General features: G+C 38.7%; 1 protein-coding gene across 3 annotated transcripts; it reads right to left on the minus strand.

Annotated features, from left to right (window-relative positions):
• Nucleotides 1–1914: 1914 nt before the first annotated feature.
• On the minus strand, nucleotides 1915–42073 carry TMEM26 (transmembrane protein 26). 3 transcript variants are annotated; one of them, XM_014538739.1, is made up of 7 exons: nucleotides 41353–41393; nucleotides 38262–38354; nucleotides 24209–24287; nucleotides 19410–19523; nucleotides 17516–17736; nucleotides 9352–9428; nucleotides 1915–6364 (listed from the first exon to the last, which is right to left on the minus strand). In XM_014538739.1, exons 2-7 carry the CDS (start codon nucleotides 38264–38266, stop codon nucleotides 5940–5942), a joined length of 921 nt encoding a protein of 306 aa, XP_014394225.1. In that variant the 5' UTR covers nucleotides 38267–38354; nucleotides 41353–41393; the 3' UTR covers nucleotides 1915–5939. The 3 variants fall into 3 exon arrangements, with proteins under 3 accessions (XP_014394225.1, XP_005865185.1, XP_005865184.1); XM_005865123.2 differs by lacking the exons at nucleotides 38262–38354; nucleotides 41353–41393 and adding an exon at nucleotides 41919–42073; XM_005865122.2 differs by lacking the exon at nucleotides 38262–38354 and having other exon boundaries at nucleotides 41353–41942.
• Nucleotides 42074–54183: the final 12110 nt, after the last annotated feature.

Genomic DNA, 54183 nt, shown 5'->3' on the forward strand with positions numbered 1-54183 from the left:
GGGGGGCATGGCCTGAGGTCCCCCATCAAGCCCCGCCAGGCAGGGGACACGGCCTGAGGTCCCTGTCAAGCCCCGCCAGGTGGGGGGCACAGCCTGAGGTCCCTCGGCACGGCGCTGGGTGGGGGGCACGGCTTGAGGTCCCCTGTCAATGAGTTCCCTCACCCAGGTCAGGTGCCGTGCAGCCTCAGGTCCCTGCTGTTTGGTCATGATGTTACGGCATCCCAGCTAATTTGCATATTCCTCTATTATATAGACTAGAGGCCCATTGCAGGAAGAGATTTGTGCAATAGGCCTTTCCTTCCCCTGGCTGCCGGCACCGGTTTTCCTCCGGCACCCGGGACCCAGGCCTTCAGTCTTCGCTCTGCCGCTTCGCCCCTACATATGCAAATTAACTGCCATCTTTGTTGGGTTAATTTGCATACTCTCCTGATTGGCTGGTGAGCATAGCGGGGGATGGTCAATTTACATGTTTGTCTATTATTAGGTAAGATTAACTTTATTTCTGTGTATTTTTCAGTTCTAGTTCATTTTGTATGGGAATCTCTTCTTCAAATACATATTCTTTGTGATGTTTGTTTATATTGAGAAAAGCCATTGATTTTTTTCAGTATTTTAGATTACTTTTAACTTTTAATTCGTGCACCTTGAAAGGAACTATGGGTCTCAAGGCTGCGGTGGGCACAGGAGCAGGTCTTGGCCCATTCTCCATGCTCCCACCTGGCCCCTCCCACCGTGCCCCCCCCGACCCCCTATCTGCTGGCAGCCCCACTCCCGCCGCCGCTCCCATGCGCTGATAGCGCTGGCCCCGCTCGCACCTGCTGATAGCATGGAATGATTGGGGCCAATGCCAGCAGCTGGTGCGAGCAGCAGCTGCTGCCCTGATTGCCCCTCAGGTGCAGGAGAAGGTAGGGAAGCCCTCAAGGGCAATCAGGGCTGGCAGCCACCGCTCACACATGCTGACGGCACCGAGCGATCGGGGCCGACAATGGGCGCCAGCAGTGGGTTCAAGCAGGGTCGGCGCTGGCAGCAGGTGCGAGTGCTGGGCGGGACTATGGTGTGCCAGAGCAAAGAATTTTCAGTAACCACCAGAGGCTTGCATCGATGACAGCAACTGGCCTTGGTCTGGTGCCCCCTCTCACCTGCTCCACCATCCTGCCGTAGCCTATGCCCACCATGTTGCGTGCTCTGCTGCCTGCTGCCGACGCCCATCATGTTCCGGGCACGTCCCCTGGTGGTCAGCGCACATCATAGCGATTGGTTGTTCAGTTGTGCAGTTGTTCTACTGTTTGGTCTATTTGCATATTAGGGAGATATATATTATATATCCTTTGGTTTTTATGTGCTTTTTTTGGTTATTCAAGACTCAATCTTCAACAAAGAAATGATAAAATTGGCTCGTCTTTTCTAATTTCTGTACCTCTCATTTCTCTTGCATGAGTGCACCAAAAGGAAAAAAATAGTGATGTATTCATGATACCTTTGGCTATTCAGAAATTTTACAGCTTTACATAGGAAAAGCTGTCGTCTTTGCTTTCAGAGCTTCTGAGATTCACATCTTTCTCTGAGAGATATTTCCCATTCTGCAATGCTAAAGACACATTTCATGTTTTCTTCTAATATTTTATAGTTTTCAGTTTTACATTTAGATTCTTTAATCCATCTGGAATTTATTTCTATATATTGCGTGAGATAAAAATCTAACTTTATTTTTTCCAGATGGCTTGCAAAATTTCCCAACATCATTTATAAAATTGGTCAGTCTTTCCTCACTAGTTTGAAATGCCACTTTAGTCATACTCTAAATAGATCGTTGTGTTGTTTTTTTAAACCAGAGCTTACAATCTAAATGAAATGAATTACAGTGGAGAACAAAGACAAGTAATTCAAACAAAAAATGAACATTGAGATAAAGTTGTAAACAAACTATTTAATGTATATATAATAAAATACAAATGTCATTCATTGCAAAATAGTATAAATATGAGTAATTAAGAGAAAATATTCATATAAAATATTCAGAGGCTGAACATCCATAAGATATAAGGTTATAGCGGTTGATTATTGAAACATTGTTTAGAATAACTCCCATCATATGAAACGTTATTTGAAGCCTAGGAGCTTTAAACATCCTCCAGCTGCCTAGTTTAACCCCAAATCAGATGTTTCTGACAGTGGATCAGAATGTCCTTTAAGTAAAAAAGCCAAGTCTGAAATTAGAAAAAGTGTAACCATCTCCTCTTATAATTCAAGATTGTTTGGTTTTTCACTTACTTCTCTGAAGCTCTGTAATATTTCAGTATCTCATTTTCCTGGCAGTAGAGTGAACCTGGACAGAGACTTGGCCTCTTGCAATTGTTTCTTTTAACAAGAGAGTTGATTAAGAGTCATTGAGATGAAATGCCAAAGATAATAAAAGTCAGTGTTGAACTCTGAAACCTGCATGGAAATCCTAAAGCATGCACACCTACAACTCATGCCTTCCCATGGCTTTGAAAATTTGCTCTTAAGCTAATAATCAATATTATAATAGCAAATCCTGATTTTTCTTAGCCATGTCTTTCTGGTCTACAAATCCTGAGGTGTTGCTATGAACTGCAGCAAAGCCAATTGACACATTTGTTTAACAATCTCATTTTGGAAGATTAAAAAGAATGTTATTGGCAATGCAAGTTTTTATTTTCGTATGTTATCTGTATCAGCTTCAATAAAAATTAACAAAGTCATCAAAGACAAAAACAGATTACTCATCTTGCAATGCTAAGTCAGGTCCTCTGAGACCCAGCTAGGGAGGGGAAGCAACACCAACAAGGTGGTTGCGAGGTGAGTTTTTACACAGCATCCTTAAAACATGCACACTGTATTTTCTCACAAGTGAACTATGTTCTGAGGGAGAACATTTGATTGAGCTTTCATCAAGCAGTTAAAATACAACAACAATAACAAATAAATCACTTTCTTCAGTGGTTGGGGGATTGGCGTGTGTCTGTAGGGGGTGGTACGGAGGTATGGCCTGCATCACAGTATACAGATGATCTGAGGCACTTATTGCAAATTACAAGGAGACAAGTCTCAAAATGTCAACATATGGGATGTAACTGTTGTTCTAGACACTTCATAGTGAACAATTGGATGTTTTTAAACATTACCATGTTTGGCAATCTACAATAAAGAAGTACAGTAACAATAACTTTTTAATTTTTCATGAGGGGTCCTAGAGATAAAACCTGGACTTAAGTTTTATTTTTAAATAAGCTAAATGAAAAGAGATTTTCTTTCTGCAAAAAAAACACTAAATTCAAAAGGGTGGGAGTGCTGGCAGTTAGGTGAACAAAGGATGCCTTTGGCGGATTTTCCTGGAAAATGTTGCTGGGGCATGTTTCTGTTTTTTCACCATTGATTGCTGAGATGGTCCTGGGTGCTCTTTGCCTTCTTGGGACTCCAAATGAAGCTAGACTCTGGACTTTACATTTCCAGGCCTTCGGAGGAGTGCTAATTACAAAATACTTTACTAAAACGCTAGAAACTCATTCACAAAGCCAAGCCAAGTCTCAGATTTGAAAGCATTTAAAAATATCCTTGCAACAGCCCATATTACTTTATACTCATCTATTTTTAGAGCCCCAATGTTTGTTTTGCTGGAAGAAAAAATTAAAACATGTAAAGTATGCCATGAGCAAATCTGCAGTAATAAGTAGCACATACATGTTGTGGAGGAAAACATTCACTATGAAACAGTCAACATAAAAACAGATTCTGCGGAGGCGGTTTTATAAATAGCAGCTATTATTTTGCTTTCAATTGTGAAGCACTTTAAATAACAAGCCCTTAAAAGTTGTCAAGTTTCTTCCTTTAGATAGATATGATTTCCTGATCTTTCATAAAATTATTATGGAAAATTATAAATGGATCCCATTAGTTTCATGTGTAATTTTACAATCATATTGTTAAAATTAGAAACACATGGGAGAAAAGAAAGAAATAGAAACATGATATCAGGCACTGAAGAAGCCAATAATTGGAAATTATTCATTTCTCTATATAAAAAGAGAAAATGCCTATGGAACTTTTAATCAAATCTTTTGAACAGATGTCATGCCATAGAGATTTATAGATCAAATTGTCCCAATTAATTGTCATTAAGTCTCACCCAACTTAGGGACATACCCTGCCTTATCTTTAGCAGGGTCTCTTTGAGTTCCTGAGCATAGTAACAGGAGGAACTGTGCTTTGAACCCCAAAAGGACGGTTTGGCACTGTTTGCCTCATATAATTACTGTGATACAGCCAGGTAAATTTTCCCACTGTATCCTTAAAAGCAAAAATTGTTTTAAACGGGTTCTGAATCGCCTCCATCTGAAATGTATAGCAGTGTATAAAGGAAAAGTGTGACTATGACAATATTGGGGAAATGAACTCTTAACGCAGGGCAGAAAGGTGAATTTCCCGATTTCCACAATGCTGTGCCACATGTCTTCTGACCCCGTCACTAATCAAGGGCTGCTGGCAGTGTGTAGGGCTGATGTAAGCCCTGTCCCCAACATCTTCCCTGGGACCAAGGCCATCTCCAGCAGTGGCAGTTCAGACTGCTGGCAGGCACCAGAAACTAGGGTCACCCTTAAAGGGCCTGTAGCCCCGTTCCGCACTGCTGCAGTGCTTCCTCGCGTCAGCTCACATGATTGGACTTGTCTATACAGAAAACGGTGACGTGCAGTTAAGAAAATACTGACAAATGCCGCCAATCACGTTCCGAGTGGAAATTGTGACTTCGCGGCATTACCAGTATTTCCTGCCTCGCAACCAGTGGATCTGTAACTGAAATGGCTTGCTGTGAATTTTGCAGTGCCCCAGCCAGAAGCAATAAAATTTCTGTTAGAGCATATGCGCCATGACAGAATACCACATCAGCCCAGAAGAATGATTTTCCCGGGAAGGTCTGTGCAGAGAAGCTGGGCAGAGATTTTCACTGTTTCTAGCCCCCAGTGAGGTAATGTTAAAGGCACATTTTCCTTTATTTGTTCTGCATTCACTGAATGTAGTTTTTTCTCTTTTTTTTTTAATGTCAGAGGGACATTGCAGAAAAGATGAGATGAGACAGTCTGACAATGGAGCCAAAGTTGAAAGCTCCTCTGTTTTCAGGTAACAGCCCCGGATGGTTTGTCTGCACTCAATCTCTTGAGGGCATGTCGTAGTAACCCTGCCCATAGCTTGTCAGACAGTTCAAGACAAACAAATCACTTAGTTGTTGAACAACTATAACATCTGATACCATCACACAAATTGTAACAATAGCCACTAATCAAAGTTCTTTTCATTCAGTTTAAGAAAGAGAACTTCTCAGCTTTGGCTTGATTACCTAAAAGTAAAAGCCTTTCAAAGTGAAAGGCAACAAGCATTTATTTGAGATCAATAAAAAAAAGCTCCTCAGAATGCATTGATTCAGGCCGAAGCCCAAATCGTGCTCTGATTAGGAGACAATGGCAAAGGGTATTTATGAGAAAGGAAAAGGGAACAATTACATCAATAGAAGAGAGGCCTTTCTATTGGTGCAGATAACATAGTGCCGCTAATTCTAAAAATGTTTTTAATTTTTGGTCAGGTAGCCATCGGTCCGGTAGTCAAAATATCTACTCTCTTACTATCCTTGCAAACACTTCTTTGGGACACGTGGTTGCGTTAGGCTCGGTCCAGAGGCTGTTTTGCCCTGTGTTAACATCCCAAAGTGTGAGGCACGTGACCTGCAAGGCAGTTCCTCTGGCCTGGCAGCTCTTGCCCCATTTCAAAGTGGCTCTGCTTATATCATTTTGACGGGTTCAGGCCCCTTTTTGTTGTTCTTTTGAAAATTACTACATGTAAGATTTAGAAGAAGGGGGGGGGGGTTCTGTTCGTCAGAAGAACTGGGACGTCAAGTGTTTTAGTGGCATGCGGCTGCCCATAACTAACTACGGGGTTGGGGGAGAGTCCTCCGAGGCGCCTGGCGAGGCTCGCAAAGGCACAGCCGCGCCCTCCTTGGAGCCGCCCTCCCAGGCCCCAGGGGAGACCCCACTCTCCAGGGGCTCGGCTGGGCCGCCCCGCTCTCCCTTCAGGACCTCTGGCTGCCTTCGCAGAGAGGCACGAGCGCCCAGTGCCAGGACAACCAGGCGGTAGAGGTGTAACATCACCACGAGGAAATTCTTTACAGCAAAGAACACCAGCATCTGGTTGAAAACTTTGTAATAGGCCATCAGTACGAGACGCACGATGAGGAAGGGACCGTCTTGTATGAAGACGCTGATTCCAATGTTCCACAGATCGGCACTGTATTGGCAAAAGAACAGGCTGGGGAACCCCCTCGCCCTCAGAGACAAGGGGCACACGACATGCTGAACTGAAAACACAAGACACACCAATTAATGTATCTCTCTGAAACGCCAGAAAGTAAGACAAGAATGAAATGGGAACAAGTCTCCAACACTGGGTGCCCTCCTAGTTCATGACTGAGAGTGACTGGAGTTTCATTCAGTCGGAACAGGGGAAACATCCTTGGTCATTGTATATTCAACGATATGTTTTGTTGCCAATAAAACACACCAAAGAATGCCAGTCCTCTAGTTTTTGTGCATGTCAACAATTCAGATCACCTTCCAGTCCTCACACTGGGAAAAGCACAATTAACCAGGATAGAGAGACTCAAGAATAGAGGAAACCACCACGTTGGTCCCTGGGTCTGCAGTGGGGGAGGCCGCCCAGCGGGTGCCCTGGGCCTCGTTAGGGGGCCTGGCTGCCTCTCCTTGGCTTCCTCATTTTTCAGAGGAAACCACCACGTTGGTCCCTGGGTCTGAAGTGTGGGGAGGCCGCCCAGCGGGTGCCCTGGGCCTCGTCAGGGGGCCTGGCTGCCTCTCCTTGGCTTCCTCATTTTTTGGCAGGAAGATGCTGGGCAAGTTCATCTGCCTGAGTCTTATTTTCCTGCTTTGAAAAATGGGATAACAATGACATCTGTGAGGAGAAAGTCCCCATCTCACTGATTCTTGTTTGTTTCCATTAGAATAACACCCCTGGCTCCTTTCTCTTCTCTCACATTATCTTCTCCTTGGGATAATGAGTGACTTCCCTGACTGCCAAGTCTGGAGATGCAACAGAGTAAGCATGACCCAGAACCTTCGGCCTCTTCTCCTTGAGAGCTACCTATTTATGGGTTGACTTACTTAATCCTCTGTGTACATTGTGTTGTGAAAATTCAAGCACTTATATTCAAATTCAAACTTAACTCATGTTCAACATATTTTTCTAATGGTGGTGAAAAAAACTAAAAAATAGCCATTATTATTTTGTCTAATTCCTTATGGTTTTGTTTCACAGTTTACAAGAAAAACTGGATATAATTACTGATTTTCCAGTTGAATAAAATGAGGTCTAATCAACAAATGAACCTTTTTGTTTTAATTTCTAAAATGTGAATTTAATTTAGGGTCAAGGGCAGAATATAATCCTTTAATAATAACGAAGCCTTCCATTTGGAGCTTTCAAACAAAGAATGCCTGTCTGCTAAAGCCTGCAAATATTATGAAGCTGCTTTGATATGAACATAATGTTGTTCCCTGGAAAATACAATAGTAATTTAGTCAGAAGTAACATTTGGTCTTTGTTTTTCAAACAGCTGCATAACATTATCACCCTCTGAAACTTTACACAATTTCTTTCTTAAATAAAAATTTTTTTAGCAACGCTATAAACCACAAGATATGGGAGGGTGAGGACCAGCAGATTGAAAGACAATAAACAACATTAACAAAAGATCAATAATAGTCTTTCCAAAGAAGTGAGAGTCAGGAAAAGGCTCCCAGCGGACTTCTGAAGAGTATTATTGTTCCATATGTAGAGAGATGGTGCCTAATATTCTGTCCAAAGACACCAGCCGATCAATGGGTATAGGACACCTTGCAGGGCACATTATGACAAGACCTCTCTCTCTCTCTCTCTCTCTCTCTCTCTTTCTCTCTCTCTCTCTCTCTCTCTCCCCCCATCTCTCTCTCGTGTGTGTGTTGTGTGTGTGTGTGTGTGTGTGTTATTGGCATACGTTTGTTTGTTTGTAATTATTAACTGGTAATTAGGTTTTTGGTATTTCCAAAAAGCTACAGCCACTCTTTCCATCTATCCTAGTGACAATTTTGTTTCAGAAACGTAGATGCTAAGGTTTAAAATGACCCCTGAAATGTCTAGGCCTATCAAAGTGAGCCAAAAAAAGATGCAGAAAATTTTATTTTTTTATGTTTATTTTATTGAATTTATTGGTGTTACATCGGTTAATAAAAGTATATAGGTTTCAGGTGTACAATTCTTTAATATATCATCTGTATATGGTATTGTGTGTTCAACTCTACTTCCATCACTATTTATTCCCCCTTTACTTTCTTCTACCTCTCCCCACCCCCTTTTCCCTCTGATAATCACTATTTTCTGTGTCAGTGTATTCTTTTTTCTTTGCTCAGTTCCTTCATCTTCTCACCCATTCCCCCAATCCCTCCTCTCTGACAGTTGTCAGTCTAGTCTCTGTCTCTCTAAGTCTGCTTCTGTTGTGTTTGTTAGTTTATTTTGTTCATTAGATTCCACATATAAATGAAATCATATGGTACCTGTCTTTTCCCTGACTGGCTTATTTCACTTAGCACACTGCTCTGCATGTCCATCCATGCTGTCACAAAAGGTAAGATTTCCTTCTTTTTTATGGCTGAGTAGTATTCCATTGTGTAAATGTACCACAGGTTTTTTTTAATCTACTCATCTACTGATGGGCACTTGGGTACTTCCAAATCTTAACTATTGCAATATATTTGCCCTAATATTACTTATGATATGAGGGCATCAAGTAGGGTGCCATAAAAAATAAATCAGCAGCATTATTTACAATAGCCAAGATTTGGAAGCAGCCCAAGTATTCACCAGTAAACACATGGATAAAAAATCTGTGGTGCAGTTACACAATGGAATACTACTCTGCTGTCAAAAGGAAGAAAATTCTCAACCCTAGCTACTATGATTGTCATTTCCATTTCATGGATGAAAAACTGACACACAGATGTGTTAACTAAGTTACAGGAGGCTTACAAATGTTAAATGATGGGACCACTGTATGAAGTGAATGTAAAGCTATGCTCTCATCCTCTCAACTTTCTCAGACTCACCATGTATCAGAGTGAATCTGCAGATGGCTTTCCTAAGTTTTAATCTACTTTTCATCTAAACTGAACTGGAACTAACACTGAGATATCAAAAGATAAAAATGATAATTCTTTTAAATGCCTCCTTAGCTCTATTATAATTTATGATCAAGAGTTGTAATTTTCTGTTTCATTGAGAAAACATCAAGACACTTACCTGCCAGGTCAAGTGGAAACTGCAGCATGCTCCAGGTCCAAATACAAAGGATGCCATAGACTAGGCTAGGGTTATTCCTAGAATGCAGACAAATTTTAAATTAGCAATTAAAATTGATCACATGCAGAAAGGAGAACTCTTTTCTGTTTCTTCTCATATTTTAGTATACCCCAATAAGTCTTACTATATTTTGCTGATATAATAAATCCATGAAAAATCCATGCATAATTACAATGGAATAATGTAAAAGAAGGGGGAAAACACAGAGTCAGAGAGGTTGGCCTTGACCACCACATGTGCCAACATCTGTGTGAATCAAATGAAATCATAAGTTGCTTTACAGGAAGAATAAAGACTAGCATTTTAAGTGGAAATGCCTAAGGAGCACAGTCAATTACTTTTCCTTCTTTGCAATGTCAATGTCTATCTATAGTAGACTTTCAACAAGTACCTGCATTTTTAAATAATTTTGCTTATAGTGTCTGAACTATGTGCAAGCAGTTTTCTAAGTGTTTAATTCTATGATCACACTTAATCCTAATACCAACTCTACAAAGTACCTGCACTATTTTTCTTACTTGACCAGTGGGGAAACAGGCATACAGAGTTGAAGAAACTTGTTTGAAGTCATGTGATTAAAAGTGTTGGGTGCAGAAATCAAAACTAAATAGCTGATTTCAGCATCCACCCTTTTAACCATTATACTATACTATTTCCATGAAGGAAATGGAAGTTTTACTCCTGTTCTATTCTACAATGTTCAGAATATATCTGAAATATTATATGTTGTGCTTTGTTTTAGGAGAAACAATTAAAAACTTTTTGGTTCAAAGGAGAGAAACAGTATGGTAGATAACTCAGAGCCATGTTATATGTGGAGTAGTTCAAGAAACTGGAAACTAGAGAAGATTCCTTTAAAACTTTATTTCATACATTTAAAGGGCTATCATGTGGGAAAGAAATTAAACTTATTTCTTGTGACTTCAGGGAGCCAATTCAGGTTGAAGAGACTTCAGTTGCACCTATAAGAATCCAAATTTCATCACAATAGAGGAAAATTCTTTCTAATAATACTAACTTAAAATAGAATAACCTGCCCCTGGGGTAGTGTATGCTTTGTTAGCAAAAATTTCAAAGAAAGGCTGGACAAAACTTATTGAGAAATTTTTGGAAAGGATTTTATAATCGACATAAAATAAGTGGTCACTTTTGAAGTTTCTTCTAATCCAAAACTTCAATAATTCTACCGAAAACCCATGTACAATTTTTCTTTAAGGCAGCAGAAAGTGTTGGGAAAGCATAAGCTCGAGTACTAGGTTGCTCAAGTTCAAATACTCGCTCCACCCTCACCAGAGAGATCTGGGCCTCCAATCCCATACTGATCATTAACTAGCTACATGAATATGAAGAACTAACTTGACAACGATATGCTATAGTATACCCATCTTTGATATGAAGGTAACAATAATAGCTATTGTATTTTATATGATAATTTTATTAAGTATGTTGCTTAAATACATTAAACATATAAAGCTCTTAGAACAATACTCCATAAAGACTATGAAAGATCACTACAACTTAGTTACTGCCTTTATTTTCATTTGAGCTTGAGACTTTCTCAACTTCTCTTACCTGTCACTGTTCAGCTTAAAAAATGATGGAAATGCCCATCCAGCATGGCTTAGTGGTTGAGCATCGACCTATGAACCAGGAGGTCATGGTTCAATTCCCTGTCGGGGCACATGCTTGGGTTGTGAGCTCAATCCCCAGTGTGGGGCATGCAGGAGGCAGCCATTCAATGATTCTCTCTAATCATTGAGGCTTCTCTCTCTCTCTCTCCTTTCCTCTCAGAAATCAATAAAAATATTTTTAAAGTAAAATATATTTTTTAAAAATGATTTAAATGATAGTATCTACTTCATAGTGTTATTTATAAAGACTAAATAACTTATCACAACTAAAACCCTTAGAACAGTGCTTGGAACACAGCAAGTAATAAATAAATATTATCTAGTAGTCGTATTTTTATTATGAGAACATACTTCTTAAATTCTTTGTGTTTAATTTTATTATACAAAATAAGGATAAAAAATATACTAACCCTAGCCCTAAGTAACCCAAATTCTAATCCTAAAATAATGAATGCATGTTTTTTTGCATATGCAAGTTTTATTTGAGCACACACAAAATAAGGGAGAATGTGTGTGTTGAGAAACTTACTAGTAAAGTTATTAAAATAACTTTAAAATTGATGGCCAGATGATTTTTGAAGCAAACAAATTTGCATTATTAAATCAAATAGTAAAAGTTACTCAGAAAGGTTAAAGGTTAGAATATAAATAAATCACTGAATTTAAATGGCAAACACTCAAAAAATTGTACAGGAATTTTGGAGTGAATTTGTCCAACATTATCTGCATTATGTAACTGTCTCCTGCAATTGTCTTGCCCCATTTTCTCATGTATAATCTGTCTCCATAACTGTCAACTGAAAAGCATGTAAGCAGACAATGGACTCTATTCATAAAGAGACAAAGGCTCTGGAGTCGTATCATTGTAGATGTGAGCATCACTTCTATACTCGGAAAACTGGGTGGATAAAAGACTGGAATTTGGTGCATCAGTGCACCATATCTATTAAGTGATAAAAATAAAAATAAAAATACATTGTTAATTTGCTTAACTATTTCTTTTTGGAAGTGTAAATATTCCTGTAGATAAGAGACAATCAGTGAATAAAATTCATCTTGCTTTTACAAACAAACCTCTTTGAGAGGTGGAAGATAAAGGAGAGAGAGAAAAAAAAACAAGAAAATGAAATATTAATTTAGCCTGGAAGAAATGTTTCACCAGGCAAAAAGAGCCAAATAAAAGGAAAATAGTGTAAACGTAAGAAAACCCTCCTTTGTGTGGTCAGATACTCACAGTAAAATAACAGTAATGCTATCAGAACAAATTTGTTCTTTTTAACAAATGATCTGTGCTCGGAAAAGACTGAATAAACTGATCACCAAAGATGTGATGACCACTTAACTCTTCCTGGCAATGACATTGAAATTCAGACTTGTTACAGTGTTGGAGGGTGGCTGTAGCAGAATGAGAAAGTCAGCAAATCCTCTCCCCAACAAGCATACCTAATGCTGGACACATTGTTTTTAAAAAACAAAACAAAAACCACTTTACATCTCTGGAAGTCAACAAAAACAAATTATAAATTGAGTTACATTTATTCATGAAAATCTGGTAGAACTTTAGTTACGAGCAGTGGAGTCTGAGGCACTCTTGCCCATGGGATGTTCCCATATTCTTCCAGCTTGGCTATGTCAAAGACAATTGGACCCAACTGAGTTAATAAGGCAAGGAAGACTGTATTCAAGACTGTTGCAAAAGTGGAGAGAGACTGAATTCACCCCTACTGAAAAAAAAAAGGAAAGATGTTAAGCACTGGGTGAACTAGTGTAAAAGTCCTAAAGGACATTAGGGAGGGAAAAGCAGTGTAAGACCTGTACATTAAAAATGGCAAAGCACCCCTGGCTGATGTGGCTCAGAGATTAAGGTGTTGGCCTTCCCTGGCACCAAAGGTTCATGGGTGCCATTCCTGGTCAAGGGCATGTACCTGGGTTACGGGTTAATTCCTGGGTCTGATTGGGGTACATGCAGGAGGCAACCAATCAATGTGTCTCTCTCACATCAATCTCTCTCTTTCTCTCTTTCTCTCTCCCTCCTTTCCATTCTCTCTAAAAAAAAAAAAATCAATGGAAAAATAGCCTTGGGTGAGGGTTAACAAAAAATTTTACAGAGCGTTGTTGAGAAAAATTAAGGAGCATTTTAATAAAATATGAGATAGTTAATGTCTTCCATAGATTGGAAGACAATATTAAGATGTAATTTCTTCACAAATTGATGCTTAGATTTAATACAGTTCTTATCAAAACTCCCACATATTTTTTTGTAGAATTTGACAAAGTGATTATAAAAATTTATGGAAATAAAAAGAACCTAGAGTAGCCAAAACAATTTTTAAAAAGAACAATGTTAGAAGACTTACAGAATTCAGTTCCAAAACTTACTATAACACTCTAGTAATCACAATAATGGGGTACTGCCATAAAAATATACATATGGAGCAATAGAACCCAATAGAATGTCCATAAAAAAACCCAAACTCTTACATATGTGATCAGTTGACAAAGATGCCAGAGCAATTTAATAGGGAATGAATAGTCTATTCAACAAATGGTGTGAAGAGGATTGGTCCTAGCTGGGGGAAAAATAGTACTGGAACAATGCCCAAAACAAAACAAGACAAAAAGGAACTTAGAACCTTACATCATACTACCCCCCAAAAAATAAGTAAAAATATTACAGAGGAGAATATTTCTAACTTTAGGTGAGGAAAATATGTTTTAGATATGACACCCAAAGTATTATATAAAAGAAAAAAATAGATACATGGGACTATATCAAAACTTTTTAAAGTGTTCTTCAAATGACATCTATACTAATAAAAGGGTAATATGCTAATTAGACCAGACGTCTTCCGGACATCCTAACGGATGTCCTTCTGGACAAAGCCACGGTGGCAGGGGCCGAGGCAGAGGCAGTTAGGGGCGATCAGGCCAGCAGGGGAGAGCAGTTAGGGGCAATCAGGCAGGCAGGCAGGTAAGCGGTTAGTAGCCAGCGGTCCCAGATTTTGAGAGGGATGTCCAACTGCCAGTTTCGGACATCCCCCGAAGGATCCTGGATTGGAGAGGGTGCAGGCTGGGCTGAGGGACACCCCCACACACATGCATGAATTTCATGAACTGGGCTTCTAGTTAAATAATAAAAAACATTATGTATACTGGGAGAAAACATTTACATTTATACATATAATAAAGGATTTGTATCCAGAATATATAAAGAACTCATAACTCAATAATAATAAAAAATCAATCCAATGAAAAATGGGCAAAAATTTGAACAGACACTTTACAAAGGAAGATATATGAAAGTCTAATCAGTACATGGAAAAATGCTCAACAGTATTAGTCATTAGGAAAATATAAATTAAAACCACAATATGATCCTACTATGAACCCACTATAATGGTGATCATCAAAGACTGGAAAAAAAAAAGTGTTGTTGAGGATGTGGGGAAAAAAAAGAACACTCATTGTTGGTAGGAATATAAAAAGGTACAGCCATTTTGGAAAAGTTTTGAAGTTTCTTAAACGTTAATCATGTACAGTGGGGCCTTGACTTACGAGTGTCCCGACTAACGAGTTTTTCGAGATACAAGCCATCTCTCGGCCGATTTTTTGCTTTGAGTTGCAAGCTAAAATTCGGGTTACGATTCAGCTTCAGATACCCCACCGCTAGTTGGCGCAGCGAACGTCACAGTGATTTGACATACGAGTAATTTGAGTTACGAGCTCCATCACGGAATGAATTAAACTCGTAAGTCAAGGCCCCACTGTACTTATCATAAAACCCAGTCATTCTACTTCTAGTTATCTATTCAATAGAAATGAAAACAGATCCATCCAAAGGCTGCTGGTGAATGTTCATAGCAATATCATTATTAATAGCAAGAAAATAGCAATCATGTATATAAACTATGAAAAGGATATGTAAAATATGGTATATGCATGGGATACTATTCAGCAATTTAAAATTACTGATAGATGCAACAATGTTAATGAACCCCAAAGCATTATGCTATGAGAAAGCCAGTCACAAAAGACTGCGCATTTCATGATTCCATTTACATGAAGTTTACAAAAAAACAACAGAAAGCATATCAGTGGTTACCTAGGATTGCTAGTGGGAGTGAGAATTGACTGCAAAGAGCCATAAGGAATCTAGATTCTAGTGATGGTTATACAAATCTATACATTTAGTAAATATCATTGAACCATTGAATTATAGTAGTTGACTTTTATGCTATATAAAGTCAAGTAATTAAGAAAAATTTGCAGTATGTAAATTTATAAAAATAAGGCAGATTAACTTCATATGGGCATAATGAAGGAAATTGATTTAGGTTAAAAAATTGGATTTGAGTTTTTAGTCAGGATGTAGGAAAGAGGTAGATATTATTGGAATGTACACATCATTGCAGGCTTTTCCCTAATCAGTCCAAACTATGGAATAAAATAAAATAGAAAATAAAATATTGTACTAATATAGATAACACTAAGTAAATTATAATGAAGTAGCCTCCTTTGGTACTACATGTAAATATTCTTTCTGTGTATATTAAATTTATTCTTCGTGATTGTCTTTTTGAGACCACAGGGAAAAGCTATGCCATAATGGGAGGGATTTAAATCTCTCCTTTGAAGAAAGGGAGATTAGCAGTGTCAATTCTTGCAATATTGATGGGCCCTGAGGTGAAATCAGAATTTGGGAGGTGAGTTTTAGGAGAGAAAAAGCTCTAGGCTCTTTCTGGGCCTTGATTTTGGAATCTTTGAGTAGAGTGACGGAAACATGCAGGAATGGAGTAGAGACTACAGAAGGTCACGGACACAATGCAGTTATATTAAAAGTAAAGTTACTTCCATCTGAGACCATGAAACCTGAAAAGAAATTTAAAAACCAAAACCATGGCATAATTTATTTGATCCCATTTTCAGGACATGATACAAGCTTAAAATGAGGGGGAAAAAAGATTTATGAAACAGTCTGGTCAGAAGAAATTGCTGAATTGAAATTGCCTCAGTTGGGATAGAACTGTATGTCCTTTCGCTCATCACTTGCTCACCATTTGCTCCCCAGTCTCTGACCAATACATTGCCTGGCACATACTAGATAATCAGTCAACAGTGGGTAGAAAAATGAATGTATCATGACATTCGTATCCCTGCTGAATACCCCATTTCCTACCTAATATCCCTCCCACCCCCTTGATATTTAGCATTTATGTGTTTATTTCTATAGAGGTGTAGTTAATTATATTTTTATTCTCATGTTCCTGTCACTGTACCTGTAGTTATTTATTGTTTTTATGTACTTGGTGAGGATTTCTTTGTGTTTTTCTTGTAACTCCATTGTATTGTGTCCTAAAGTATCTGAAAATTAGTCATACGATGAAAATCACTGACCCAATGGAAGGTATTAAAGCTACGAAACTAAAATAAACATTTTGAGGATATTAGATCAACTTAGATTGGATTATTTTTAAAATTCTATGCCCACTTAATGAGGTATAAGAAAAATAAGTGTAAGTGAGGCAAGAAATGATCATGTAAAGGTAACCTGTGGTTATAAATATACTTTGCACTATAATTGGGGTATTATTTTACTCAGTTAGTGTATTTTGTTCAGCTTTATGTTTTGTTGTTTGAGAAACACAGTATACAGTAAACTGTAGCATTAAAAGCCAGCCTCATTGCAATTTATTTTTATAGCATAGTGCAAAGCAAACCAAGCTGAAAGTACATTCAGGCACTGAGATTTAAATCCCTTATGGTAAGAAAGTAGTTTCATAAACAGATGTGATCGTGGATTCTGAGTTTGTTTGCTTGTGGCAAAAATAAAGTACCAACTCAATAAGTTTTAATTTATAGGCATCTACTCCAGAATGCCTTGGGCACTTTGAACAAAACTGACTAAAAATAAAATTTAGTAAAATGAAACCTAATATTCCCCATTCTCCATTCACACCAGGGAATATAAATTTCCCAGCTGGATAGGGGAGAGGTTTTGCCAAGTCTCTTCTAGGTGCTTTCTTGGAATTATAGCTGTGCTATGCTCTAGAAGAGGATCTTACTACATTCCTGGACACTTGAAAGTGTGAAAGTGGAGCTAGTGATGGTCATCCATCTCCAGAAGATGTTTAGATAGCCATGGTCCTGCCTAACCTGTGGGCCTGCAGACATGCAGAGCTTTTCTGTCTCACTAGTAGAAAATACTATTTGTCCCTTTTCTTTGGCGGAAACCTCCTTTTTGTATTAAAGTCTATCTCTGTCTCTGTCTCTATCTCTATCGCTATCTCATCTCCACTGGGCTGGTACCCAATATGTATATGCACAGCATCAATTTCTATGATTCTACCATTTGGCATATAGTTTACTAAAAATCCTTATTCATGTAGAATAGAAATGATGGAACAAAGAGACAGTTGTGTGGGCTTTGACCTTGAAAAGAAGTTCTTTTCCTTGCAGGGCCTTTCACTGCTTACCTCACAGTATTTTCTGCCAAGGTCTCACTTGTGAATTCCAGTATGTCAGCAGCTGTCCCCACAAACAAAAGGAGAAGTTCAGAGAGTTGGTCCCGAGTGATTGTGCCTCCAATAGGTAGAAGCCATCTTCCAATGATTAGCATTAGCAGGAATGTCTGATGGAGTCCCAAAGTCCAGTCTTTCTCACATACTGTAGATAAATTATTTACAAACACTTTGGCCTGTTTAACAGAAATGCCATACAGACAAAAGGATTAAGAGTTGCCACCTCGAGAGAGATACTTTCTTCACCATGGCTTTCAATCAAGAATTAGCTTCTGTGGAAGGTTACTTTCCGAGGATGATTATTCACTTACTAAAGAAAGTAAAACTCCTTTAACTGAACACTCTGAAAAATTTTAAAAAGCTAATGTGGTCCTTGAAATGAGAAGCTTTATAACTAGAAGTAATTGAAACCTTACACTTGCTAGTGGGATTCTTTTGAATGATACTTAAAGGGCCAATTTTATGATGTTTTAAAGATCATTTTTTATTTTATTATTCTCTGTAACTAAGTATAACACATATCAAATTTTTAAAATTCCCATGTTAAAATTAAAAAATTCCCTATATTTTCCTTTCAGCAATTTTTAAGTCTGAATTTACAAATCTGGGAATATCTTAGCATGGTACAAATCTTCTCTCTTGTTTTTATTGTTTTAAAGCGCTATTATATCAAATGAGAAAATATATAATAATGTTTAATCATTACCTAAGTGTAAATAAAGTTTTTTTCTGAATATTTGATATGTTATTCAAAAGTTCAGAAGCTAACAATCACATTATAGTCTACCTTTATTCTCGGACTCTAAGAAAAATTTACATTCCATTTATGTATTCTGGATAATATTTCTTGCCCACTTCTTAAAAAGTTTTGAAAGTATATCATTGACCCTAAAAGTTATGATCTTTTAAAGACTACAAAGCGTAGGTCTCAAGTGGATTGGATAGTGATTCCAATGATTTATGCAGTATTTTAACTATGTTTGTGCAAATCTGTTTATCCCTTTAGATGACTTGCTGATGTCAAGTGCAAGGGTAGAGGGAAAATAAAAGACAAGTCAGAATGCTAACCTGATCAAAGCCATGCATGAAGATCAATAATCTTTCATTTGCACACTTCTTTATATTTCTTCTATGAGACTTCACATACATCTTATTTATTTCTTACAGGGAGCATACTAGCATGGAATATATTAATATTTTCAATTACCAGATAAAAAAACCCCTGAGATACAGAGACTTAAGTAGTTTGTTCAAAATGATATTGGTAAGTTGTGACTGGAGTTTAATTAGATCCCAAGGCTAGTTCTATTAAACCTCACAGAATCAATAGCCTATCTTATTGTTGAAATGTGGTTCAATGGTAGGGGCTTTGGCCTTGCTCTCTCCCATATATTATTTTCTAATAGGGCCATGGTTAGTTTTCAAAATATCAGGCATGTGAATAACAAAGAAGTGATTCAATTTTGGCTGGAAACCTTTCTTATTTTATTAATATGAACACCTAAAACAGTGTAGGGCAGATCCCAATCTTATATTATACATTAACAAATATATGTATCTCACTTTATACATATATTGTCTGACCTAAGAATTAAAGGTTTGTTAATACTGCAAGTTAAACATATCTATTGATATATATGTGTGTGTGTAAATATACATATATATATATGCCTATTATGCATGTTAACTATGTTTAATTAAACCAAAAATACAATTCTTTTGCAAATTCCTGAGTCAAACAAACAATGAGCAAATTTCCTTAGAACGAGCTGAAAGGTGTGGAGCACACTATCCTTGCCAGGTGAGAAGCTTTGCTGCATCCTTTAATATACTGCGGGGAAGCTCTTACCGTCTCAATGAGACTATCGCCTCCATGGGCTTGTTCACTTGTCATCAGAGTTTGATTGAAGTCTTCTTTGCTACTGGTATTCTGCGACATTCCTTCTGATTGGCTACCACAATACTAAGAATTTTGTAAAAAGGCAATATGTCAAAAACAAAACAAAACAAAAAACACCCACAATAAGTAAAATTGAAAATGGCTGCAATATATCTAAGGAATTCTGAGCAGATATGTGGAATTTAAACAGTATTCCCAAAACTCAGATTATATGCTTGAGTTAGAAAACCACTTTTTAATTGGTCAACTATATGTCTTATTCCACAAGTCTATGAGGATGTTGACTCTCTGAGTTCATTGTAGAGAACTGTAGAATTCATCGATTGATCAATGGGGTTCCATTTTGAACCCTGGAACAACTGTAAAATAAGCCAACAATCAATGGCAACATTAAAACATGCATGATCCTGGTCAAAGCATTCATTCTAAGAGTTTGTTTCTTGTCCCAAGAAGCCTCTTTACCTAAATACCATTTTGTTTAAGTAGATGATCCAATTATTTTTCCATCTTGCCTGTTAAGCACTGTAACAATTAAAAAAATTAACATTAGCCCACCAAAATATAGATTTAGTATCAGCTTAGAGGTCAATTTAAGTTTATAGAAATTTTGATAATAGACCTAAAATAGATTTCTTTTTCCTCCTTCTTTTTCTTTGATTTTGCATGTAAATTTCTGGAAGTGAGCTGTGCATGATTTTTATCCGGCCAGATGCTAGGAATCTGAGGTAGAGAAAGTAAGAGAGGAAAGAGGTGGCACTTAAAAAATGTAACTGTACCTATGATTATTTCACAAATGGGTAAAAAAATAATAATAATAAGGTTTAAGATTTCTTTAAACAGCTGCAGGGCTAACATACTTGTGAAACACACTTCACCACCACCACCACTCATCCATGATCACACATTTGGATTTTGAGAGAAACTATTTTTTTTAATATATTTTATTGATTTTTTACAGAGAGGAAGGAAGAGGGATAGAGAGTTAGAAACATAGATGAGAGAGAAACATCGATCAGCCGCCTCCTGCAAACCCACTACTAGGGATGTGCCCACAACCAAGGTACATGCCCTTGACCGGAATCGAACCTGGGACCCTTCAGTCCGCAGGTTGACGCTCTATCCACTGAGCCAAACTGGCTATGGCAAGAGAAACTATTTTTTAAATACTAAAGCTATAAGAAGTGTATTTTTCTTAATTATTTTGGATACTTCATCAATCATTCTCTTAAAAAGTAGAAAATAAAGTCTGTCAAGAGGCTATTTTTTTCCTACCCTCTATCAAAAGTACTAGTGTTATGGGTGAGATGACAAGAATAATTAAGAAAAATGGCCATGTGCCATATCTCTAAGAGTAAAATACAACTGTTTGCACACTTTTTTATATTGCGAAGGCTCTAAGAAAAGATAATAAAGATAAAAAATTAGATATTTGAACCAAGTAATAAATTCTAATTGCAGAGTAGTTTTGTGACTCTAGTTAAAAACCAAAAATTTGACCAAAAACCTTTGATTTTTTTTATATCTTTGTCACTAAAACTCCATAGACATCTTTTTATTTTAAAGAAGTTACCTGCACTGCAGTATAAGATAACTTAGTAGCAAACAGCTGTCATCCATATTTGATGTTATAACCAACCTGAGTCCCTCTCCACTCTCGTAATTCTACTTATAATACATTGATGAAACTTCCCTTTAAGTGGCAGCTGCATTAGGACTTGAAAGACCAACTGGTTTGACTCCTTAAACCTAACCTGACTTTATTGTTTTTATGGTAATACTAGTGTCCCAGTGCATGAAATTCATGCACATTAAAAGGGAATTAATTAGAAGAAATATTTTAATATTGCTATTTGCCCTTTCTCTATAATAGAAGTGTCAGAGATGAAAGAAAATTAGTAAAATGTATATGAAAATCTCCCTCCTGTCAGAGTCTGGGGCACACCAGAGTCAAGTCCCCGCTCACCCGCGCGCCTTGAAATCACGCGAGACCCAGACCCAGCCGGCCTCACCCCCATCAAGCCCCGCAGGGCCAGGGGCACAGCCTCAGGTCCCCTGTCAAGCCCCACCAGGCAGGGGGTTCAGCCTCAGGTCCACCATCAAGTCCCGCCAGTTGGGGGAGTTGCGGCCTCAGGTCCCCTGGCCCTGGCGCTGGGGTGGGGGGCGCAGCCTCAGGTCCCCTGGCCTGGCCTCAGGTCCCTCAGCCCCGACATGAGGGCGCGAGGGTGTGATGACCATTTGCATATTAGCTCTTTATTATATAGGATTGTTTACATCAGCACCATGTAGGTGAGTTCATGTAGGTGATCTGGGTGCCAACAAGCCACTTTTTTATGGTCTATGTCTTAAAAACTCTTATTAGCTTCAAAAATATTCCTTTGGGTCAAACCAAACTGACTCCGTCAAGACCAGCAAGTTTCCATTGCTTTAACTGTACCACTTCATAAGTAAACCTAAGAGGTAAGGCCATAATTGTTGTCATAACCATTTTGTTTCCATTCATGCAGACCTTGCCAGATTCAGAAATAAAAGTACATAATTGATCATTGAAGAGGAATGTCTGCCTGAAGTAGGTCAGAATGTTTTCCTAATGCCAAGTCATAGGTTAGAACATTTAGGATTCAAAGTAAATGGAAAAAGTGAAAGGAAATTAAATTACTCTTTCCCATCAAGAAGAATTTAGATGATTTTGATGGTAAGTCCTCTAAAACATGGAACACATAACTGAGAAAGGCAGTGTGGTTAACCAAGTCGGGGTCAAGCCATGGGTTCTAAGCCCCAGAAAGTTGTTGATTAGCTGTATGGCCTTGAGAAAAGTACTTAATCTTTTTGAGTCTTGGGGTCCTCTTCTATAAAACAGAAGTGTATATACCGTGCTGAACTCATGTAGTTGCTGGATTTATAAATGAGAAAACATGCCTCAAAATACTTTGACATAAACAGGAAAAGTGATTATTATTAAACCCAAAATTTCTTAAATGAATGGACAAAGAGAATTCCTTTATTCTGCCATTTCTTATCTCTTTAAATGCAATTCCAATACCTTTTTGTCTCTTTTTCTCTCACTTTTTTTTCTACCAGGTATTTCCATCTCTGCCCACCCTGCCCAATCTAGTCTTTGGGCATTCACTTTAATTCTTCATCTCAAAATAAGTCAATTGCATTACTACTAAAGGTCCAATTTCTTTTGTAGTATAAAAATGAGAGAAGTACTGCCTGTGGCTCAAAAAATCTTTTTTTATTAAAAAGAGAGCTTTTGGTTGCAGGCTATTTGTTGTAATGGGATTTGACCTGTATATCAATTAACTGTGCCATACACTTATATTATAAAAGCATTTGGGGAAATGAATTGTTATTGTGGATGATAGCCATGTCATAGAATTGGATATGAAGGGAAAAATTGATTCAAATCGCCAACTTATTTCCATACCCCTGAAAGTAGTAAGCAGTAAGAAAATTGAAACAGTCCCCTAACTCCCTATGGTACAGTTTTTTAAAGTCATGATAACTTGAACCAACCAATCTACAGTTACATAAATACTTTTTCTACAGGAATAGAAATATCCTATCACTTTAATGTTTTTTTAAGCAGGAGATTTAAGGCAGATCAATGTTTTCCTTAATGCCTGTATTATTGGTACATGCTTGTGGAATTTTTCAAAAACAGTCCACAGAGCTAACTTCCCCTCTGTGTGCCTAAAATTTGGAGTATTTTCTTTCTAGGTTCCAATATATTAAACATATATAGGAGGCTTAACTTTGCTATAAAATGATGAATGGCAACAAATAAATCTGCGGAGGGGCAAATTCTCACAGATCTTACCAAACATATTTTATTAGTGAAGGTAATAAGATAATATTATATCATAACTATAGTTTATCTGTAAATCATAGTCTTGTAACCGCAACCCTAAAGATGTGAAGTCCAGGCTGGTGTCTGATGGACGTTACTAACGACCTCCCTGGTGATGTACAGGCTCATTAATAATAAGAAATGGCTGAATCCAGCCTAGAACCTGCTGCGTAAGATTGCCCAAGTAAGAAGCAACTCACTTAAAGCTCAGAACCTCTGTCTGTAGATAGACTAGGGTCTCTGATTGAAAGCCATTGTTTATTTTCTAGGTCAATGTGGTTCTAATACATATAGTCCACATTTCCTCATGGTGGGTCTCATGAGTCCTCGTCTTTAATGTTATTTTGGGGCTCTAGAGCAGATTTCCTATTTCCTTAAAATAGCTCATGGGGCCCTCAAAAGTGAATCTCGTGTAATCTGTCTGTATTTAAGATAATCTCAAATAGACCCTCCAAATTTGATTGCATTGATATAACACGGTACAGATGATGGGGTTTGTTTTTGTTCTTGTGGTTCCTAAAAATGTCATTTTGTAGGATGCCAGATTATGGATCCCTGCACATTCTTAGCCCCATATAGGAGCTCATTGACCCTGCAAGGGTTAAAAACAAATTTTTACACCCTCATGTAAACTCTAGCATATTGGGAGAGGGGGTGTCTTAGGAACAAATCCTAATACAAATTGTTAATTAATTATATAATCTTAAATCTTGAGTGTACTATTTTTATTGGTTTTGACAGATCACGAATTTGCTTCCGTTTGTTGATGACCTCTTTTTATTCAGTTCTTAATAAATCCAGTTCCTTAGAAAAGTACATTTCTGACACAAATCAGATTAGAATATGAAAGTAGTTTATTGCTGAATGTTCCACTTTTCTATTTTCCAAAAGGATGTACCTGGTTCCCATGTTGTACTTCAAGAATCCACAGTGATGGGACGATGTTAATCAGATACACAAATATGGCTGGTGAAAACCTGTGAAAGAGGGGGGGAAGATAGTTCAGCTTTTACAAAACAAAGAGGAAAAAAAGGAAAGAAAGAAAATAAATGCACATACCCTGACCACAGTGAGTCAAATCTTTTCATCTCAAGTGTTTACTTCGATGGGAAGAAAAAAACACTATGTGATTTCTGCCATATGGATTATAGAAAAACAGAGTAACTGTAAAAGGCACTAGCAGCTGTCATTCTCACTGAATTTCTAATCCAATTAATAGACGTTAATTTTAATATGGTTTAATGAGGCACTGCCAATTAATTTCAGGCACAAAACGGGATATTTTTATTTAATATGTTTTACAAAAAGCAAATACAGCATGAGTAAATCTTCTTGGATTTTTCAGCATTGCAATTTCAGTAGCATTGACTACATTTTTTAACATTAACCTGGAATTCTGAGAGCTCAAATAATAACATTCGGTTAGAACACAAAAATCAGATGATAATGAATAGAAATGAGCAAAATCAACTGGCTTTATCTGTATCTGCTAAAAATAAAAATACACATGGCAACAGAGGAAGGGTTTTGTATCTTTTTTAAAGACTATTTATATTCATTACTAGTATTTTCTGGCTCAAAATTCAGAGGGCTACCCAAAGAGTAGGTTTTGAAGTTATACACAGGTTCAAATGCCAATTTTGACCTCTCAGTTTGCATCCTAATCCACAAAATGAGGACAGTCAGTGTATTAGTCAGCGTGGCCTGCATAACACAATACATAGGCTGGGTGACATGAACAACAGAAATTCACTTCCTCCCAGTTTTTCATATTTGAAATCCAAGATCAGGGTTCCAGTATGGTTGAGGTTTGGTGAGGGATCTCTTCCTAGTTTGTGGATAGCCACCAAATTGCATTTTATTTTAGATTGGACTCTTATAGACCATCTCAAAGTCAAAATTGTAAGTAAATGTAATTTTATTAAAATACTTGAAGTACACACATGTACTGGTTTTAAATGACCTGAAAAATAGAAATGTTAATTGCTCAACAAGTAGAATTATCTGAGATGTATTGCTACTAAAACTGTACTATTATAATCCAGGAGAGAAAAGTGAACAAATCTAAATGGAAAAGAACATTTAGAATGGACTTTTTAAAGGCTTTCAACCCTTTCACTAATATCTTTCAACTTATGGGGAGAGGAAGAGAGGAGGGATAAGAGAAAGAGAGCTCTTTAAAAATAGTCAATATTTAATATAGAAACTTTTCCACCTTTGATTTTTTCGCAAAATCCAATTTTGAAACAAAAGGTTATTGGTCACCTTATTAAAATCTGACTTGGGAGATGGCTGGGCTGCAGAGAGATATCAAAAGCCTCTATTTTGAACATGCTCTTAAAAAGGAAAGAAACAATTAATTTTGTGACCTTCCATATCAAAGGAAACATCAGGAGAGACTATTTCCTTTGTGAGATTGGGGCAGGAAATAAATTCTAGTCAGAGGACAGTTGCAATATGTAAATGTTTGTTTGGATACCTATAATGTTAGCTAGACTGCAATTTTGTTGACCCTCTTGAGACTGATTTTGGGATTAACTCCCTGACAATACTGTTACAATAATAATCTAGGGAAACCATAGATTGAAAATATAACAGCTCTTGAAAGAGGTTAAAAATAAAACAAACAATTACCTATAACATTTTCTTTTATTTTCATTCCCTTTTTAAATATTTTTCATTGATTTCAGAGAGGAAGGGAGAGGGAGAGAGAGATAGAAATATCAATGATGAGAGAGAATCATTGATCAGCTGCCTCCTACATGCCCTCTACTGGGGATTGAGTCAGTAACCCTAGCATGTGCCATTGACTGGAATCGAACCTGTGGCCCTTCAATGGAACCTGTGACCCTTCAGTTCACAGGCCAACTCTCTATCTGCTGAGCCAAACCAGCTAGGGCCCTATAACATTTCTATGTATAACATTTATTTCTAAAATTGTAAAAAGTACTATCCTGTTTCGACTTATTTCCTCTAACTTGGACTCTAGTTATGTTAAAAAACAAAACAAACAAAACCAAAAAAAAAAAAAACAACCCACAAAAGTCAAGATCCAAACTTTTCTGTGTTTCCTACTACAGAAAATCTAAATTCCATAATCTGATAGTCTAAGCTTCCATTATTTAGCTTTATCTCCACTTCCCCTTCCGCTTCCCTTACCACATCCTATCAAGCTGAGCTACTTGAAACCCACTGTGAGGATCCAACCTGCTATGTACAAACAAAGCAAAATGTTTTGGAAAGTTGCCCTCACTTCAGTCCCTCTTCATTAGACTTATTTGACATAAGTGAAAAGGGGGTAAAGAAGGAATCACCTTGAGGTCTCAAAAATTAATCATATTCAAATCATGAGTGTCAGAATCCATGGTCTTTCTCACCATATTTCCCACCCTCTTAACCCAATATGTAGTACCACGAACTGATCAATAGCAAATCAGAATCAGGAGTTTCCTTCTCTCCTTCCTCTCTGTCTAACTCCCAGTAGCAGGCTGTAGCAGTTATACAATTCAAATTCTTTAAAAAAAATATGGAGAAAATAAAAGTCTCTATTACCTAGAGAAGTATTAAAATACTAGTGGCCCAGTGCACAAAATTTGTGCATGGGGCGGGGGGTGGTCCCTTAGCCCGGCCTGCACCCTCTCCAATCTGGGACCCCTCCGGGGATGTCTGACTGCCTGTGGGATCGGTTCTAAACCGGCAGTTGGACATCCCTCTCGCAATCCGGGACCGCTGGCTCCTAACTGCTCTCCTGCATGCCTGCCTGATTGCCCCCAACTGCCCCCCTCCTGGCCTGGCTGCCCCACACAGCCTACTGTTTGGTCATTACTGTTACTGTGACAACATCCTGGACAATTTTCATATTCCTCTATTATTAGTATAGATTCATGAAGTTAGAAAAAATGCCAAGATGACATATAAGCAAGTGTGAGGAGGGCACTCAGAAGATATCATGAAAGTGTCTTTCCTTAACAGCATACCTTATTAATAACTAGAGGCCTGGTGCACGAAATTTGTGTACTGGGTGTGGGGGGTGGGTTCCCCTCAGCCCAGCCTGCACTCCAATCCGGTTTCCCTTGGGGAATGTCCAACTGCCAGTTACAATCCTGGACTGCTGGCTCCTAATCGCGCACCTGCCTGCCGGCCTGATCATCCCTCACTGCCTCTGGTGCTTTCCTGGCCCCTGATGTATTTGGAAAGAAAATAGCTCTGAGTTTGGAGAAATTAAATGAGAATCATGACTCTAATTCAACTGCCTCCTGTACTTCCAGCCAGATAACAGGAAAAACATACCGGGGCTAGTGCCTCCTATGGCTGAGCTCCGGAGTGAGGGCCTGCGGCCCAGCACTGGGCGGGTGATGGCGACTGGAGGCACCTTGGGTCCGTCTTGCTGTCAGCCCAGTGACCAGGGCCCTCTGCTCCCAGCCCCTCCTGAGCCCTGGTGTCTCCTAACGGGGTCCCGAGGCTGCGCCCCTGATCCTCCTGCCCTCTCCTCTCTGGGGACCGGGGTGCGGCGGCGTGGGGTGCAGGCATCCCATTTTCATTAAAATGTTTAACCTGTGCCAGCTCCACTGGTGTCCACAGGCGGCCCAGGGAAAGACAGTGATCCCGGAGGCACTTGCTGCCCCCACCAGAGCTCAGCCATGATGGTCTGGGGTGAGAGAGCCCCGCCAGGCATCGTAGCTGTGACTTGGACCCGCTTCCTTAACCAGGGACCTGGCGCTGGGTGGGCGGCAGCGGTGCTTCCTCCCCAGCCTGCGCTGGAGCGGGTGCCTGCAGTTTCAGAACGAAGCTCCGAGGGCCTTCCCAGGTGGCAGTGGCCCTGAGCCCGCTGGCTCTCCCTCGATCCCACCAAGGCTTGCTTCTCTCACTTGTTTCTCACACTTGCTTCTCACACTTGTTGAAAGACCTTCTCGGTCCACTTGCCATAGTAATCAGTTTGGGCTGAAAGGACTGGGGGACTTCAGCCACCCCCCACCCCACCCCACCCTTCCCGCGGGGCTGAAAGGACTGGGTGACTTCGGTGGGGCTGAGGGGACTGGGTGCTGCCATCTTTGTGACCATGTGACAGTCAATTTGCATATTCTGTCTTATTTTGACTATGAAGAATACATTTCAGCCATCTATGTTTCGTTTGACCATGGGTCCCCCTAAGAATAAAGTACTCTGTGCTCCTTCACTTGGTTAATCTACAAGAGAGGTTCTAAAATGGCTTTATAGCAAATGTCCCTCCAAATTATAATTTTCTGTTTTGGAATACTCTCCCTTTATGTCTCTACCCTTCAACATCATACCTGTATTTCAAGGGCATACCAGGAATTAATCTTAACTTGTATTTCTCCTGGGACCCAACACATTCTCACTGTTTTATAGTTATTTATATATGAGACTTAGATTTCCTAAATTCCTTAAAGGTGGATCCTGAATATTTTATCTTTATGTCCCTCCCCACTTCCCTTTCCTTCATCTTATCCTCTCCTCAGTGGTATCAGGTGCCTTACTAAGTCTTTAATTAATGCTTGTTAAACAAATGCTTATTTGCTTAAAAATTCATGAATTTACAAATAAGGAAGGACTGAACAAATGCAGTGAATGGAGGCTACTAGCATCTACCAGGACCTTTTATTCCCATTTCAGGAGGTCCAGTGCCAAGTGTGCTTCTTTCGTTGTGCCCCTTGAGGAATTGTCACAGTGCAGTAGAAACTTCACAAAATTAAGAGACCCAAATTTGAACCTTGCATCTTCCATTCATTTATCGTTGGAAAATCGCTAACTTCCCTGAGACTCAATACCCTTGTCTATAAATAGGGAAAATAATATCCACCCCATAGGGTAGTTGTAAGGATTAAATGAGACAGTATGACTTATGTGCCTGATATTGTATTGATACGGAGTTTTTGGACTGGATTGCACCGTGTTCCCCTGGGCAAGATGGTGTCCTGGGCTCTTATCCTGTGGAGGCGAAGAATGAAACTATGGACAAAAGGTGGTATAGCAAATGTGACATTTACTGAAGAACAAGTACAGACTCCCACGTGGGTAAGGGGAAAGAATCTCACAGCACAGACTCCCTTGTGGGGAGGGGAAAAGAGTCCCACTGAGTTCCCTTTTCCCGGTTTATAAAGGCTGCAGTTTTTGTGCCTCGATATCCCCTCTGATTGGCGATCACTCCCCTTTGATTTGGTCACTGTAGCAACTCCTGAGCTCAAAGGTCAAACCTCATATGGGACACATAAGGCCCTCCTTTATTTTGTAAATATAGGCCTTTTGCTACTCCCAGTTCCCTTATGGAAATATAACTGCTGCCTCTCCCAACTCCCTTGTCTTATGGAAATGTACCCTTTTGCAGCTCTGTAGCCCTGTGCTTTTTCCATGGACCCCCTTAATTTTAAAAATTCCCTAACCCTGCCCATTTCACCCCTAAAAATTCCTATTTCAGTATGCGCTCAACACACATGAGTTGCTGCCTTATACAGGCTCAGTTCTGCAAATACATGCCTGGCTGAAAGAGGACAGAGAGGATATCCATTTAGAAGTCTCTCTTAAAATAACATAACCAGTCCTATTTTTAAACTACGATTCTCAAAACTAAGCCTATTTAAGACTCCTTGAACTAAGGGAAGTTGTGCTGCGGCAGACAACATTATGCCTAACTTCACATTCACTGGACAGGTCGTGGTTTGCAAGGGCCATTTGCCCACCATGACCTATAAAATGCCACACCATCAGGGCTACGTACCTCTTGGGCGCTGTTGCTTACAATTCTTCCTCACCGTGCTACTCTAACAGTGTTTTTCTTTCAGTTCTGGATAAAAACTAAGTGCCTTCCTAACTCAGGCCATCACTTATAGATATTCCTCTCTCTTGAAATACTTCTCCTCCTCACCTTTCACCTGATTATTTCTTTCTCATAGTTCATGTCAGCTCTATGGGACTCTACAGAAAAAAATTTCCTCTCTGCTGCATCTAAATTAGATCTCCTTGTTATGCTTGTCCCGTCACACTCTTCACTTTTACCCCATATATTTTCAAAATTTATAATTATATATTCATGTGTGTGCGGGCGCATGGCCGTCTCCCAGCAATTCTAAGTAATACAAGAACTGCGTCTGTCTGCTGACCATCATATCCTCATCTCCTTCCACAGTGTGTGGCACGTGGTGGTGGGCTCCCCACAAATATGTAGTAACTGGATAAGGCCATGGCTGATTAAAGTTCCTATTTTCTTGCCTCTCTGTTGCTGGTTTGACTAGAAGCCTCCTCTTGAAATATCATCATAAATTGATTTTATCAGAAGTGTTACTGAAGGAAACTAATGATTCTGTTCTTGTGTGAATTTAATATTGTCCTGCTACTATGAAAAATTTCATATTTCAAAGTTACATTTTAGCCGTTACTTATTATATTGAAGGTTTGCCATATTGTTGATCGTGCACTGTCAGTGCAATTTATTTTTGGAACTAAAGAGAAATATGCATTCTAAAAATTAAAAACTAGGCCCAGCCCTGACGGGTTTGGCTCAGTGGATAGAGCGTCAGCCTGCAGACTGAAAGGTCCCAGGTTCGATACCGGTCAAGGGCATGTACCTTGGTTGCAGTCACATCCCCAGTAGGAGGTGTGCAGGAGGCAACTGATCGATGTTCTCTCTCATCGATGTTTCTAACTCTCTATCCCTCTTTCTTCCTCTCTGTAAAAAAATCAATAAAATATATTAAAAAAAACTAGGCCCAATCCTACCTTGTTCTGTGTAACTAATGAAACCAGATGCCCTTTCTCAGAATCATTTTACTCAGTCTTCATGTCTTAATGGCATCCGAAGTAAGTGCCAAGCATTTTGTATGAAGACTAATACCATAGGTGAATCTAACTAACTCAAAAATAACTTAAATTAGGTTTCTGGATACTGTTTTATGAAAATAAGACATACTATTCATACACTAACAAAAACTGATAAATGTATGAGTAAATGAATAAAACACATCCAAGTGGAAAATATTTACAGAATTGAGAATACTCTATTGCTAATAAGCTATCTTGCCCTTAGAAACTCAGATTTATTACAATACCAATTACCACTATCTTATCAGAATACAGGAGATACCCAACATTAATACTTTAATGCCCAATTACTTTGCCTTTGCTCAGACATTTTTTTCTCAATTAAAACCTTCCTAAATATATTTTTTTTTCTCTCCACAGACATTTTTGTTTGTTTGCTTGTTTCTTATTTCACAGCCCTTAGCCAGCATACCAATTCTCTCTAAAGTACCCAGCAGGAGCACCATCTTAAAGGATTTTTTCTCTATTTATTTATGGACCAATTTACTAATAAAATATATTTATAGGTCTTGCTACATGCTAGATACTGCTCTGAGCTCTTAAAGAGCTATATTCATTGTATTTCTTTTCAGTTCATTTCACCCAAAAATAAAATATTATTTATCACACAAAGTTGTCATTTCAGCAAATTATAATGTTTTTCACAAAATGATTATGTCATGACATTTAGCAATTTAGCCCTGCAATGAATTATATTTACTTCAACTCACCATTAGTCTAGAATTAGGATTCCATTTTCATCCTTCTAAATATGACAATTATTGTTGTTTTCTTATTGAAAAGTAACATGTATTCATTTTAGAAGCATATAACAATATAAAAAAGCAAATAGGAGAAAAATTAACCATAATATCACTGACTAGCCTGTTCAGCTTTGTTCTCTGCAAACAATGAGGATTCTAGTCTTCCAATCATATGCATAAACCTGAAAATAGATAAGATTTAAGTGAAGCAAAAATAATGTTCCAAAATTATTTCTGTGCAAATTGAGATTTCAACTTCTCAGTATTTCCTACTCTACAAATAGGAGTGGACTTGTAAGAATACTAGACCTACGTTTCAAAATCTCACATTAAACTGCCTTGAGTGTCCTCAATAAAATTTCTGGAGCACTTTATAATAATAGGCCTACTTTCATGGAAATAAAAAAAGTAGGTCAAGATACCCTTTTGTGGGCCCCTAAACCCTGTTTAACAATTTAAAAATTATCTGTCCTCCGTACATGTACTGTAGAGTGCTTTCTCTAAGGGGGCCTTAACACCCACCCGCTCCACCTGGGCTGCTCAGTTAGGCCTTTCTGTTAATGCAGGGGCAAAAAGTGGCCAAGACGACAGCCTCAACATATGACCTACTTCTCTCATTCCCTCAAAACTCACCCCATGCTCTTGCAGAACACACAACCCTTGCATACTTGCAAAGTCACAAATCTGATTCCAACCACCACCCACTTGTCTTCCTAATTAGAGCCCCCTCACAACCACCTCTCTCCCAGAGCCCTCTGTCTGTATCTGGCACTAAAAAGGGAGGGAGGCCAGAATTAAATGGCCATAAGCTCATGAAAACTACACCCAAATAAAGAATTAAATATGGAGTATGTATGTTTTAACAGGTGCTGACATCAGATGATAGAGTTGTATTGATGTTGTGCTCTCATATCAGTGTTTTTCTCCCTCTCCCTTCCGCTATCTCTAAAAACCAATAAAAGCAGATCTTTTTTTAAAAAAAGGAACAGAAGAGACAAGGAGGAATTTTAAATGGGTTGGGAATGCTCATTGCAATGAAATCATTTTTTATACTTCCAACACTCTTTTGAAATGCCTACATTTCTGTTTTGTTAAGGGAAAACTACTTCTGAAGGTGAGTATTAATAATAATTGTCATTGTTGTTGCCCATTTTAAAAATAAAATCATAATCCCAAATTATGCTATAAACCAGTAGCAGCAGTACTATAGACTTCACTTAACCTAAAATGCCCCAAGAGGATATCTAAAACAAGAACAAGCGTTATTAAAATTGAAGTTGCCCACATTCAAACCTCAGCAGTATGCTTCACTATGAGCAAACTAGTTATAGGAACAAAATATGCATCAGTTTTAGGATGCATGTACTATTTTTCTCATAAAATTTCTGAGGCAAAGCAAATCATGACATCTTCCTAAATGAATTGGTTCCAACTGAAACCCTAAGTACTGCCATCATCATAGTCCCTCAACCGGAAAAGCCCTTCTTTCTTCTCTCCACTCTGGTAAAACCACCAGCTACTTCAAAGCCAGTGAATAAATCACAAGAAATTTTCTCTGTCTAACAAGTTCTACCATACTGAGTGTATCTTTATTCTGCAGTCTTTCTGCACTCCTGAACTTAATTTGTGGAAAAGTGTTTGGTTCTCAGAGTGTTGTTCTCATGTAACTGCATATATTGTCCTGTTCTCATACAACTGCATAGCACCTAGTACAATAAATTATTGTCTAACTAGAGGTCTGATTCATGAAATTTGTGCAAGGGTCTCGGCCCTCGCAGCCGTGGCTTCATCCGGAAGGTCGTCTGGAAGGTTGTTCGACTGTCCAGTCTAATTAGCATATTATGCTTTTAGTATTATAGATGAATGAGTGAACAGGAATTTTAATGGTCTTTGGAGGACAAAATGCATTGCTGGCATTATGTATGTAAAACTTTAATTTATTTTATTCTATAAAAGACAATGGTATTTATTTCTGTCCTATAAAAGAGATTGGCTTTCCACCTCAGGACCAAAATAAAGACAACCTAGAATTTTTCCCCTCTTCTGTTTCCTTTTACATTCTGTTTTGGTTTATAAAAAGATGTCTGCTCCTGCAAGAGTGTCTTTGAGCCATGTCCCTATGCAGTCTGAACTTTTCTACATTTTGTTTTAAAAGCAGAATTATTCCAGTGCTCATTAGCAGGTTACTGGGGATTAACCTACCTAACTTTGAAAAATAAAAATATATTGCAACCCTTTCTCTAGTATAGGGAATCCTTGTCCCTAAAAATATATGTAGTTGTACTATCCACAGGCAAAATCTAATTTGTTTATTAAAAGCAGAAGATAATAATTAGGCTGATGGAATTTGATCCTGGGGTGGGGAATCCTTCACTAAGCCTCAGCTTTCTCATTTGTCAGTAAGAGCAAGAATAGTTCCACCAGGGCTATTGTGGGGAATAAATGAGGTAATATGCGTGCAATGCCAATGCCTGATTCAATAAATATGAGTGCTCACCGGAAGCTAGGAATTATATTTGTGATTTATTATTACTAGTTGTGACCTTAGATAAACAATCTTACCTTGCTGTGTAACAATGTCCTCATCATAAAACAATGATAAAGATGTAAACTAACTCATAGGGTCATTGTGCGGATTACGTGAGAAAATGAATGTAGAGCAGGCTGGGAGCATTGTCAGTACTCAATAACTGATACCTGTTACCACCTCCATTATCACCATCAACTTCATCATCATTCTCATATCTGTTATTAACAGGCTGTCAGAAAATGGCACAGCCATTTTATTAAGAGGCTATTTCAGGTGGATCAAATAGGTGTGTGGGACAGGAGGCTCAATCAGGGAAATAAAAAAGAAACAAAGAAATACTGCAAAGTATGAGGAGGGCTGACAGCAACGCTGATGGTGGAGAGGATTTTTTTATTCCCGAAGAATTACTAACATTTACTCTAATAAACAAACAACATTAAGGCAGTTGCACCCCCAGCTACCTCTTTGAGGTCAGTCAGACAAACTGAAGATAAAATATAATGCCCCTTCTCCTAAACAACTATGAATAAGTAGGCTTATATTCAGAAAAAAAAGAAAATATGTCTCCACCTGGCATTTTATATTAACAATCTTGATGTCTTTTAGTATTATTTGAATATGAGTTTCAAAAAAGTGCATTTTTTGATACCAGTATATAAAAAACTATTTTAAACTGGTTTTAACAAATGGTTTATGCCCCCCAGGTTTAACTGTCATACCAGTACTTCCAGAGTACTGAGGGACATGCACAGGGGGAGAATAACCTTTGATGTAAAGATTAATTTTCCATTGTTAGTAAAGAAGTTAAACTATTCAGATTTGACCTGATGCTGTATGCATAATAATGCCACCACCAGGAGAAGGGGAAGTGCATGAAATTTAGCAGTGGTTCATGGGAGCTGCCCACACTTTGTTTTTCTCCCAGTCTGGTAAAAGAAGCTACAGAATATTATAAGTTTAATTTTCAGTTCAAAATGTCTCAGTTGAACATACTAAGCAAGGACATTATTCAAAGGTTTAGTTTCTCAGGGGTCTCATTAAGCAGACTTAATTATTGTTTTGATCCCTCCCAAGTCCATTGTGAAATAGAAAAATATGACTTTTTCTTGGGAGTGAAGCATAGTATTCATTCAAGGTAGCATAAGACTCTTCTTTCTAAACCCATGACTCAGATCACTAAAAACAAAGTCATTTGCTGATAACATTCAACATATGCTTCCCAAAAGGATGCAAAGTTAAGACACCCTTTTGCATTGAGCTCAAGGCTCAGGAGGTAAAATGTGCATATACAACTTTGAATATTGCAACTCTGGAATCACATAGTAGGTGGCATGGATAAATCCAGTGCACAGTGGAAAGTGTTACTGGAATAAATGAAATACTAAGGAGATATTTCAGGAAGTATGGACAGCAAGTGTGAACAAGGAGAGAAATAGTCTATCTGCTGAGAGACTTTCCAGCGCCCAAGCTGGCCATCTGGCAATCACAGGGTCTTCTTCCCAATCTCTTCATTTCATCTTCCCTGATACCCAAAAAGGTCATCAGGAGAAGACTGCTTTTACTTCCCAACTTCCTCTCTGGCTTTTTTATAAACAATTTTGATCAGGAAGATACATGTGTCAAATACTATAGAATTACATCATATTGAGTTCCACACTACACAAAACTTGTTCAAGATCAGAATTCATATATTTTCCATCAAATCTAGGTTTTTTATTTCTGCTCTTGAACTGTCTAAATACAATTAAGTAATCAAAACAAATTTCATTGAGGGGTGTTTGTTGTTGTTGTTTTTTTGTTTGTTTTTTACAGAATTTGTTTGACTTGAAATCCATTTAGGATAGAATCTCTTCTTATTCCTAATTTATCTTTTTGTTTTTCAGTTGGGAGACACCTAGACATTTATAACACATGATGTTTCAAATGAGATGTGCTAAAGATATAAAATTTAGAAGAAAATTTCCCCTTGGAGGTAGGATACATGAGGAGAAGAGATAAGGAAAAGTAGAACAGGAAGTCAGTGTTTGTCTGTCTTCTGGAGGTATGTCAGAAATGTCCCAAGGCACAGCTAGCTCATCGCTCCCTCGAATTTTCATCTCCTTGGCTCATCCATGTCTAGCTCCCTCTCTGCTTTAACGGACTCAGCTCAAATGGCTTCCCAGAGAAGCCTCTCTGACCACCCAGTGGAACCTTCCCCCTGGTTCTCCTTCTCTCTATAAGCCGTGCCCCAAAGGCCTTCATAGTTTTAATAGTTCATTTATTTATTTGCTTACTGTTATTAATTCACTCACTTGTTTATTTACTTTGGTATTTCATGGCTCCCCTGATTAAAACGTGAGTTCTTTCAGGACAGGATTTTACCCGTGTTATTCACTTGTGTATTCTTGGCACTCAAACAATGTTTAACACATATTAGATGTTCCAGATATTTTTGTTGAATGAAGAATGATAAGGCTCTGTACTTGCTCCAGAGAAATCTGCTCAACTTTCCCTACACTCACCAACCTCAGGATATCCCTTATCTACACAGTCTTTGCACTCCTCTCTCTTACCTATTTTTCCTGCTACAGATCAAATACTGTGAAGCCTCCTTTGTCCGCCTTCCCCTCCCCACCACAGTAGTACCCATCATATCCTTTCTCCTCTAAATTGTTGGAGTCTTAATATCCCTCCTCTCCCAATTTCCAACTAAGTGATCGTAAGTAAAATGATTTTTAACAGCTCTGTGCCTTTGTTTTCTCATCTAAAAATGGGTGAGATAGAGGAACAAAATAATTGTAGCTTCTATCAGTATCAAATCGGATAATCTGTATAAAACCTTGAAAGAACCTCAACATTAATAAATGCTAAATAGTCATAATTATTCTTCTTCCCACACATTTGAGTGCTTAATCAAAATGATTCCTTTTATTTTAAAATTTTGAGTCTTTGTTTTCTATTTCCTCTGCTTGTGCATGCAGTGTCTAACATAGTATCATGCTTACTAATTAGACGGTTCAACTAATAGTTATCTGATTGCACTTAATAAAGGAAGAGGGGAGAGAGATAATGACAAGAGGTGCCCAAATAGGTGAAGTATTTTATTAACTCAATTATATTTACCTTGTGTTTTTGAAATTCCAATGAAGAAAGCTCAGTGCTTAAAATCATTGTTTTTTGCCAATAAATTCAACTTATATTTCTACTTATTCTCAAATGCTGTCTACTCTCAAGTGAACAGGCTTCAAACATGTCACAATCTTGGTTATCACTATTGGCTAGAAAGCAACTGAAATACTGTCTTCTGTTTGATTTTTGCCTAAATAGTAATTCACAGGTCCATTGGACTGTTGCCCAGACGATAGAAAAACAAAATAAAGCAAGGTGGTACTAATTTCTGTCTTACAGGAATATAAGTAAATGGGCAGGTGAAATTAATAAACACGAGGTGAAATGAAACAAATTCTGCTAGCATACATTTATTGCACTTAACAAGGGGTGTGTTGTTGGCTTACCCTCTCCTATAGAATTCCAACAAGTTAAATTTCTCCAACTGGCAAGTTATCAGTGTTGATGTAATGCTGCTTGTCCCTGGACAGCTGAGCTCAGCAGCTCTAGCTCCATTTTCCTTTCCAAAGAATAGCTAAAGAAACATTCTTTGGACCAGTGTAATATGTTTGCTACATTTCAAAAAATTTTCTTCACATTTTCCTCTATAGCTCTGTTTATTGTTCCATGATTTCTGTAGATTTGATTTATTTGGGGCTAGGTGCCAAATATAGTAAAAAGAGCAATGTTCAAACTAGCTCAGGGTAATCTAAAGGAAGTTTGTAGATTTGATGTTCTAGAAAGGAAATTTTCACCTCATGTGTTGTACAGAGTTTAGTCCACCATTCAGGCATTACTTGATTGACTGATTGATATTCTGTATGGGAAGGTTTCACTTACTTCTATTTCTACAAAAAAAAAAAAACAGACCTTATATACATAACTCTGTAACGTTATTTTCCTGACAACATATTATGGACATCCCTCCAGGTCAATAGTTAAATCTAGCTCATTGTTTTTAATATCAGCAAACTACTCTATATTTGGGTATGTTACAATTTTCAACCAGTCTACTGATGGATAATTGGGTTGCTTTTAGGTTAATTTTCCTCTAACAAGATGGAAATTATTATTTTTGTACATATATATTCACATATAGGTACTTTTGGTTCTACAGGGTAAATTGCAAAATATAAGACCAATAAATAAAAATATACATATCTATACTAATATAGATCTCTATATAGATCTATATTGACATTTTCCTATATAAATGAATAGGTACTGCCGTATATTTACTTTGTGTGTTTTTTTATTCCATCAGTCCTGGTTTTCTGATGAAAACTTTTCTTAACACTCAGAAAAAAACAAAAAGTTATGCCTTGCCTTACCTAGAAAACATCAGCCTAGGAATGAAATATGTCCCAAGTCAAACACATTTTAATTATTACTATATTACATCAGGGGTAATTTTCTGTATATTTTTTCATTCCATCTTCTGATTTCTTTTCTCAGATGACAGAATAGCCTGAGTGCTTTGCCCACAAAAATTACCATATTTGCAGATTCAATTATAACATCAGTAAAATAAGGCATTACAAATCACATTTCAATTTAGATAATTTACAAAGACTCCTTTGTCCCTGAAATTTTATAATAAGCCAAATCTATCAATTTTTTTTCTTATTTTTAAATATTAATCTAGATAATGAGCCAGCAAAATTTTTGTGAATTACATCATGAGCCTATTCTAAAATAAAGGTAAGGATTTTCTTTCTACTTTTTGGCTCTGAACCAATGGTTTATTGACCAGCCCCTCAAATAAAGATGTACAGACAGAAAAGGTGTCCAGTTAGCAAGGAATGCTTTTTAATAAGAAGAAAAAAAAGAGAAACCCTAGGATCTAGAAAAGACCATTCCTTTTTTAGTCATTAATCATCAACATGTTATTTCATTTAATTCATAACAATCTATGAGATAGTATTTATAGTTGAGAAAACTGAGGCTCAGAGAGGTCAAGTAACTTGCTCAATGCCCCACAGAAAGTAAGTAGGAAAGCCCAGATTTTACCCCATTATCTGTCTGAATATGTCCCCAGGCCCTTATTTGACATTGACACATTGACCGTTACCTATTATTTTTGCCTCAACTTTCTTCTCCTCTCTTGGTTGTAAGTTACATGTTAGTCTGAATAAGCCCTCAGTGATAATATAGACATGAAGGACCATTAGCTATAGTGTTTCTATACAGCTGGAGGGAAATTTTGATTTAATGTGAGCTAAGGACTCTGGTTTACTCTTGGAGAGGGAGGAGGTATATTTCAGAGCCCACTGAGCTAATCCCTCTTCTGAGGTTGACATTTCTTCCAGAAGCTCTAATGCTTGGTGGTAGAACATTTTTCACATCTCAGACTTCATCTTCCTATTATTGAAGATATTTTCTACCTTAGCATTTTAAAGTGACTCAGTAAAAACTAAATTAATTTCATATGACCTGGTAGGTGCACACTTTTCTCCCCTTTTGTTTCTTTAACACTGATACCATTGAGAAGCTAACACCATTTTTTCTTTGAGATATTCCAAAAGGCACACTGGAAAGTACCTTAACTACCCCCTGCTTATAAGCTGTTCATAGGGGATTGGGGGTGGGGCGAGGGAGAGGGGGCAACAACATTCCAATTCTTATTGTATTAAATTAAGATCCTACTCAAATACTTTTTTTCATTGGTAATTTTAGAAATTTTTCAACAGTGAAAAATTTAAGCAAGATTTACATCATTTTAAGAGACAACACATTCATCCCCTGCACTATCATGAAATACAGTCTTTTGTAGTTTGATAGGTAAAACTGTAGAGAGGTGTTTTTGTTTTGTTTTGTTCTGTTTTTAGTCCCTCAGTATGGTGGCTAACTATAATTGCATGCTGTGTGTAATTCTTGAACTGGCTAATACTATTTTTTTCTTTCTCATAGAATTGGGTAGTTATAAAACTACCCAATTGACATATATGAAAACACAGCCTCACTGTATTTAAAAATTAATATAGGAAGAGGCCAATCTTGGAAAAGTTTTGGGATGAAAATCTACTGGGAATGGAGGGAAGAAGGTGGAGGTTCTTTGTGAATGGCAAGGGAATCCTTTTCTCATTTCTTCTATTGTATTCAAGTCTTTGGGGGAGGAAATGAGCATCACGCTGAGCATGTAATTCTTGACACTGAGGTTAAGTCTGAACCACCCCCTGCTGGTCCCTCCACCAGCGTGGCTACCCATCTTGGACCAGATGAGCTGACCATTAGCCAAGCTCCGAAGCAACCAAACCCAGACACCTGAAGCTGGTGCCATGTCGGACCTCCAGGGCTGGAAGGAAGCTAAGCGGCTGAAAGCACAGACTGTTGTGCGGTCAGGGTCTTGTCGCTTTTCATCGCTGTCCCGAGCACACAAGCTCTTGCCAAAGTCCCTGATGGCCAGCGAAGGGCATTCCCATACTTGCATGTATGCAGAGTAACCCGCGCGCACAGACAGACACACACACACACACACACACACACCCCAATTCAGAAAGCAGGTCACATGACACCCCCTTGCCCCCCAAACTCCCCCATTTGGAGCACTTTCTGCAGAACAAGCAAACGATTCGTTTCTTTTTTCTCATTTTCCAAGTTGCCAAAGCTGGGACTGGGTGACGCCTGGCTGTGATTGGAGTCTTCCCAGTGATGCCCTGGGACCCTGAGGTGCCCAAGGAGCATCTCGCACTCCTTCCAAGCTCCCAGCGTGAACAAAGGGGGGGTCACAATCCCAGTGAAGAGTTGGTGGGCTTCGGAAGGAAGGCTCTCGGGCTGCCCGCGAGTACCATGGGGGACAGTGCCCGGAGACTCCGCGCCCTCCCATCCCCTCCGGGGTGCGCTCACCATTTGTAGCCTCTGCCGCGCTTGAACTTGAGGGTGAGCGCAGTCTCCAGAAAGAGCAAGAGGTTGAGCAGCGCCAGCAGCCAGTACCTCGGCTCCTTCTTCACCACGGCCACTCGCCAGACCCCAATGAGCGAGTGCAGAAAGAACAGCAGCCGGGTGACCAGGGCGTTGAGCAGGACCAGTCCCTCCATGCCGGCGCGCGCTCTGCCCTCGGCCCTCTCTGGTCCCGCAGACCCCGCCAGGAGCACCGGCCCCGCCCGTGAGCAGGAACGTGACAGCTCTGAGACCTGCTGCCACTGTGGTCCCTCCTCAGCCTCCCGCTCGCTTTCTACAAGAGAGAGCGACTCGCCCCTCCCCCAAACTTCCTGAGAACTCTTCAAAGAGGGGCGCCTCTAAGCCCAGCTTCTCTAGACTGCTGGACTTTCCCGGGAGTCTGGGGCTCGCAGCCCCGGCTCCTGGGCGTTATTCTCCAGCGCTGCCCACCCCGCTCCCATGCCCGGGAGCTAGTCTCCATCCCTGCCCTCTATCAACCCCGGCCTCCTTGGAGTCCCTAAGAACTTCCTTACTCCGAGGGAGAGGGATCCGAAGGAGGAGAGGTGGACAGGGTGCTGCATAGCCAGCAAGGGGGAGGAGGACGCATCTGGGTCATCTCCCCCTTGCTTTCCTCTGCAGAGCTTGAATTCACTCACACTTCTTACAGGAACAGGCTGTCGTGGTGACTCTCCGCTGGAACGGAGGAGAGCCAAAGAATCTGCTGCCCCAGCAGTTTTGGGAACACGGTTTCTGCCCAGAAGGGAGAACTACAACTTCCAGGGACTAGAGGAAATGAAACAACCCGGGCTTTCTGAGAGCTCCTTGAACCTCATCCATGGGTGACCGGTCACTTCTACTCTTTGGACACAGTGCTAGTAAAGAAATAGTCTTTATTGTGTCATCTGCCACTCTCATCGTCCACCCCCACCACTTTTTTCTGAAAGCATGTTGTAGAGGAAAAGAAGGCAGAGGGGCACTTGAGGAAGGAGATAGAAGACAGAGAGCCAGGAGTTAGAATAGAAGGAGAAATAAATGGAGCAGGGAATGAACTGCACCTTGAGGTCAATGACCAATAAATTAAACTCTGGTCTTTCCAGCATCCGGGGCAAAGAGGAAACTGAAGTCAGGGTTTCCCGAAATACCTTAATGACTTCTGGTTCCCTGTTTGGTCTCCTACCACCTGTACCACTATTTACTTAACGTTTTCCTTTAAACAAACTCAGATTTTTAATGAAGTAATTTTAAAAGGAAACTTTATACCACTTGTAAATGGAAAATCAATATGGTAGGCTATAGATGAGAGGTAATTACAAAAGTAAATAAAATGAAAGTAAGTCCCTGAAATCTCCCTGAGCATTAATCATTGCTCTCCAGGGCTCTGTGCTTCAGTGTCCCATTTTCTAGGGAGAGAACCACTCATATTACTACCAAGCCAGAATGCTTTTTTGACCACATTAGTAAAATTGAAAGAAAAATGCAAAGGAAATCCTTTCTTGGTTAGGTTTATTCAACTTAAAATCCTACCATACCTTTCTTAAAGTTAGGTTGAAAACTCTGAAGTAGATGATTAATATCTTCTTAGGTAAAATAAATAAATAACACAGCCGCTTAAAGAAGTTCATTTATTTCTGGTACTGTGAGTAGGGAGGGACTTTTCTTTTTCCTGTGGGTCTGCATTCTCTCATAGCTTACAGGAAACCCAGCAGTGATATCCTGGGGTTGCTTGTTATAGTACCCTTCAATGTAGGCTGATGACACAGTGGCCTATGACCACCCACTGTTCCCTGAAGTGCTAGAGCACAGTAGACCGCCAGTCCAGCAGAAGGCAGCATGGCATGGACATGGAAGCCATAGCACCCGGCCAACTTGCTGCCTTGGACTCCTGGCTCAGCCACTTATATTTTTGTAACCTGTTTCCCCATCTATAAATGGGGTACTAAGCCTATGGACTCATAGGGCCATTGTGGGGATCATATTAGTTAATCCATATAAATCACCTGGTAGGTAATAAGTGTTTAGTAAATGTTGGTGATTGTTGCCTGGACCAAGAAAGCTAGTCCAAGAAAGCTGCTCTTTGATGACCTGGGACAATAATAGGAGTGGAGCCGAGAAACGAGGCAGGCCTAAGGTCTGTCAAAACCCACCAGCTGAGCACCACCAGGAACACATCTGTTGCTGAGCAAATTGGGTTATTACTCTTTCAGAGAAGAGCACGCTCCATGGAGAACCATGGCGCATCTCAGAAAAAGGTGTGAGAAAGCTCAGCAAGGACTGATTAGAAAGGATTTGGGTTGGTGTTAGGTGATTTTGGGGAGGGCTTAACAAAGTGGGGCTGATTTCAGGAAGTGGGTTTAATTCTGTGATTTGGGGTCTTAATAAAACTTCTTAGGTAGAGGAATGTTTGTTCATGTTCGTCGTTTAGACAATATTCATGTTTGGTCTGTATTTAGATATGATTGCAGAGTGGTCCTGTCCTCTTTTTGTCTTGACCCATCACACTCACAAAGTGGCCTTCTGTGTTGCTGTTCTGTGAAATTTTGGGGTTCAACAGGAGGATACCAATGCCTGGTTGAAGGTATCAGACCAGTTGCCTGCTCTCAGGGGTAGCTTTTCTCTTTCTCAGCCTGCTAGGAGAGCTCTCTGGGGGAAGGGTCAGTCTGACATTTTCCACACAGCTTTGCTGTTCCATGTTTTGAAGGTTTAGAATTCAGTCTAGGTTCTGTTATCTCTGGATCAGAAAAACAAAGCTGTTACTAAAGAGAATGTTAAGGTTATTTATTTTTTCTTTTCTCCTAACACCATTTTAGAAGACTGAAGTCTCTGAGAAATATCTTGGAACCTCCAATCCAATAACCCAAGAATTTTATAAAAAGAAAATAAATTAAGCCACTTTAAAAAATATACTCTTTTTAAAAAAATTATTTTAGAACATTTTCTTAAAGTAATCTCAGTCTCATGCACCAAGTTCTTGTGTTATAGGCTGGGATTGCACAGAAGTGGAACCCACTCATCCTGTTGTCTGAGGGGACAGCAATCACAGGCCCCTTTTCCTTTCTGAATGCAAAGTAAACACAGTTTTCAGGATTCTCTTCAATGAGAGTGATTTTGGTTGCACAAAAAGTCCTTCTCAAGCTAGCTCAAGTAAAAGGAGTAGTTATTGAAACGGTACACATAGCCCAACAAGGGAGCTGGAACCCTGCAGAAATCAAGCACAGGTTGGTCTCAAAAGCCACAGCCTCTTAGTAAAGTTCATTCTTATCTTAGCCCCATTTAGATCCTATTCAGACATCACTCTTATATATACACATGTACATATCTTTATATATAAAAGCCTAATGTTCTAATTGTCCCTCCAACCGTTCGACCGTTGGACCAGTCACTATGATGCACACTGACCACCAGGGAGCAGACGCTCCAACAAGTAGGTTAGCTTGCTGCTAGGGTCCAGCTGATCGGGACTAGGCGAGACAGGCTGGACACATTCTGGAGCCCTCCCACAGTCCCTCCCCAGCCTTGATCATGCACCAGTGGGGTCCCTCAGCCTGGCCTGTGCCCTCTTGCAATCCAGGACACTTTGGGGGATGTCAGAGAGCCAGTTTCAGCCCAATCCCCACAGGCCAGGCCAAGGGACCCCACCAGTGCACAGGCCTCTAGTGTTACATATATATGTGTGTATAGTTATATAATACTAGAGGCCTGATGCATGAAGATTCATGCAGGAATGGGACTTCCTTCCCCTGGCTGCTGGCTCCACCTTTGCTCCAGCTGGAGCCGCCTTTCCGCCTTCCCACACTGCCCAGAGGCCCAGAGCAGCCAGGGGCAATGCAGAATGCCTGTGTCATCGCCATGGTGATGACACAAGCATCTTGCCTTGCCCCCGGCCGCTCGGCGCCTGCGTATGCAAATTAACCCGCCATCTTTGTTGGGTTAATTTGCATACTCACTCTTGATTGGCTGGTGGGCGTCGTGAATGTATGGTCAATTTGCATCTTTCTCTTTTATTAGTGTAGATAATTCATGGGGGAAAAATCATACACTATAGGAGAGTACATTGTATTCCCCAGAGGAATTATTCAGAATTAATACCTTCCATTATTAATTTTCCTGGTAGTTACAATTATATCTTTTTAAAAAAAATCTATGTTTCTCCCTTTCTTGATTTACCAACTTACAAAAATGTCGAATTCTCAGTTTGAAAGTTGGAGTGCCCAATACTTCTACAATACCTTCTTTCTTTCTCACTTCCCCTCTACTACCCAATTTTTATTAATAACAACTTTCTGTTCTCTAGCTGTAATTAAATCTACTGTCTTGTCAATTGGTTAATCCTAAAAATTGAAAGTCAACAAACAATATCTAAGATATGTAATTATTATTCAATGTATTTTTCAGATATAATGTATATTTCCTCTAACCTTTGAAAACAGTGATTCTTTTCTAGAAACCAATATTACTGATAAGAAGTCTGATGACAATGTTCATACCATTGTCTTTCTTTTTATATAAATATTTTCCAGTGTCTGGAATTTTAAGATTTTTGTTTTCCTGGGAATGTTTATCATTTCAATGTATTTAGATATTGAGCTTTTTTTTTTTTTACATGATCTACCAGGTGCAGTAGTCATGTGTCTTTATTTAAGTGAGTCAAACCTTCTGTTATTTCTTCAATAATTTCTTCTTTATTGTTTCTGTTTGCTTTTTCTGAAATGCTTATATTTTCTATCTTGTTTTTTTTTTTTTCAGAGAGGAAGGGAGAGGGAGAGAAAGATAGAAACAACAATGATGAGAGAGAATCATTGATCGGCTGCCTCCTGCATACCCCCTACTGGGGATCAAGCCTGCAACCCAGGCATATGCCCCTGACTGCAATGAATCCTGGGACTCTTCAGTCCCCAGGCCAATGCTCTATCCACTGAGCCAAACCAGCTAGGGCTCTCTCTTGGTCTTTTTGATCTATGTTCTGGTAGAGTTGCTTAATTTTATTTTCCAGATGTTGACTGAACCTTCAGATGATTTCATTTTATTCTTCAACTCTATCAATGATTGTTTTAGTCAACATATTTTGCAACAAACCTTTCTTATTATTGAACTCTGTGTGTTTTTTCCACACCATCTTGTTCATTTTTGATGGACTCAATATCTTTTTAAATTATTTAGAAACTAGAGGCCCTGTGTACAAAATTCCTGCATGGGTAGGGTCCCTAGCAGCTGCCGGCTGCCAGCTGGGGCCTCCCTTCCTTAGCTGCTGGCTGCCGGCAGGGCCTTCCTTTATTCCATGTCACCCCCTGGTGGTCAGCGCATATCATAGAAAGCGATTGAACTCCCAGTTGAACTCCTGAGGGGACACTTTGCATATTAGGCTTTTATATATATATAGATATTACTTATAATTACTTAATGACATCTTTCCTGAATTATTTTGTTTTCACTTGTTGGTTGCTCAGTTTATTCAATTCCTTCCTTCAATTTCAGGATTTTATTATGTGGTGATCTTCAAATGATCTAATGATCTTTTGTTCATTCATATTTGCAAATAAGGAATTGGGCTGGGTGAAATATATAGCTGGTATAAGTGTTCTGAGTTGCCATCTGCCTATTACATGGAAGAACTGGTTATAGTCCCAGTACGTGGACAGGATATATTTGTCAGGTCGGCTTCCTTGTGGGGTGCAATGGGGAGAAACTGGCAGTATTGTCAACATAAGGAGGGCTCCTTTGAAAGCTGGTGCTTAGTGCATCTCACTCAGTCCTTGTTGCAGCTGCCTTGATTTCTCTCCTCTACCTCATCCCCCAGCACTGGCTACTTCAAGACACAAATCTACCCCAAAATGCTCTGATTCTCTTTACATCTTTGGTAGAAGTCTCAACCACCCATCTTTCTTTGAGAACAGTTCTCAGATTTTAGCTTGAAATCACTGATGACTGTATGAGGAAGCAGAGATGATTTCCAACCATTTCTACTGTTCTGAAAGTAATTATTGAGAAAATACTATGAGTAGAACTGCTCTTTGCACTTGCTGGTATGAATTCAGCTTTGGGGGCTCTCACAGAAAGAACTGTGTTTATTTCTGCTATCTTAGGTTATTTTTTTCTGTCTGGTTTCTCCACTAGCCCTATCCTGTCTGTATTCTACCTTCCTGGAACTCCTCAAAGTTCCTGGTCCACCCCTAATGCTTTCTAGCACTGTTTTTATCACTTCCGTTTTTATTTTAAAAATCATTTCTGTCATTTCAGAGGTGAAGACTTGGTTCCTAGTTCAAAAATTTGAATCGGAAAACTTCACAGATTGTTTTAATGCTCTGAAACAAGTGGATTAAGGGGGAACAGTACTGTAACTATTTCATATTATATATAACTAGAGGCCCGATGCATGAATTCGTGCACTGGTGGGGACTGGCCGGCCCACCCTTATTGTGACCTATTGTGCCAAGCTGGCCAGGGGGAGGGGACATGAGAGGTTGGCCAGCTGGCCCCGCCCCTGATCTGAGTGGGCGATCTGGGGTAGGGCCAGTGGGTGTGTGTGCGGGCAGTTGGCTGGCCAGCCCTGCCCCCTGGTCAAACTCCTGGTCGAACTCCCAGTCGAGGGGACAATTTGCATATTAGCCTTTTATTATATAGGATAATGGAGGAAAAGTAGAGCTTTATTAAGTTAGCAATAATGGTAATAATTACTCTTCTTAAAAAATAGTAAAGTCATCAGTAATTATCAATCTTCAGACAGTTCAACAGATAGCAAGGAAGAGAAGTCTGAAGTGCAGGTGAAGGATCTAGAGTGAGGCTGCCTTCTTCAAGTTGACCTCTTCAAGCCTTGGCTCTACCTCTTAACTGGTGTGACTATTGGCAAATTACTTCCCTCTTTGAGCCTTGGTTTCTCATCTATAAAATAATAATGATAGTACCTTCGTATTTACTGTGAGGATAAATTGACTGATATTTCAAAAGTGCTTAGAAAAAAACTGCCTGAAATATAGCAAGTACTCAGTAAATATTTGTTGAATAAATAAATGAAGTTATGAGTGGGTGTTGAATAAACAACACCCCAAAATAAGCTATGACTATGAAACATCAAATAATTACATAGTTTAAAAAAAGAAAGTTCATTCCAAATGTGAATTTAAATCATGATGTTTAGTTCATGTAGTTTGTTGGTTGTTTCTTAATTACTTGATTGGACATTTTAATCTATTCTGAATTTGTTCAAACAAGCCTAGGATTATAGTTACAGATGAAGATACAATTTATCATTAAATCATGACCATTTTTAACCACAGGAGCCATAAAGTGAATTACACTGGAAACCATTGTGAGATGTTGCTTCTTATAAATGCTTCTTTAGGTATGATTTAGAACAGCTGGTCAGGGTGCCCTGAAGAGATTGATGAGGTGGCAGTCATAATGCCTTAGTTCCAGTCCCTACCTCAGTGTCTACCTTTGTAAAATGGAGCTGGCAATGCCAACCTTGTATATCATGTTCCATAAAAGAATCATATGAGGTAATGAATATGAAAATGCCTTGTAAAACTACATTGAGATCAAGGTTAACATTTGACTGATAAATCATATTGATAGTGCATACCTTTGATATATGTGATGAGAATGGCACTTAATCTCTGTGGTCTTCCTCCCCCAAACCCATAACCATACGCTAACCATGAGACAAATACCAGTCAAACCCAAATTGAGGAACATTTTGGATAATATCCTCCTAGTACTTCTCAAAACTGTCAGTCACAAAAAACAAGCAAAGACTGAGAAACTCACACACCAGAGGAAATTAAGGAGACATGATGACTAAATATAATGTGGTATCTTGGATGGGATCCTGGGACACAAAAAGGGCATTAGTGGGAAAACTAGTGAAATCCAAATAAGGCCTAGAGTTTGGTTGGTAGTAATATACCAATGTTGGTTCTATTATTGTGACAAATGTAACATAGTGACATAAGATGTTAATAAGTGAGAGACTGAATGAGGAGTATACAGAACTCTCTGCATTATCTTTGCAAATTTTATGTAAATCTAAAACTATTATAAAATTTAAAATTTACTTAAGAATAAAATTGACATAAAAATATAACATTTTATTTGATTGTTTCATTTATATATTTTTTATTAAATTTATTGGGGTGACATTGGTCAATATGAACATTTAGGCTTCAGGTGTGGATTTCTATGTTACAAGATCTGTACTAGTATATTGCACCATGTGCCCACCACCTAAACTCAAATCTTCTCCTGTCACCATGTATTAGGACCCCCTTCTCCCCTGACCCCCTTCCCTTCGGTAACTACCACACTGCTGTTTTTGTTCATGAGTTTCAGTTTTCTATCCCACAGATGAGTGAAATCATATGGTTCTTAGCTTTTTCTGACTGACTTATTTCACTTAGCTTAATGTTCTCAAGGTCCATCTATAGTTATTTCATTTTATCTGAAAACTAGAGGCCCAATGCATGAAATTCATGCAAGGGTCTCGGTCCTCGCAGCCGCAGCAGCTTGCCTCAGCCCTCGCAGCCCCGGCTTCACCTGGAAGGTTGTCCGAAAGGTCATTCAGCTGTCTGGTCTAATTAGCATATTATGCTTTTATTATTATAGACTAGAGGCCCAGTGCACAAATTTGTGCACAGGTAGGGTCTGGTTGGCCCGGGCCGATGGGGGAAGGGGCCGCAGGCAGTTGGCCAGCTGGCCCTGCCCTGATTGGGATGTTGGGGGCCAATTGGGGGCCAGGCCAGCCCGGAGGGGGGCAATTGGGGCCCAGATCAGGCTGGTTGGCTGCTACAGTGGTCATAGCCACTGGTCATTCTGGTCATTCTAGTCGTTCCGCCATTCTGGTCTCTGGGCTTTTATATATATAGATAGTTCATAAATTTAAAAACTTACCTTAAAAATGTCAGATAAAGGAATATTATGTGATATTTTGGAATACTTTTACCATAGTAGAGTCAATTATCTTTCTGCTATATCCCATGAATGGAATCTATTATTATTGTCATTAATAAAATTGTCTTAATGCTGACGGGTTCACAGAGTTTACCCAGTCCAACCTCCTTACTTTGCAGACTGAGGCCCAGAATGGACAGGTGACTTATCCAAAGTCACAACTTAGTTTTTGATAGTGTTAAGAATGTGAAACAAAAGGTATTTTTTTATTTCACATAAAGTACTTGACAAAATATGAATATATATCTATATATGTTTGTGTTATAAATATGTACATATACACAGTATATATTATATGTTGCATTATATATAAACTTTCCTTTTAATAGAATTGAGATGTAAAAGCATATGACACAGTCTCTCTAGTGCATCTGTTAGTCTGGTGGAATTTTTGTATAGAGTGTTAAGGAAACACATTCAGCTCAGTTAAGGTTGGCAGTTGTTGATTTGGGTGGTTTTTTTTTATTGTGTGTGTATGGCTTCTAGGCTCCTGTGGCCTGATTTTCCAGGAAGCAGTTACTTCTCCTTCTATACAATCATAGCTTCTCTCTGCCACATCTCTCTTCTGCCAGAGCCCTTCCTCCTCTTCCTAACTGTTCATGGTCCCCAGTACCACCACTTCATCCCCACTCCAGATCTTCTATTCTTGTTGGTTGCATTACAGCTCTCTTGTTTCACCCATGGCTGAAGCAAGACTTGTGATCATCCCAGACAAGCTAATACTTTGCCACTCCTTCAAGCCTGTAGTCTTTAATTTTTTTTCTTTTTTTTTATTCTTATCCCCCCATCACCTCACCTTTGGCAACCATCACCTTGTTCCCTGTACTTTTGGGACTATTTCTGTTTTGTATTGTTTATTTATTTGTTCTTTTAGATTCCTCATATAAGTGAAATCACAAAATATTTATCTTTGTCTTCTTTCACTTAGCATAACACACTGTAGGTTCATCCATGTTGTCCTAAATGGCAAGATTTTATTATTTTTATTACTGAATAATATTCTGTGTGTTTATAGCAGTATAGACAGAGATAGATATATAGATATAGATATAGATATAGATATAGATATAGATATAGATATAGATATTCATTTACTGATGAACATCTAGATTTCTTCCTTATTTTGGCTGTTACTAGTAATGCTGCAATGAACATAGGGTGCATGTATGTTTTCAAATTGGTGGTTTTGCTTTCTTCAGATAAATACCCACAGATGGAATTACTAGATTGTATGGAATCTCTATTTTTAAGTTTTTGAGCAATCTCCATGTGACTGCACTAATTTACAGTCCCACCAACAATGTATAAGGGTTTCCTTTTCTTTAAATCCTCACAGGCATTTGTCATTTGTGGATTTATTGATATTAGGCATTCTGACAAGTGTGAGGTGATATCTCAGTGTGGTTATAATTGACATTTCCCTGGTGATTAGTGATGCTGAGCATCTTTTTATATCTCTCTTAGCCATCTGTGTGTCCTCTTGGAAGAAATGTCTATTCAGGTCCTCTCCCCATTTTTTAATTGGATTGTTTGTTTTTATGGTGTTAAGCTGTTTGAGTTCCTTATAAATTTTGGATATTAGCTCCTTATCAGATCTATTATTTGTAAATATGTTCTCCCATTCAGTATGTTGTCTTTTTGTTTTGTTGATGGTTTCCTTTGCAATGCAAAAGCTTTTCAGTTTGATGTTGTCTCATTTATTTTTCTTTAGTTTTCCTTGCCCTAGGAGACATATCCAAAAAGACAATGCTAAGAGTGATGTCAAAGCATTTACTATCTTCTTCTAGGAGTTTTATGGTTTCAGGTTTTACACTTAAACCTTTAATTTTTTTTATATGGTGTAAGAAATTTGTCTAATTTTATTTTTTGCATGTATCTTTCCGTTTTTCTAACACTACTTATTAAACAGTCTTCTTGCCTCCTTTGTCATAGATTAATTGACCATATAAGAGAGGATTTATTTCTGGGCTCTCTATTCTATTCCTTTGACCTATATATCTGTTTTTATGCAAGTACCATACTGTGTTGATTATTGTGGCTTTGTAGTATAGTTGATATCAGTGAGTGTAATATCTCCCACTTCATTCTTTCTCAAAATTTCTTTGGCTATTTGGGATCTTTTGTGGTTCCATATAAATTTTAGCATTAGTTCTAATTATGAGAAGAATGCTATTGGTATTTTAATAGAGATTGCATTGAATCTGCATATTGTTTTAAGTGGTAAGGATATTTTAATAATCATTCCAATCCATGAACAAGGTACATCCTCTATTTAATTGTATCTTTTAAATTTTCTTTCTTTAATGTCTTATAGTTTTCAGAGTACAGGTCTTTCACATCTTTGGTTAAATGCATTCCTAAGTATTTTACGCTTTTAGATTCAATTGTAAATGGGATTGCTTTCTTAATTTCTGCTTCTGATCATTCATTACTGATGTATAGAAATGGAGCATATTCTTGTATATTGATTCTGTATTCTGCTACTTTACTGAATTCATTTATTAGTTTCAGGAGTTTTTTTTGGGTGGAGTCTTTGGGGTCTCTATATATAATATCATGTCATTGGCAAATAATAAGAGTTTTACTTCTATCTTTCAGATTTGGATGCCTTTTTTTATTCTTGTCTGATTGCTGTGGCTAGGACTTCCAATAGTATGTTGAATAAAAATGCTGTTAGTGGATATCCTTGTCTTATTCCTGATCTTAAAGAAAAAGCTCTTAGCTTTTCACTATTGACTATGATATTAGCTGTGAGTTTATCATATACAGCCTTTATTATGTTGAGACATGTTTTCTCTATAACCACTTTATTAACAGTTTTTGTCATAAAATAATGTTGAATTTTGTCAAATGCTTTCTGCATCTATTGAGATGATAGTATGATTTTCATCCGTTTTTCTTTTTTCTTGACTTTACTTTTTTATTTTTTAATTATAGCTGACATACAATATTATATTAGTTTCAAGTTTATATCACAGTGATTAGATATATAACTTACTAAGTGATCACCCCAATAAATCTAGTACACATCTGACACCATACATACTTATTATAGTATCATTGAGTATATTCCCCATGCTGTACTTTAAATCCCTGTGACTATTCTATAGCTATCAATTTGTACTTCTTAATCCCTTCACACTTTTCACCTAGTCCCTCAACCCCCCTCCCATGTGGCAACCATCAAAATGTTCTCTCTATTTATGAGTCTGTGTCTGTTCTGCTTGCTTGTTTATTTTGTTTTTTAGATTCCACATATAAGTTAAATCATACGGCATTTGTCTTCCTCTGTCTTTTTTATTTTATCCAGCATAATACCCTCTAAGTCCATCCATGTTATTGCAGATGGCAAGATTTCTTTTCTTTTTTTATTAATGAATCATATTCCATTGTATATATGCACCATTTTTTTAATCCATTCATTTATTTCTGGACACTTAGGTTGCTTTCATATCTTGGCTATCTACACTAATAAAAGACAAACATGCAAATTGACCGTACCTTTGCTATGCCTTAAGCCATGCCCACCAGCCAATCAGAGCAACTATATGCAAATTAACCCAACCAAGATGGCGGCCGGCAGCCACGGAACTGGAGCAAGCAGGAGGCTTGGTTGCCCCAATGATGGAGGAAGCCAAGATTCCTGCCTGCCGCAGCCGGCTCAGAGCTCCACTCAAAGCAACAAAGTTTCAATTATAGAAGGTAAATAAACCCCAGATACCTGCTTTCAGTCGGCTGTGGCCACAGAGCTGGAGCGAGCAGGAGGCTTCCCTCCGGCCCTCCCTGGCCAGCTCTGAGTTCCTCTCAAGGTTACAAAGTTTCAATTACAGAAGGTAAATAAATCCCAGAATAAAAAAA

The sequence above is a fragment of the Myotis brandtii genome, unplaced genomic scaffold, assembly GCF_000412655.1.
Source record: "Myotis brandtii unplaced genomic scaffold, ASM41265v1 scaffold196, whole genome shotgun sequence".
Classification (NCBI taxonomy): Eukaryota; Metazoa; Chordata; class Mammalia; order Chiroptera; family Vespertilionidae; genus Myotis; species Myotis brandtii.

Coding starts and splice junctions, on each gene's coding strand:
- TMEM26 (XM_005865122.2), bottom strand. CDS start 41,543: ATGGAGGGACTGGTCCTGCTCAACGCCCTGGTCACCCGGCTGCTGTTC. Junction 24,288..41,352: donor CGCGGCAGAGGCTACAAATG/GTGAGCGCACCC, acceptor CCTCTTTCACAG/GTTTTCACCAGCCATATTTG. Junction 17,737..19,409: donor GCGATAGTCTCATTGAGACG/GTAAGAGCTTCC, acceptor TCTGTTAAACAG/GCCAAAGTGTTTGTAAATAA.